General features: G+C 30.8%; 1 protein-coding gene and 1 long non-coding RNA gene across 2 annotated transcripts in view; both read left to right on the forward strand.

The window, feature by feature from the left end:
- LOC129969017 (uncharacterized) overlaps positions 1-8,089 on the forward strand; it is a 25,496-nt gene extending 17,407 nt beyond the window's left edge. The window contains exon 3 of the long non-coding RNA XR_008784449.1: positions 7,448-8,089. This is a non-coding gene — a long non-coding RNA (uncharacterized LOC129969017). The remainder of the gene's footprint in view (positions 1-7,447) is intronic.
- Positions 8,090-18,528: 10,439 nt separating this feature from the next.
- On the forward strand, positions 18,529-54,483 carry LOC129968347 (parkin coregulated gene protein homolog). Its single transcript, XM_056082204.1, has 3 exons — positions 18,529-18,631; positions 51,885-52,187; positions 54,267-54,483. The coding sequence occupies exons 2-3, from the start codon at positions 51,913-51,915 to the stop codon at positions 54,481-54,483; spliced, it is 492 nt and encodes a 163-aa protein (XP_055938179.1). The 5' UTR covers positions 18,529-18,631; positions 51,885-51,912.
- The last annotated feature ends 17,606 nt before the right edge of the window (positions 54,484-72,089 follow it).

Below are 72,089 nucleotides of genomic sequence, written 5' to 3' on the forward strand. Positions count from 1 at the left end.
ACTTTTGGCGTGAATTTAGCATTTTGACTGAATCTTTCTCGCCTCCTCCGGCGATTTATTTGGCGATTAATCCTTGGCATGCGGTTAATAGTATACAAAGAATTTGTACTTTAGACACGTTTTTCAATCAATTGAAGCAAAAATTGAACACAAAACTGCGCTTGTAGTCACAAATTCCCATACCAATTTTGTTATATGTAAGTCACTGAGTTTTTGAATGATAGTGTTTACATGTTTCTGAAAATACAGACTATCAGACGGTTGACCCTCGTTAGATTTGACACAAAATTTGGCAAATGTCTATACTATAGATGTTAAATCTGTGTGCCAAATTCTATCTATCTAGCTCTATTCGTTTTGTAATTATCGTGCTGACATATATTCGAACAAAGAGATGAACTTCCTCTGAACAGATTTCACGCAAAAGTTTATAAAATTTAATATAAAGACCACATACCAAATTTCATCTATCTAGCTCAAAGCATTTTTGGGTTATCTTTATCACAGAGAAACAGAAGGACATTTTCCAAAAATGTGTTTTAAAACTCAGAGAGGTTTAAAACGTGGAGATTCGTTAAAAGTTTTCGACAATTACTATATTTTTGTCTATACTACGTTTACAAGAAAGTAAAAATTGCTAAAAATTCCAAAATTAAGGATGAACCAATGAAATCTCTACGACTGGTCAAATGACCCTGGTTGGTGTATTACCAATTGTTCAGCAAAGGTGTAACTCAGAGCTCAATTAATTACAAACCTTCCTTGAACGAACATCTTTTTCATTCTTCACTTCAAAGAAAAATCCCGTATTTACAGGAAGGCCTGTCACCGACAAAGAAATCCATATCAACAAGGTAGATAACAAACTACTTTTCTCGACAAAGATTTCAACAATGTTTAAGCGGAAAAAGAATGAACACAATTTACAATTTGTCCTTTACCGCGCTTCTCCTTATATTATAATTAAAACACGTGACCTCTTCTTCGGGCAGAAGGGCTCGGGTGCAATACATCACCCAAGATTCCTTTTTTAATTCTCTTTCCAGCGAGCAGGGCCTTGAGGAGGCATTCTTCGACGTAATGTGAAACCCAATTAGATGTAATTGAATGAGTGAAATGCGGATTGAATTACGAATGCAGCCTTAACCAGGTTGGGTCTGGGAAACGCACCAGAACAAAGATGTTATGTTCTAACTTCTCCCCACCCCCTCTAGACAATGCGAAAGGGTGAAGCAAGGTTTTTCTGCCACACTGTGACCTTTATTAGAGTGTGTTGTGTTTCCTTTGTGCTTTCTCTTTCATTCCGGTGATTTCTGGAATGGAGGCTGCATCTTTATGCTGGGATTCTTTCAAGTTGTTTTGCCTTTTGTGAAAGGGAAAAGCAAAGATGCGATCAATTTTTGGAATTAAAATCAAAGATCTGTTGTTTGTCCTTTAACAGTTTTAACGCTCAATAAATTATACTTAACTTATAGAACGAGCTTTTGTAAGTGAAGAAGTAGTTTGCGAATACAATTAATATTCTTTCTAAAATATGTAAAATAAATTTAAGATCGCTGGGATTGATCAAACTAAAACTTTCCAGCTTTATCCCTAATTAAGGTTTAATTACCCAGACCTAAATAAAAATTGAGGACGTTGAGGTCATGAACGACAAGGGTACTCACATTTTTATTTTCAGGGTTCACACATGAGAATTTTATACTTACCAGTATAGTGGAGAAAACTGAATATGGATTTCAGACGCTTCTTCCACGAATAAAAAAATTAACAAAATAGAAATTTTAATATCTGGTGACACTATTAAGTTGTAGAGTTTTTGAGCTACCTCTTTTATATGCAAGAGCAAGTTCAGATCGACAGTTGGTCAACCCTTTGATAGATTTTCTTTTAAAGCTCATACGCATTATAGATATTAAATTAGTGTAACAAACGTTATCGATCTATATTTTTACCTTTTGTAGTTAATCATATTGTGGTGAAAGCTTATAAGCCAGTTAACAGCTACGCTACCGGAGCAATTGCTTTTGTATCGTGATCACGCTACTGGGCTGCTAACCACAAGGTCCCAGGTTCTATCCTCGCTCATCACAAACCGCCACAATATTAAGTTGTACTTCGATAGACAAAAAAGTCCCTTTGAATGGATTTCGTTCAAAATTGGATAGAAGTCTGCAAATTTGGTGTAAGCAGCTCACTTATAGAATTTTGTTCTTTTTTTCAAGGTGTCAGTCTGTCATTTCTGTAATTATGCTCTGTTTTCTCTGTTACCATTCGGTTATTGTATCGTTTTCTGTTATTGTGCTCCCATACAGCCAGGCATGACACCAAACAGGTATTTCACAGACTCGGTGAGGTCTGAGATGTGGAGATTTGTCAAAATTTCGAAATTGAATTATTCGATAATTATAATGTTTTTTTTTTCTGTGCACTTCATGTACGAGAAAGAAAAGAGCAAAGAATCAGGATTCGAATCTCTAATCCGGAATCTCACAGCGTGGTTCTTCTCTTTTATTTTTATTTGGCTTTAGTGCATCAGTCATTGCATTTTATGCTTCGATTTTTAAACAATGCAAGTTGCAGATAGTATGGCAGCCAAGACACAAAAATGAAAACTCTGCTTTGAAGTTAATGCCCAAAGAAATTATTATTTTTATTTTCTTTTATATAAAATATACAAAGGGGGAATATTATAACCGTCAAAAATTCGAATTCATGACTTTGATGAATCTTCATATTTCTTTCTCTGAAACCGAAAAAAAAATTGTTGTAATTATATCTGTCTGTGAACAAGATAATTCAAAACTACTTGATTTTGATAGATGGAATTTGGCGTTCGGTCTTTGGAATAAACTTGCAGATATCTTTCAAAATTCCAATGAAATCCATCTAGAGCAAATCTGTCTATCCGGCTACCCGAATATAAGACAGCACAATAACTAGAAAAAAAGCTAAATGGATTAAATTTGGTGCTCAGATTTAGCATGTAAAATAAATGTAAGGGTCAAATTTGGAATAAAATTCATTTAGAGGTTGCCCATCCATTGGCGGCCTGTACTTTCACACGCATCTAAAAGCGATAACCAAAAACATAATTACTTAAATGCATGCGCTTTAGTATGTCATCTTGTGATAACAGTTATACTTCCGAGTTAAATTTAATTTTTATGAGTCTGAAAAAAAGCATGCACAATACATATTCAGTTTTCTGATACTTATGTATTAACCGCATCCAAGCACTCAGACATTAATCACCAAAAAAAATCATCCAATAGCCATATGTTTGTGAATGGCATATGACATAATATATATTAATTACAGAGTATTTGAAAAAGTTTCTTCTAACCATCTTCGCTGGTTTTGTTTAAATTCGCATAATTCGTTATTTTCAAATTTTTAGAACAGTACTGTGTATTAAGAATTCTCTTTTCACCTGAAGATTCACAACAACTGATCCAAATTTTATGATAGATCTCTAAATTCTAAATGAAAATGAGTATAACCAAAATGTACATAAAAAATAATGATAAAAAATTCTTCAATGAACTTTCAAACCAGTCATTCCCTGTTTTACATAATAACCAATAGATAATATTTTATTTTTCTGAATTATTCAAATTTATTTTTCTGAAATAAATAATTAAATTTATTTAAGACATAATTACAGTATTCCTAAAACTTTATTAAGAGAATTTTTATTGTTTATTTTCCGACGACGACAAGTAGGTTACAATTCTGAAGGATAATTAGGGAACGCATTGTGTCAATATCATTGAAGACAGAAATTTTGAAAGGATTAAGCAATTTCATGTTTAATTTGTAATGCATCAAGGATATAAGTAACCGTTTCATTGGCTACTCTTAACTAACATTTTCGATCAATTTTTACATAAAATTGCTTTTAGTTTGACATACATTTTGTAAATTGCGTGATGCAGAAAATGCTCAACAAGACTGACACTTCGACCTAGTGTACCAAATTTGACATGTAGATACTTTTGGTTAGTATGCATTCACTAAGAAAAAATTTTCAAACATTTAATTAGATTGTTTCTAATTTTAAAATTAAATGAAAATTGTCGTACAAAAAATTATTTTCATTTAATTAAAATTTAATCAACTTAATTTTTATTTAATTTAAATTTATACAACTTAATTTTCACTTTATTTCCTTAATTAATTTAATTTCATTAATTAATTTGATACAACTTTTAAAAAAATAGATTTTTAGTTATGACAATTTTATTTCCGCGGAATTTTTTTCTTTGATTTTAATAAATATTTTTAGGTTTATGAGGTGGTTATGATATACATTTTTATGTGCGAGCTTTCATATCTATAATTAAGAATAAATTTTTGAGGCGATACAAAGACAGAAATGATATAACCTAAAACAGCTCTCACTAACTATTTTTATTATTCAAATAAATGTTCTGAGATCACAGCATAACATGGAATTTCTTCAACTTTTTTGCAATAACATTTTATGTGCATACTAATACATAAAGTGGGCCACGAAATCTTTTACTGAAATAGACGTGATTTTGGTTTTGTTTATTGCAAATAAATCCTTCTCCCCTTAATTCGTTATTTAAATTAATTTTCTTTTAATTTTTGCCTTTTCACATATATATACAGAATAATGTACTGCAAAGGTAAAAAAAATTAGACCTCGATGTTTCGACGAACTTTCACATTATAAAATCCTCCTGTCTCTTGTCTCCTCGATATTAAAAAAATGATGTTATATCTCTATCTTTGTCTGAAAACACGATACAAAGATGCTTTGAGTTTAGTTTAGTTAGTTAGTTATATTAACGTCCCGTTGTAAAGCAACACTAAGGCTATTTTGGGACGGACCTCGTCATTTTGAACCAAGGACAGATGACGAGGACGACACCTGAGCTGGCACCCCCTCTCCACACCACACCAGCGGGAGGACGTTTGGCATGACGGATTTAACGTGCAGCAGCCCCCCTTACACGACGGTTCTTCGGTGGAATCGGGCCTCGAACCTGAAACCCTACGGCTCACAAGCCGAGACCTTACCACCAGGCCACCGCGGCCTAAAGATGCTTTGAGCTAAATGAATAAAAATTTGCTGGAAATCCACAAATTTGACATAAAAATCGTAAACCAAATTTTATTCACAAAGATGCTTTGAGCTAAATGAATAAAATTTGGTTTACGATTTTTATGTCAAATTTGTGGATTTCCAGCAAATTTTTAATGAAGTCCGTACAAATGAAGTTTGTTCATATGTGTGTCCATCATAAAGCATATTATCACATAAGAATGATAACTCAAGAATGCAATGATTCAGATAACTAAAAATTGTTTATCTTGCAGTTAAAAGTACAGTCAAATTTTGGTTTTTATCGCTCAAGCTAAAAGCTTACAATATGCATACTCGTTTTCCTTCGCTGTTAATACAAGACAGATGTGGGGCCATGAAAATAAAAATCTGAGAATTCAGAAGCCTCACAGCTTTGTCCAAAATCCAAAATTTTTATGCTAGCATAAAAGATACTTCTTTTATTAAGGAGAACGTGAAAAAAGTTTGAAAAATTCCTGTTATTTCTACATTATAGATTCGTTTTGAAGCAACACCCTGATTATTTTAGTGTCTTTGAAGTGAAATGGGAACCCAAAATATTGACGCAGTAAATTGGAAACATGCTTCAGATTTTGTTTCCTCCAATATAGTATTTAGAAATCATGTACTCAGATTTGAGAGGAAAAAGAAGGCGTTTTCGCAGAGGAAAGAAAAAGAAAAGAAAAAAGGGAAATATTTTGTAATGATAAAGAATAAAGTTCAAGAATTCGGTATTCACTGGAAGAATACAGGGTGTTGCACTTTAATTATGCGCTAAACTTTTAATTATTTTTCTATTTATCGCTATTTATAAAACAAGAAACCCTCTTTGTGGTATATTTCACGACGGTTCCGTGTTTCTCTGGGACGAAATTCTTTTCAACAAAATTTATCAGGATTAGCGTGGCTTATTCATCATTTTATGTTGACCTCGAGCAAACCAATTTGCATAAAAATAGATAATCTCTTTCACACGTAGAGAGCCAATTTGTGAATGTATGTGTTGAGTTGTGAACTCCTAACTTATAACAATGAGGTCAAATGAAATATTTCTATTAAATTCAAATTCAATGATTTTTTGAAGAATCTCTTTCTTTAATTTTTTGAACGATTCAAATAGTTTTATTTTAAATGATTAATGAGATTTCTATTATTTTCTCGTTATAGTATGAGCTATTTCATATTTTATCGTCAAAAAGGCACTCACATAATTTACATAGCTACAAATGATTTTGATAGTTAATATTTATTTAATACTAATTAATGAGCTTTATATTGTTTTCTTTATACTATGATCTATTTAATATTTTGTTTTGAGAAATGCCTTCGTGTAATCTATATTGCTTCTAGTGACTTAAATAGTTAATTATAAATTTTAATAGTTTTTGTATGTTTTTTTTAAAATAATCATTATAAAAAGACGATTTTTCAAAATAGTAATAAGGCTGAACGAATTACCTTTCTGTTTTTCATATTTGTGTTATAATTTATTACTTCTTTTTAGAAAGTCAGTTTCCTTGAAAAATAAACAAATGTTAAAATTAAGACACAATGTGCTTTCATTTAGCATTAAGTGTGATAACAGTAATTATTAACATTTAATTACATTAGAATTATGGGAATAGGAGAAATACGATATATACTTCTTTATTTTCAAACAAATAAATAAATGACAATTAAAAAATAAATTAAGCCCATTTGTACGCGTAATGATGGAAACAATGAAAAAATATTTAAAGATAAATCGTACCAAAAATTATTTGATAATATTTTTAATAACTGAGTTTGATTTTTAAAATGTTTAATTTAAAAAGCTATACGTTAATTCTTAATTAATTTACATTAATTCTTCAAATTAATTCTTAAAAATTCATCAACATTGAAAAAGTAAGTTTTTGATCATTCCGACAAAAACTTTGGATAGCTAATTTTTTGCATTTTAAAATGGATCAAAAGTCAAGAGATGAGAACATATCATTCTCATTTTCGCATTTTAAAAGAGGAATCCTACGACAACTAGCATTTAATTATTTGAAAAGTATTTGAGTATCAGTGCTTCATAGTTTGTACAAAATCTAACTCTAAAAAACTCAGCCGTTCATTTGGTTTTCGATCAGTAAATACAATGGAAAATACTTAGACATTAACCAAATAACGTTCAAAAGATACGAAATATTTAAGAGACACCGGGAACGAAATACGATGAATTTGGAAAATAATAATAATGATAAATATAAGGATATTTGAAACAGTTCTATAGATTACAAGTGGTTATAATATTTTTCTACATGAAGAGAAGAAAGAATTTGATTACAATATATAAGAATTAATTTCATTTTATTTACATTGCAGTAACTTGCAGATTCCCTAGCCAAACAAGCCATTTCTGCAGGTACGCCCTTTCAATACCCAGCTCCTAAAAGCCATCTGAAAAGTATTCTAAATGAATTGAGCCTACAGCAATGGCAAGAAGAATGGGACAATGGCTCAACTGGCAGAAACCTCCATCAAATCATCTCGAAAGTGTCCTTTAACCCATCATCTTGGAATAGGCTTGACATTATCTTTGCAACTGGCCAAGGCCCTTTCCCTTCATATTTCAAGCGATTCCATATTAAAGGATCTGATCAATGTGGCTGCGGCGAAGTAGGCGATCCCCTTCATTATGCCACTAGCTGCCCTCTCACCACATCTTTTCATCTCAAAAAACCCACCCACGACCTAGAAAATATCTGGTGGACCAACGTTATGAGAAACAAGATGTTCAAGGTTAAAATTAGAAACCTTGTGCGCTTCCTACAAGAGAACGAGGAATTGATTTCTCCAGACCCAAGCCCAGTATAAATTTTCGCTTCATTTCTCAACCAAGCTCTTCTCCGGAATATATTAACTTCAATAGATTTCATCTACTCATACCCCCTACCGAACGCCTCCTTCATCATTATAATATTGTATATAGTTACTTTTCAAGTGTATTGATGATATTTTATGTCTTTTTATGTGTATTTTTTTATCTTAATAAATACTTCCACGTATATCCTTTCAACCGACAGGGAATCCTAGAGATTCCAAGTTCGGGGATATTCTGTGGCGAAAGAAAGAAAGTAACGCGATGTTTATTTCAGACAGGATCTCATAATTTTAAAACGTAATCAAAATGATGAAAAGTGACTCATGATCCAGCACTCTATGCCACACCAATGGCAGGATACTTAGCATAACGGATGTGACGACCACTGAGAACCTTATATAGCAGTTGTTTTAGGGAATTTAGTATTCGAATTTAAGCCTAGATCTTACCAATCAAGTCACAATACCTGCTGAAATAAAAAAAATTAAATCTTTATTTGAGTAAATCATGTGTTTACCGTGGTTACATGGACAACATCTATGCGAGCTATCCATTTCACCACCACGTAAAACATTATCTATGATATTTTCCTTTTGTCCACAGTTATACCGCAAAGAGATTTTTAAAACAACCTATGTTGTAAATTAGACTGTCGTAGATCATTTGTTGTGTATTGTAGTACGGCAAGATATGGGCTTGTCGTAGATTCTGCGATATATACCAATGAAATGAAAATACAAGAAGTATGTACGCAGCGACCGAAAACGCATTAATGGTTACTAAAACACTTTTCAAAGTCTGCCATGAAATAGAATACCGCAATTACGTTTGCCGTGCGACCAAGTGGAGATATATCGAGTAATTATTATCTAGCCAAAGTACGTTCAAATTTCTTTCTGTATTATGGACAAATTTTGTTTCCTTATTGCCGTTTTCAAGAAAATTAAAATCATTTATAATCATACAAATGCTTTGGATAACTATGATTATTATTAGGGTGTCGCAAAAGTTTCTTTCTCATCGAGCTATGAATGGCTTTATCTGTCTCTGCAGGCTTATATCTTAGCCGTCTATGTCACTTGGTGTAAAGACAATAGACCTTCAACTGTCGCAAAGCCGGGACTATACCTCAAAAAATTCCATTGTCCATTTAGTGCAATTAGGAAGGCGTCATTTTTTACGGGTTACTTCCTCAAGGTAAAACAATAAATTTTACGAAATACTGTCGTCAACTGGATTAATTGAAAACTGCCATAGCAAAAAAAAAAAAACGACCAAAGTGAATGAACCGATGAGACGTTGTTTTTATCATGACAACACCAGATCACATATTACATTAATCGTAAGAGAGAAGCTCTTACAGTTTGATTAGGAGGTTTTACCTCACCCTGCGTACTCTCCAGATCTCGCTCCATCTGATTATTACTTCTTTTTGCCCTTAAAAAAATTCTCTTCGAGATAAGCGCTTTAAATCTATCAGCAAAATAAAAGCGCACCTCGAAGATTATTTCTTGTCCCAAACATAACAACTTTGGAAAAAAGGTATAATGAAACTTCCTGGGAGATGGAAGATGGTAATAGAGCAACAGTTCTTATATAACGAAATAAATAATATCAGAAACATTAAATATTGTGTATTCATTTCATATTAGAAATAGGATAGAAACTTATGAGACACTCTAATAGATAAGTAGATACGTTAAGATAATTGAAAATCTTCCATTGCAATGTTATCATCTATTCTAGTCATAAACAAAAAAATATTTAATGGAATAAAACACAAAATGCGGAAGCCTTTTTTGTGAACTTAGCATTCATCATCTTATTTGACCAAATCAACAATGCCTTTACTCATTCAAACCTATATGACCAAAAACGTGAAAAGTTAAAACCAAGTTGAACATCCTTTTGCACATACCTCTAGGTTCCAAGGTCACGCGGTTTCCATCGAAGTTTGGAAACGACCGTCACTAAATAGTGGGCGCCAGTTAAAGTATGCGACCACTTTTTCGGCGACCGTTTTCCAAGGTTCCAAATAAAGTCAGGTGTGAACGCCCTTTTGTGACGTCGCACCTGCTAATATGCGTGGGATATGCGAAAACGTGTGGTAGTAAACACAATAATACGCTCGAAAAATGCGCGGTTATGCCTAGAATACGGAAAAACGATTTTCAAAGTTCAAAGTTAAAAAAAAAATAATAATAAGTTGCAATCTTTTGTGCTAAAACTTTTTGTTTATTTTACTCGCCATCACAGCACAAGTACATTTGAGTTCTTGAATGGTGTTTTATCCGATAATCTTGCGTGCTTTAAATTAATATTATAGTGAAATGGGACCCACGAACGATCAATGTAAAATGTTTTAAGAGAATGCCTTTTAACTGCAATTTCACCAAATGTAAATGTTTAGTAAGTTTTCGTGTTAAATGGAAGAATATTTCTGCTCTAATTCGCACAACGTCTCGCCTAAATGTAAAGAATGTGAATTTCTACTTTCTCGTAAGTATATAATGCATACAAAGAGAAAATATTATAATAGTCAGAAAATTCAAACTCATGATTTTTCGCGAATTTCCACATATCAGATCTCCCTGAATTCGAAACGCATATTACTGGATTTCTTTTATCTGTTTGTGGACACGATAACACAAAAATTCGCTAAGTTAAACACTGAATTATGATATATGGTCCTTGCACAAAGTTTGTCGATATCTTGCAAAACGAACGAAATCCATTCTGGAGAATCTGCCTAAAGTGTGTCGTTATCTATCAAAACGAACGAAATCCATTCTGAAGAATTTGTCTAAAGTTTGTCGATATCCGTCAAAACGAACGAAATCCATTCTGGAGAATCTGTCTAGTTTGTCGATATCTGTGAAGACGAACGAAATCCATTCTGGAGAATTTGCCTAAAGTTTGTCGATATCTGTCAAAACGAACGAAATCCATTCTGGAGAATTTGTCTAAAGTTTGTTGATATATGTCAAGACGAACGAAATACCTTCTAGAGAATTTGTCTAAAGTGTGTCGATATCTGTGAAGGCGAACGAAATCCATTCTGGAGAATTTGTCTAAAGTGTGTCGATATCTGTCAAGACGAACGAAATCCATTCTGGAGAATTTGTCTAAAGTGTGTCGATATCTGTCAAAACGAACGAAATCCATTCTGGAGAATTTGTTTGTCCAGTTGATAGGGTACAAGTAAACACAATAACTACAAAGATCTAGATGGGTAACTTTAGCACACGTGGTTAGTATTTAAAGTATTGAAGGGCTGTCAAATTTTGAATCAATTTTATTAATGGAATTAACCTTTGTTGGTCTGCACTTTTGCAGGCCTGTAAATGCGATAGTTCAAAACAGAAATGAAGGTAAGTGAAATTTGGTACATTGGATTATTGAACTCCAATGTAGAATGTTGCGTATCGAGAATGGTGGTAATCACAAGCATCTGCCAGCTTCTCGTGCACTGCTAGTCTCTGCCGTGGTTCTGTGGTTTCGGAAGCTAATGTTTCCTTTTCGGCTGCAACGCGCTTCAAACGTGTCTGCATTAGACTTAGTCGTCCGGACCTTACACGATCTTCCAGTTTCCTCAAATCGCTGAACAAGCTTTATGAGGCCTGCCACTGTTAAAAGTCCTTTCCCATTCTTCATATTTTTTTTAAGTCGGAATTTACGCGATGCAACAGTCGGTAATTCGAGGTTGAGGTTAAACAGTTTCACCAACAAAGCTTTATCTTTTCCACATAGCATCCTTGTTTATTTACATAGCATGCAACGGAGAATTGATTCTGGATCAAGAGCGTAAATATTTATAATCGTCGGATTCATTTGCATATTTCCAACAAAGTCATTCATACCAGCGTCTTCTATGGGCTATTTTTTGAGTCAATTTTTTTTCTTACCTAAAAAAATCCTGTGACTTATCGATGCTAAATCTGCAAACCGTTTTTTATTTTGCTTTATTTTATGAGTTTTATGAATTTTTAAAGTTTTTATGGACTTTTTGCCATCCAGTAGGAAAAAAAAAAAAAAAACGGTTACAAAATTGGCATCACCGAGAAGAGAATATCTAGATTTTTTTTAGTTACATAAATATGTTTTTTTTTCTTATACTGAAAAATTTACGAAAATTTTAGAAAAAAATATTAAAAGAATTTTGCTTGATTTTTAATTAATTGCAATTGTAGTTAAAATTGTACTACAATCACTACGCACACATTCCCCACTCAAAAACATATCTATGCCAAATTTGAGAGCTCTAGACCAAATTCCATATTCCATAGAGTCCCAAAACACAACATTTACATTAATATTTATTATTAGTAAATATCAAGGAAATAATTCCAACTTACAAATTCGCTACTATCGTTTCAATTCAATAAATAGAATACAAGAACAAATTCAATTAATGAAAACAACTGACATTTTAATAAATGGAATACAATATTTAAAACTCGATTGGTAAATTTTAAATAGTGAATAATAAATTATAACGATAGCTTGGTATGTTTATTTTCAAATTTATGGGCGAAGAAGTTTGAAAATCTGAAGTAAAACTTTTGACTTCTCGAAACTAATCGAGTCACGTTTCTTGACAGTACTTCGAGAAAAAAAAATAATGTTATTCGCTGCTTGTTTAAACAAATTGACTATCATAAAAAAGATTTTCCATCTGATATTTGATTAGTTAATTCATAAAGAACCAATTTTTATGCATCAAATAGATGTAAGCAATTGTATTTCTGATTTATGATTCTATGTAATATGTACATATTATTTCAAGCGATTGATGTTTATATAGCATTATAACGGACGCCATAACACGAATAAATGCACGTGAAAAAAATTATTAAGTACGGAGCGTTTAAAATTGCAAACTATAGAGTATATAAACCAATTCTATGGTTTTCTGAATCAGGAATTGTTCAGATTTAAATTATGTTAATTAAATTTCACTTCTGTACGATTGAGCAGACACATTCATTTTGATAGAAGATCCAAAATAAAATAAACATCGATAATTAACATGTTTAGACGACACACCAAATTTCACCGCATGACTTGATGCCATACGATCAACAAAGAAAATTGCCAAACAAACATTATTTTCCAGAAACTAATTTATTTGGACGAGGTAAACAAGAACGCAAAATTGAATCAAAACAATACAATTACAATATGTTTTTTTTTATTTGTAATAAACTGAAATAGTAAAAATTAAATAAAAAAATGAACTATCTTTCAAGAGATGGAGAACGTGCACTTGTCTCTAAGTAATAAATACGGTAAATATGCGGAAATAATCAAAACGATGTAAACATTTTAAGATAATTTAAGAATAAATGGAGCTCATCCAATAGTTTCCTCTTTAAAATAACTATTACTTGGCCGTCGGTAGAAAAATAGGCGTATAAAGTTATATTTAATAAATTTAAGCATAGAAAAGCTAAAGAAACATCGCATCGTTCAGACATGGAAAAATAAATATTATATTTGAAAATGTGTTATTGTTTAGACATCTTATTGGTTTCTTAAGAGTGAAATGAAATAAAAACATTTAGTGCTATGAAAGGAATAGTTAGAAAGAAAATGGGAATCTATTATAGCAAATTTAAAATTATCATTTGAGAACATTTTTATTTTGAAATATAAATTTTAATTACTAAGAGCTGGATTTTTTAATCAGCCCATCTGAAATATTTTGTAAAAATTAGATTGATACTCATACTATAATATTTCAAAAGAGTTACTTTCAATAATATAATGAGAATTAAAAATAAATGATTGTTATTCAAACGTTTTGATTTTGGAATGTTTTTTGTTATTTTATATTTTCTGAAGCTTTAATTCCTATATCCGATTATCTCAAACGGGCCTATGGAGCTGGCAGTTTCGTTCTGCATCTCAAGCGCCATGTCCAATGAGACTTTCTCTCACGAAAAAAAAATGAATCAGCAATATCATTTGTGAATGATTTCTAAATAATTCTTAAAAATTATATTAATAGAACGATTGACTTGAGCGAACTCAAGCCTAAATGAGTCCAGATTTCGAAACATTATTTTATAAAAAATGCATATTTAAATAATTGTATTAATCTTTGTTCGATTATTTTTATATTCCTTATCATTTCACCCATTATTTCTCAATTTTAACGAATGTATTATTATATATTATTTCCATTTTCCACGATTGGTATCTGTCATATAAAGGATCTTTGTATTAAGGTGTATGTATATACTTGAAACTTAGAAAATCGTTCAAAATATCGAATATTTTTTTTATTGCTTAATAATGTTCTCTGATCCTTTAGCTTTCAAACGATACCAAGATGTTGTCAATATTCAAAATATTTTTCGAGTTATAATTATTTTTTTTGAGGTGCTTTCATTAAAAACTCTAGTTACGGTTTTTTTAAACTCATTTTATGAAGAATGATATTTTCCCACTATGTTGCTTCATTCAAACAGTCATAACTCAATAAGAAATGAACCAAATACAGTTATCTATATATCAAAATAATCTGTATGAAATAGCGGATGTTTTGTGCCTCAATCAAAGCTATATTTATAGAAATAAATGTTTAACAGCTGTTCAAAAGTTAAAATGACAGAAAAAATCTCGCTTTTTCTATTCATCGTTGATGAAAAAATTGTTCAAAAAAAACTATACATTTTTATAACTTTTTTGAGGCAGACAACATGAAGACTCATATTAGGCATCATTTCCAACTAGAATTGTGTGCCTGTACAAATTAGAACTTAAGATATCATGTTTCAAAAAATAGGCTAATTAGCTCATTAAATATTATTTAATTAATTAATAATTAGTGTTATATGGTTTTTTTCTCACTGAAATGTTTAAACATATATTAATAACCTACTGTGAAAAAACTGGATTTTTAAAGTTAAAATTTTAAAAAAATCTTCAAGTGTGTACGTACACCTTAATCTAGTGAATCACACGTTCTTTTCTTTAGTAGTCATTTGAATCTTCTGTACATTCAATCTATAACAATCAATCGGATCAAAAGTCCGTAACTAATTTAACGAAATAAAAATGCTTTGCAAGTTAACTATACTGTAAAATGAAGGCCACTGCTCAACAAGAACACTAAAAAGAAAAGTCCCAATAACCTTAGCTACTATTCTCTACATTTAATGGCAATCAAATGCTCGGTAGATCTAACTAAAGCTATTATATCCAGACCACTAGATGCTAATATCGGATAAATCGCCCACGAAGATTACAGGCGAGTCTAGAGCATGAAAACTGCACGCTTTCCTTTGTTTCAAGTCCGGCGTGCCATCTAATCCACTGTGTTAATCGCCTCCTCCCAATTAACTCTGGTTCGGCAGATAGCCCATTGGGGACATCGCGTGTCCAAGAGCGCTGAAGATGACCCAGCGAGATGCGGAATGGGGCCTCCTTTTCAAGGTCACTCTGAATATTCTGCATTAATCCATCCCCAGGATATTTCTGATTGAGGATTGGCCTGCATATTCGTCCTCTGAGAGAAAGGATTAAGTTGATAAACGTGACGCGAAACGGGTGTGCATCGCATTGCTTTTGATGTCTTCGTTATGGTAACCTTGTTTCGTCTTCCCGGTTATGGGATGCTAAAAAAAAAAGTGCCTATGCGTGCAATCTCTATAAAATGCATGCTTTTAAAAAAATTAACTGAGCGATTTTGACATTCATGTGCCATGCTGTTATAACACAGACCAAATTCGTTAAATATCAACTAAAAACCCATATGCTTCATGATTTACATCGCTTTAAAGAAATATCTGAACCATTTATACCAGCGGCTCTAAACTTTTTCTTTCAGATTAATTTTTCCATACTCATCTACATTCCAATATTTTTTGCTATGTTTAGAAATCTTAAGTAAGTGCTTTAAAAATATTTTTACTACTTATTTATATCACTTATTTTTAAGATTATATTTTATTTTTACCTTCACATATAAACCCCAGGGAACACCTCGAAAGGAGGATGAGATGCTTCCGGCATGGTGATTGGATCTCGCCACCCTGGAGGGTACACTAATAGGTGGGGGATCTGACTCCTCCCATCGATGATGGGACGTACTTCCTTCGGGGAGGGTTGTACCGTGGCCGGTGACAGCCCTTAGGACTCAACCACAGTTTCCGCCAATGTTGCTGTTGCGGCGGTCCGGTCATTCAGTTTCATGGTTTAAATCCGTGTGCCTTCGGGCGGGTCGGAGAGTTGGATGATTGACTTACCTTCACATATAGGTAGTATAGAGTTAGTATAGTAATCGTCAAAAAACTGAAACCCGCGATTTTGAGGAATCTTCGGTTTTTAAACCTCTCTGAATTCGAAAAATACATTTTTGGAAAATGGCCTGTGATAAAGATAACTCCATAACGCTTTGAGCTAGACAGATGAAATATGGTATACAGATTTTAGACCAAATGAGCAGATTCCTGCCAAATTTTGAGTAAAATCTGTTTAGAGAAAATCCGTCTGTTCGGCTATTCGATAATTCCAAAACAAAGAGAAGTAAATAGATAAAGTTCGGTACACAGATTTAACACCTACAGCTAGACCCCTATCAGATTTTGAGAAAAATCCAAGTACGGGTTGTCTGTCCGTCAGTCTGTACTTTCAGAAACATGTAAGAGCGATAATTCAGAAACGCAGTGACTTAACCAGAGATTAATCGCCAAATATCTCGCCATGACACGACAGATTCCGTAAAATCGCTAAATTCCAGCCAAGTTTTTTTTTCGTAACTATTATACGCCGATGACTTGTAAGGCGTTCTCTGGCATGACAAGTTTATTAGAAAGTATGCGAGAAAGATTTGTGAAGACTACTCCCGCTGGTTGTATTAGCGGAAGACATGACCCTTCTTGATTTTCTTCTTTCCAAAATCTAATGGAAAACTAAAGACTGAACAAGTTATTGAATAACATAATGCTTACTGATATTATCTTATAGAAGAAGTATTGATAATTCTAATAAAAATCTGTATTTACAAAATTGAATGTCCTTTTGTTTATTTGAAGCCTATACAATTCTTCGTCCTTTGATAAATTCTAAAAAAAAAATTAACAAATATGCTCCTTAGTATTTAGAAGGTTTAAAAGAGCCATTAAAAAGTTTCTGAAGGGGGTTAAAATATTTTAGATTTTTCCATCATAACTTCTGAGCAAATTACTGCACATTTACAAACATTTTTGCTCCATTTTTTAAAAAAAATTGATTTATTGTGACATCAATATCATTTTCGCACGATCTTCCCTAATTTCGGTAGTCAATTTTTCTAATATAACTTTTATCAATTCCATTCTATTTCTGCCACTATGAGCTATGTTATTAGCAAGTGTATGTGTTTTGCTTTGTCTTACACGCATATGAAATAAATAGATGCCGGCAAAGCTGCGTTTACAGAGGCTAGTAATTCATAAATTAAAAGCATAATAATCTTTAATTTTTTAATTATGTACTAGATGAAATGTGCAATTAAAAATCTTATTTTTCTTACAAGGGGAAGGCACGAAATTGAAAATTCAGTTCCGGATGAGATTTAGTATAAAGGTAGTATACATTTAGAATGTTCACTCAAGAAAATATTAAATCTCAATAGTCAGTCTATTTCGAGAAAATGGCCCTCAAACTTTCTGCATAGCTTATAGTATACTAATAATGTTTCGCAATTGCCGAGGCGCCAATAGTATAGTGGTTAAGACGCTAGCGTAGCATTCGGGAGACCTGAGTTCGATTCTGTGCTAACATTTCTTTTTACTTGTTTTTTTTTCTAATTTATTTCAAATTAATTTAACAATTTACAAACAGTTTTAATTAACACGTTTTTCAATTTTTATGCAAAAAAATAGATATTTATTCTCTTAATTCGTGGATTATAATTTAATATTTAGAAGAAAAACAATTATAAGTATGTACGCATTTGTTTAAATATTCAGAATTATTTAAATTAAACAATTTAAAGATGATTTCAACTAATACGCTACTCATTTTTATATGGAAGAAATAAATATATTTTCACTTAATACATAACTTAAAACTTATTTTTAAAAGAAAAATAATTATATTCATGTATATTGTTCTTGAATTATAACATATTTTGAATATATCTTGAATACATTTTGAATTTAATTTTTAAGTGTTAAAATAATCTGTCTGTATGTCTAGGACAAAGATAACTCAAAAACACTTTAATTTAAAAGCATGAAATTTGGTATACGATTTTCATACCAAATCCGTAGAATTCTGTCAACTTTTTAGCAAAATCCGTTCAGAGAAATACTGTCGGTTCGGATGTTCGAATATAATTTAACGCAATAACCGAAATATATCAAATTTGGTATGTAATTTGGGGGATTATGCCGTTTTGGTCAAAGTTTTGTTTCAATTGGTTGGAAAAAACGCATCTATAATACAAATTCGAATTTCGGTTAGTATTAACCGCATACTGGGGATTAATCGCCAAATAACTCGCCAAGGATGACACGATAGATTCAATACGCCAATCCTATGCAAGGCGTTCTCTGGGATAACATCTTTATTAGAGTATATGCAAGAAAATTTGGGAAGACAACTGCCTCTGGTTTAATTTTAATTATTAAATAGCCTCAGAAGCAGAATTTATGCGAGAAGGAAGGAAAATATTTATCATATGTATATAAATGGTAAGTTTCTCCTTTATAATAATATAGGAGAAATAATAATAATTTTCTCCCTTGAAAAACTGAAAGTAATCATAGATTTTCATCATAATTCTTTATAACGGAATGTAAAATTATATTCTAAAAAAAAGGCTAAGCTATATTAATGAAAAGTTTTTTCGTTCATTAGAGCAGAAAGAAAGTAACAAAAAGAAAGGAAAGGAGTGTGAATTCTTTTCGGTAAATAGAAATGGCAAAAGCTTTCTTTACCGAAATATCACAAATGTAATAAGGAAAACTCATCTAAAATCATCAACCAAGAACTGTTCCTTTTAATCCATTTCTTTATCCGTATCTTTTTTCGGTGCCAAATTTCATATCACCAGGTCGGCCACCACCTAACTAATTACTGCCTGCTTTGTCTGAGTCTCTCATAATGAGGTCCACTTTTTTATGTAAAAAGTCGGGCTACCAGCTTAAGCGTAATAACCGGCCTTTCAGCAACGCACTAAACGTTTCAAAGCACAAAGAATAGGTGCCTTTTTTCCACAGAAGTCTTTAAAAGCAATCGCGTCAATTATCTAGGCCAAAACGTGCCGCACTGGGGAAATTCGACAAAGAGGTCCAGCAATACGACTTGCTTCCTCCTAATGTAAAGCTTCAGAACTTGCCCGATTTCATTTGAATTTGGGAAACAATGGAAATATCTCATTGAAGAAAGTTATATAAGTTTAAACTTTTTCCACGGAACAATTTGTGTAACCGTGGCTGTGAAATATTCAGATAAGAAGGAAGGGAGGGGTGAAAGATGAAAGAAGATGGTGGGAAGGAGGTGCAAAGACACGAGTTCGAAATCGAGGCACCGTTAGTTTTGATAGAAATCGTGATGCGAATATGATAGCGCGATGTTTTTATTCATCGTCTTTAGCTTGAATGGCTCGGGAATGATTCGTGTAATGGAATCAAAGTTATTCTGTCTGTGGAATTTAATTCATTGTGTCATTTGGACAGAAGTGGTTAACTTTCATAGTTTTTCTTGAGTCACAATACCAAAACTAATTTTGCATATAATAATGAATTACTTGTCCTTTTGTTGGCTGGTTACCAATAGATATCGAGTCGTGCACAGTAAGTGTAGCACGGGTGATTAAATTATTTAATTAGACCTATGCAGACTGTTATCATATTCCTGTAAATGGTTTTAAATTATGCCTATAAACATCAAAAGGAATCTTTTAAACAAAGGGAGTGGCCTTTTAAATTTTTTCTTTAATAAAGTTGCCATCCCCCTCCTGGTGCATAATATTATGGATTTGGAGCAAAACCATCATCGCAACAAGTACTCAGATTTTTATTTTCATATATAAGAATTATATGCTTCGTAGTATAATAAAAGAAACCGACACTTGTGTGCAGCTGTATGCTCTCAGTGAACAATAATTACAACACAAATCTAACAGTTTTATTGAATCAAACGTACGATCTCACCAGCACAGATATCAGAAAATCGAATATTTATTTTTGAAGCTTTTTTTTCTTTCATATGATTGAAACAAAAAAAAATTATTGTTCTAAAATACGTTTAAAATACTTTTTAATTAATTAAAAATGAAAAATATATGCAATAAAAATGTAATTATTTAAATTTTAAGATGATGTAAAATCATTTGTGTACTTTAATATGTTCGAAAGTTATCGCAGAAAAATGGAAAAAAAATTAATTTGATTTTTAAGTAATTAATATTTTAAAAATTCGCCCGGATATGCTCACTCTCCCACTCCCAAATATAAACATGCCAAGTTTGGAAACTCTTATTCAAAAGATTTGGCTTGCAGAGTGGCAATACACACAAACACACATCTTTATTATTGGAAAAGATGTCATTTTTTAAATTCAGTTTCTATGTTCATAAAACCCATCAGTTCCTTAAAATACTGATTAAAAGAAACGCTCCAATTAATTGCATATTTTATCTGAAAATTTCAACAAAGATATTTTTATTCCAAGATTAATATAAAAATTAAAAAAAAAAGACTTCGGAAAATTCGTTGCCATTCAGAATGCTCATATTCATTGTTGACAATTGCATTTCACTTTTACTCGCGAAAAATTGTCGAATTAAACAAACAGAGTGACATCGGATCACAAAATGCAAACATTAATGACTGATAAGTGCGAAGATAACGAGTCGAATCACTCCAACATCGCGGTTTAATGACAACGTGGCTCAATACCAAACAAACACATTTCGTTTTCGTCAATGTACTTATCTTCCTTCAATGTTGGCTTTCTTTGCGAAATGAGCAATCTGACGTGCAATGTGCTTCGTAAGTTCTTATCGTTTTATCGAGGAGGACCGAAATAAAATCGGGAGGCTTGTCCAAATCCATTGTTTTGAAACATAAAGACGTGCCGAAAATCTATTTATTTCCAGTAATGTTATCCATTGACGCAAATGGAAAAGTTTGCTTACATTTATGCAAAATAATCTCATTGCTGGAGTAATTGTAATGTTTTGATCCTAAAATATAACAATACGTTGCGGGTTTAAATGAAATTATTACCATTGTCCATAAGACTAGATGTCGTTTTTCTTAACAATGGGTTTTGTTATTACACGTAAGAAAAAGCATTCCGCGATCGGCATTTATCTTCAAATATGCGCTTGAATTATTTTGGATTATTAAATGAAATGATGTTCTCACTTATTATTATGGATTGCATCGCGTAAATTCGATTCTGTAGAAAATAAAATGATGATGATGGTAAAGCACAATGTGGGGAAAGAATCAAATTTTGTAATATCGACAACATTCATTTGAATAAAGAAAAAAGATTGAGTCCATTTGGAAAACAAATTTTTTTAATTCATTACTTACAAATTATGTTACCTGGAAAGGCAATACTTGAGCCGTTTTTTATATTTATTTATATTATAAAATGTCCCCTAAAAGATATAAAATGATTAATTTTATCAAATCAAGCAATTTTAAAACCAGCGGGCGTGGTCCCCTCCAAACTTTCTAGCATATTCTCACATAAAATAGTCATCCTTGAGAACACCTTACATGGCATTGGCGAACTATAGAGACGAAATATTAAATTTTGGCGGTCATTTAGCATTTTGTCTGAATCTTTCGTGTCATCCTTGGTGAGTTTTTTGGCGATGAAGGCCTTGCATGAAGTTAATAGTATCCAAAAATTGAATTTGTGTTTTAGACACGCTTTTCTCAACCGCTTGAAAGAAAAATTTGATACAAAACTGTACTTGTAGTCATAAAATCCTACACCAAATTAGGTATATTTAAGTAACTGTGTTTTTGAATTATCGTGTTTACATGTTTCTGAAATTATAGACCGACAGAGAGTCAATCTGTTGATGGATGTGACTTAAAATTTGACGAGTGTCTAAACTATAGATTCTAAATCTATGCACAGAATTTTATTTGCCTAGCTCTCTTTGTTTTGAACTCATCGTGTTAATTTATATTCGAATGGTCGGACTTCCTCTCAACAGATTTTGCAGAAAATTTTATGGAAATCTGCATATTTGATGTAAAAACCGTATACCAAATTTCAACCGTCTAGCTCAAAGCATTTTTTAATTATCTTTGCCACAGACAGGTATGCGGGCATTTTCTAAACACCTGTTTCTCGGAGTCGGGGTGGTCTAAAATGGAGAGATTCGTCAAAGTCTCGAGTTGGAATTTTTCGACGATTACTGTATTTTCTCTGTACCACGTCTTCGAGAAAGTAAAAATTCCCCATATTGAATATAATGCAGGTGCAGATAACGAATTGCATTGCGATCAGAAATCCATAAGACGATATTTTGCAATTTAAATAATCATTCATCTAGTTTAATGTGTTTTTCAATAGTCGCGGCCACAAGCACAAAAATAGAGAAACAGACAGCTAGTTAACTAGTTAAAGACTGATATAGACGTGCAATTTTATTTTAAATCTTATTCTTCTAAATAATTCTGTTTATAAATTCTTTGTTTGCAGAAGACAAATTCATTTTTTTTAATTAAGGGAGTCTTAAAATGTGAAAATTTATCAAAATATTAAAATCGAATTTCTATATATTAACAGTATTTTATCTATTTAAATTTCTTATAAGCGACAGTAAAAATATATATTGGTAGAAAAAATGTTATAAGTAAAATCTAAAACACATTTCTGAGCAAGTTTATTCAAAACTATATCAAGTAAAAAGGTTCATTTTTATTACATCAAATAATACAAAAAGCAAGTCGATTTTCCATATAGATGATTAATTATTTTAGATTATTAATTACTAGAACATTAATTATTTACATTTATTACAATAACAATCCCAAATTTTACTTGGAAGCCGATGAAACTTGAAAGTATTGCTTTAACCCTTTCTAAGGCCGTGGGAAGTATGCTTCCCACCAAATTTATCAATATTTGTATGAAATTATGTAGGTTGGCATAAGTTCTGACACATTTTTTTAGAAAGACAGAAACTTAGAGGCTTCAGTTCTTTATCTCAGACAAAATGATGTGTCTTGATCTGTCACTCAATTATTAATGAACCAAATTAATTAATGAATCAAATTAAATTTATCTAATAAGCTAAATGAATCCCTTTTCTTATTCCAATTTCAAGCCTAAAAATATTTTAACATAATATTAGAAAAAAATGACCCTTCAAAGGGATAAACCATTCATATCTTGTTAATATGAACATTTTTCCAGACGGTATTTAGTAAACTATAGTTCCACAAAAAGAAGTAAATTTCAGCTCAAAGCAGAAATTAAGATTTTTAATTATTCATTAAATTAATAATTATCCATTTTATAAATTAAACAGGTTTTTCGCCCTTGTTTTTTCCTATGATTATTCGATTATTAAGTTTGTGAAAAGATGCAAAAATAAAATCAAAAAAGTTTTTAGGAATTCATTCGATATATAAAAGATCAAATTTTTTTTAATATCTCGAACACTGAATAATTTCTTGGTGATTTGAAAAACCTCTGATTCCAAATTTTGTTAATCTAATATACATTTCTGAAATTTAAGATGATGGAAAAAACGAATTCCCAAAATATTAACCAGTTTATTTATTCCAGCGTTTACATTTTAAATTGTGAGATTCTGACAATTTCGCATATTTGGCTTAGTGGTTTATTAAATTTTCTCGCTAAGAGATATTTTATCCATATTCATTTATAAAATATTTGAGAGAACTCTTAATGTAGATAGAATGTAGATAATACATACTATCAGCTGCTTTCATCGTGCTGACGTTTGTTTCATTATTGAGTGCTACTTTACCTAATCTTGTTTTGAGGCGAAAAAAAAGGGCATTATTTTGGCTTCGTGGATTAGAAGGGCAAGGAGTGAAGAATTAAAATGAGGGGGGAATGTCCTTGAAAGGGAGAAAAATCGAAGCGGATAAACCTGACGTGTGCATCATCGAAAGCTATCTATATGTGTGTAATATCATCTAATCTTGATTTCTGTCTTTTTCTCAAACATCGCTTTGAAACATTTCCATTTCTAAAACGATTATACGTTCCATATTAACCTGAAAAAACCGGATTTCAATTCTTGTTGCAAATTTAAATTCATCGTCCTGGATTGCCCCTTTAAGAATTGGATGTCCTGTATCACTTAACACATTAAACATCACCTTATTAAAAAAAATTGTTTTTTGGGGGAGGGCATGCGAAGAAGGAATTAGGATTTGCTTAGGAATTTAAGTTCAAGTATCCAAGTTCACACAAATATAGAAATGAACGTATTAGATTACTTAGATGGAAAAGCATACATCTCACTTATACAGATACAATTGACGATTGATGAGTTGATAAAATAGTTAATATTCTTTTAAAAAAGAAGTAAATTAGATTACCACTGATACATAACAAAAATATGATTAAAATGAAAAAATAGTTATGTAATTTTATTTCCCAGGTTCATAAGAAAAGTGAAAATTATTGAAGTCCAAAATTCTACTGGCTAGCAGTGAGTAATAAACCAGAAAATTACTATTTAAGCAATAAAAAATTTAGTATTTTTCACAAATATAGAGCATGCGGAAAATAGTGCCTGTCCTATTTGTATATTAATAACAGAAACGCAGAAAGATTCATGTTGGTATTAAAACATTACTGCCTTCATTTGACCATAACTTGATAAAACTCAGCTTCAGGAAAGAAGGTCAAGTATCGCTTTGAAATTATCTTCCATTTGAAAGTATGTTTATGACGATGAGAAATTGCTGCCATTAGTCAAATGTAAATAATCTCATGGATGCTTTTATTTCTTCTTCCTATTCGAAGCACAGAGGAAATATTGTAATCATAAAAATATTCGAATTCGAGATTTTGAAGAATTTCTACGTTTCAGACCGCCCTAAATCGAAAAAAAAAATCTTTGGCATCACGCCTGTCTGCGAGCAATATAACTTAAAAATATTTTGAGCAAAATAGATGAAATTTGGTAACGAACTTGAAACCAAACTTGTAGATTTCTGTCAAATTTTGAACGAAATCCATTCACATGAAGTCGGTCTGCTCAGTTATTTGAGCGATAACTACAAAATACAACGAACGAGGTAAACAAATTTGGTATACAGATTTTGCATTTAAAATACAGATCCTTAACAAATTTTGAACCAAATCTGTCAAACAGTTGACCATTTGTCGATCTATAATTTTCCATGCATGTAGGAAGCATAATTCATGAGTAATGACTTAAATCAATGAAATGTGGCGGGTAATGTTGGGACTACGACGACAGAACTATGTCAAATATTGATTTCAATCGTCCAAAATGTATATTATCACGATAGATTCAGTAAAATGTCAAGATTCAAGAAGATACATATTTCGTGACTATCGTTCACCAATGCCATGCACAGTGTTCGCGTCCTTACCCAAGGTCCACAATCTTATGTGAAAGAAAGGGGATAAAAAATTTGTGGGAATAGGCGAAAGTTTTGTAAGACTATTCTCGCTGTCTTGTAATGAAGACGAATGAATATTGTTAAAAAACTAAAATTAAAATAAATCCAGCAAATGTTATTAAATTAATTTTAATAGTTTATGTTTTAATTGAACCTTAGCCTTTAAAATCAGTCATAAAATTTCTTTGTGCGAAAAGATGGTTGATAGGGAAGCTGATCGCTAAATCTAAAAAAAATAATTACGATTACCGAAGGTGATAAATCTTTGGAACTACTGTATAAAAGATTAGAATTTTATGCATCTGCATACTCTTGGTGGCAATGATCTATTTTAATATTTTCAGACTTAAGTTGAATTTAAATTTGATTCACTATCAGTGGTGACACCTGTCAGTAGATCTGAGAAATAAGATATCTCAAAATTATAAATTTCACAATACTTTAAATCAAAAAAAAGAAAAGAAATATCATGTGCTTAAAACTAATTAAGAAAAATATATTTTCAGGACTGTTTTTAATTAAATTTGTCTTCTATCATTTCGAACTGTTCCCGATATAATATCCTTTTATGAATCTGAAAGAATTCACTGAAAGCTCTTGTCTCCATAACAAAAATGAGACGAACGCCACAACAATAACATCGTTACTAAGCAGATACCAAAGCATGCCACATAGATAAGAACATTTTTTTTTATCGGAACCCCCTAGGAGAAATAATTTCTGCAAGCTACCTAAACTCCCCCATGGGTGAAGATAAGGCACTCAGTTTTCCTTATCAGTCAATTTCCAATAAGTTTGACAGGTTTGGTTGGCAACGAAAACTGGCGGGAACTGGATTTCACAATGCTGTTTGATAAGAGCTTTATTTTAAGGACAACAACAGTCACGGACGTTCAAGATATTGACCTCAACTCAATTGTGTCACATCGAATTTGCTATAGAGAAAGGTGATTCCCTTTGTTAACTTTATATTAATCTTATATCAAACATACAAAGAGAAGATACTGTAATCGACGAAAAATTTCATTTTGAATTCTGAATGAATAGTCATGTTTTAAACCTCCATCATTAAGCGTATAAAATGCCTAGAATTAAGCTTATTTATTTGGGAATATCTGTCTATATCACGAAATTATATCTGTCTATAATACGAAATATATATCTGTCTATAACACGAAATATATATCTGTCTATAACACGAAATATATATATCTGTCTATAATACGAAATATATATCTGTCTATAACACGAAATATATATCTGTCTATAATACGAAATATATATCTGTCTATAACACGAAATATATATCTGTCTATAACACGAAATATATATCAGTCTATAATACGAAATATATATCTGTCTATAAAACGAAATATATATCTGTCTGTAACACGAAATATATATCTGTCTATAACACGGAATATATATCTGTCTATAACACGAAATATATATCTGTCTATAACACGGAATATATTTCTGTCTATAACACGAAATTGAAAACTAGAATTTTATTTTACAGCCTTTATGTCCGTATTGTCATGAGATTTATCAGTGAGCTGACTGCTTGTCTGTATTTTTGCACAGCGTTAAGAATCTATAATATTGCTCTCCCATGCAATTAGTCATATAAGGAAAAAAGTTTTACAAATACCTTGATGGAGTCTGAAGGAAGACCTCCCGAGGCTATTGGTTGGAATTTTGGGGATCGTTTTACTACCTGACAAGGAATTCGGCGAGTTTGGAAACAAAAACGGGGGTTCTGGAAAGTAAAAGAATTTTGGTGATATCTCTTTAGAAACCAATATATTAATATTTTTAAAAACTTCCATACTCTATCATGGAAAGTATATAAGCAAAGGAGAACGTATGAGATAGCTCTGTTTTTGGAGTACTGATTTCTGTTTGAACTTCTGTTCCAAAATGTTCTGTTTGAACAATTTTTGCTGTCGCAGTTATTTGCGTTTATGCAGTTAAGTTTTCAAGTGCTGTTTCGTTGTACATCTCGGCTGTACTACATGTGTTTCGAATTTATTGCAAAATAAAGCTTCGTTATTCATTAACAAGCTGATTGACTATCCATTCGCTGAACGGACGGTAGGAACATTATAACTGAAAACCCCAGCAACTTAATGGGTGACGTTTAATATTTAATATTTGGATGGCTTTATCGTATCAAATTCTGGAATCAAGTCTTCCAATGAAAAAAAAATCTAAAGTACATATTTAATTTGCACCATTTTATAACGATGATAAACACAAAACGTGCCATATTATGGTAGTACATGAGAAATTCGAAGGGAGAATATCTGCAGCAAAATCATATTTCTTTCTTCATTATTTTTCTAGATGCATCCATATTTGGTGACACACATAGCTTTTTTTTAATGAAACACTCAAGAGGAAATATCTTCCTGCGTAATTCAATTTATAAAAACATATATTTTTATGAAATTTTATTATGTATTGAAGCTTTGTTCTGTATCTATGCTTTTGCATTCTTGTACTAAGAAAATTATTCCAATAGTAAAAAAAAAAAAAAATCAACCATGCAATTTTAACGAATCTCCAAGTTTTAGATCTCACTAAATCTGAATTTAAAAAAAAGATATTTTTTTGAATTTTTTTTTTCCATCCGTCTGTACCCACACTAACTGAAATTAATTTTTGTATATGGGTCCTTACATCAAATTTGCAAACTTCGGTCAAATTTTGGATAATATCTTTGAGCAAAAAATGTAACTGTTCGTTTGTCCATGTCAATATAAACATTAGTTAAAAACCCAATACCTATTTGGATAAATAAAGCATATAAACTATTATTAGAACAGAAAATCTGCAAAAAAGAATTGACCGCCTGTTGGTCTACATATTTGAGAGATGCCACCGAGACAACTTGTAAACGTAATGACATCCAGGGCAACGTACAACATTTAGAATTATATTTCTGAAAATATAATTCTAAAAATAAATATTTTTAAATAATTCTAAAAAAATACAATGAATAAGAATTACTACATGTTAATTAATAATTCTAAAAATAATAAAATTTAGAATTAAATTTCAATAATTTCTGGTAAATATTCACTTTTCAGAAAAATTCACTTTAATTTTTTTCACAATAAAATCAATTACAAAAAGCTCCATAGTGGATTAACATACAAGAAAGCCAAAGAATACTTTTGCTAGTTATTTTATTCTTTTTTATATTATTTATTGGATTTTTATGAAATGAAATATGATTTCCACGTGCAGTTGTTGCAAAATAGAGCCATCACAATCCCAGTAACTTTTAAGTTTCAGTTATCACAACACATGACGCATTGTTCGTATCCTTCATTCCCAGTTCTTAGAAGACGATTAGAGATTCCTTGTTTAGGAATCCAAAAGCAAATGATTTGACTCAACACATAGGCATGCTATGAGAAATTAACTATAATAAATAACATTTCTGCTTTAAAAAATGCGATGATGTTTCTCCTCTTTCTATCTAAGGCACCATAAATTGAGTTGGAGAATTATAATCACGGAAGGAGAATGAGTGATACATTCCAGTAACTCATCCACAGATAAATACTGAAATTCTTCTACAATCAGTAAAAGTGTTGCACGCGATGTGAAAAGAAATTCCAATCAAACACGTTTGCTGACCAGGAGGCTCTACTTAGTGCTTACCGTATCTTCTTTCGAATTACTGGAAAAAATGGGACGAATAACGTGCAATGTAATCTAAGGTCAAATGCGACACGTGTTCCGTGAAATGTTCCAATCATTCCGTATGATTTACAGTGAAAAGATAGCATTTTTCTAAAACTTTACGAAGTCGGTTTTGTGTTCTTAGATCTAAAATACATAAAAGAAATATTTTGTAATCGTTAAAATATTCAACTTTATGATTTCGCGTTTGAAAGTTCGAATCCATTAAACCATTTTTGGAATTATATTGGTTTACTTCCGATATGTGGACAAAAAAAACACCACATGTTGAATGGAGGAAATTTGGTAAACTTTCATTGCACCAAAAATGTAAATTGATATCAAATTTTGAACGAAGTACGTCTACTGAAATTTGTCCGTCTGTTTCCGCCTTTCTCTAAACAATAAAAACGAATCCCAAAAATTTAAAGACAAGATTATACGGTTGCGATAAACTTGCCCTTTCGCGGGAGGGGGGGGGGGTTCCCAACGTTTTCTCGTATACTCTCCAATTAAGGCCGTATACCCCTCTACCCAACATAAAGTTCTGGAACTTGGGTAAGGTAGTACAATCCTTGCATCGCATTAACAAACGATAGCTACGAAATGCGGATTCTTTGTCACGAATCTATCGCTTTTATTGAATCTATCTGCGAATATGTATTTTGAACAACCGACCGAATGAAACCAAAATTTGACGCGAAAAACTGCAGTTGTAGTAACAAGATTTCATTGGTTTAAGTCATTACGCTTATGAATTGTTGCATTTATATGCGTGAAAAAATACGACCAACCCTTTGACGTATTTCTTTCAAAATGTGTTTAAAACCTGTATTTTAGAAGCAAAATCGGTGTCCAAATTTTATTTTCCTAGCTTTTTGCATTTCGGAGTTTGTCTAGCTGTTCGATTGACAGTTGAATTCGGCAAACTTAATGTGAATGAATTCCGTTCAAAATTTAATGGAAATCTACAAATGTGGTTCAAAGTCCATATACCAAATTTCATCTATCTAGCTCAAGACGATTTTGACTTATCGTGTTTACGGACAGACAGACAAACATAATGCAAAAAAATCTGTTTTTCGTAATCAGAGAATTCTGAAACGTAAAGATTGTTTAAAACTATGAGTTCGAATTTTTTGGTAATTACAATATTTCTATACTTCGTGTACGAGAAAGTAAAAAATGCAACCAATTAAATGGATAATGTTTGGCATATAATTCTATAAATTAAACTGAGGATATTTATGGAAATTTTTGAACATCAGTGAAAGGAGAAACTGTCTGTCCTTCCACATGTTCGTGTCCAAACATAATAAGTTAGGTAGCTAGATGAAGAAAATTACCTATTGTATTTGCTTGTATTGTGACTTTTTTGTATTTAATTTTTATAAATTTAATAAGTTTATTTCCTTTTGTACTTACTAGAACTGCTCATTCAATATTTACTATAGAATAAGGAGTAGCATTTTGATTTTCTTCCTTTTTAATAAGAGGAGCAAAGAATTTTAAGCATTGAGCAGCGTCATGTAAGTATATGGTCCCAACATATAATTAGCATAATATTTAAAAAAAACGTTTCAGGAAATTACATCAAGCCATCAAAAATGTATCCTAAGAAAACACAGTATCAATAAACAAAAATTAATTCATTAAAAAGAGCTGCCACAAAAGTAAAATTAATGTTAAATGCTCTATTTTTATATCCAGTTCGCACAAAATCTCTCTTAAATGCCGGCGTCCTAACCTAGGGACAGAGTGATGATAGGGGTAGTAGAGTGCGCCTATTAATTGGGCGTACCGGGTTCGAGTCCTGGTTCAGGCATAATTGTTCTTCCCCCTGTGTTCTATCTGTGAGGTGTGTGAAAGATCCCCCCTGTAAAAAGAGGCTGTGCAAGCGAGTGCGTGAGTGTCATCTTCATATGAGCTAGAAGTCAGACTTCTGCCCCCGGATGCTCAAGGGTCCTTACCCTCAGAAGTTGCTGCATCCCCTTTCCGTCTTAACGCGGACACGACATCACCATCATGGTCAATAATGTTTTGAAGTTATGCCCCATTTATTTAAGTAATATTTATGAGTTTCATATGTCAACTCTTAACCATTAATAAGGCAACATTTTTCAACCCCTTTTGTTTCGAACCCGGCCCAGTATTATATAAGTACAGAGAATTTATTGTTTCACATTTACGTATAAAATGTTTTGTAGTTCAGAAAAAAACAAAGATCAAACTTTTTCATCTTTTTTATTAAGAATTATGGTTAATAATGTTTTGAAGTTATGCCCCATTTATTTAAGTAATATTTAAGCATTTCACGTCAACTCAAATATATTATGAAATACTGTTTCTTACTCAAACCTGAGTCACCAAACAACTTTCTTCCTAACATGGGAGACCATGTATCAAACATAGAAAGGAAAGCTTTATCTTTTCTTGCGCAAGCGCAGTTCACAAGCGAATCCAGTGGGCGAAATTTTACTTTCAACGATTTCTGACTCAAACCAGGTTTTGTTCTGGACCACAAAGACACTCTCAGACATAAACAAAACAGAAATTATGAGGACGATTATGCAATGCCCCTCATATCACACAGAGTGGAAAAATACTCTTCCAAAAAAGAGATTACTGTTATCAGAATATTAACCTAGAAAACATGGGATTGAATACACAGAAGATATGTTTTTCCCCCTCCATTTTGATTTTTCTTATGAAATATGTTTCAATTTCACTTACTTAGTAGCTATTTTAAGAGAAAATTGAAAACTGTACTCAATCCTCAAATAAAATTAACATTTAGATGGAACTGACAAGAAATATTTATTGAAAAATCGCATGGTTGAATTGATTTTGCAAATATTTAATTCTTTAAGCCGTAAAGTAATGTATCTTCAGTTCCACATATGTTTTACTTGCTCGTTTTTAGAAAGATAGTGTTGCTCCAAATAATTTAAGAAATTAACCTAATTAGTTATCTAAAGAAATCAATCATCTTTATATCTTTAATATTTTTATAACTTAAGCTGTTTTCACTTTTTTTCACTCACGCTCCCTTTTTTATTGAAATGTTTTATCATTTCTCCATCTAGAGCGTGAACAGAATACACAATTTTCGATATCTAAATCTATTATTAAGTCTGAACAGCAATGATTTTATAACAAAAAACTCATTTTGACAAGGTTAACCGATACTTGGGATGTTGTTCAGAAACAACGTGTTATGAGAGATCTACACTTCCAAATGATTTTCAAAAATATTGCAAGCATGTATTAATACATAGATTATTGCATAATAATTAAAATAAATTAATTAATATAATGTTTAAGAAATAATTAATTGATTAAAAAAATTCAAAGATCATGTAGATACATTATAAAAATTTCAAACTCTAAATTTTTTCTTTACATTCTTTTTACCATTTCCCAATTAAAGAGATGTTTCAAGATTTCAGTCACGTTTTTATATAGATTGAAAAAACCAAAATCCGTCAATAGAAGATTAATTACATTCGAAAGCAAAGAATTTTTTAAAATGTAATAATAAGCATAATCTTTTTATATTATATTGTTGCTTATCCTCCTTGGATTGAACTCCTATTCAAACCAAATACCAAGACATCGGGGAAAGTGGGGCGCAGTAGCTTCTGAGGGTAAGGACCCCTGAGCACCGGAGGGCAGAAGTCTGACTTCTAGCTCATATGAAGATGACACTCACACATTCGTTTGCACAACCCCTTTTTACTTGGGGGGGGGGACTCTTTCACATACCTCACCAACAATAACCACAACATGAGGGGTCAATACTGTGAACAAAAAGCCAGACCCTCACAGAAAAAATCCCATGTTTTGAATCCCTGCCTGAGGGTGACTCTTGAGAAAGTCTTCAGGCCGGATTCTTATTTTGTTTTTGTTTGTACTTTTGATTCTATTTGTATTCCTTTTTATCTTTACTAATTTGGTTTTATATATATATATATATACGGGATTTTAATGATTTTGAATATGTTGTTACATATGTAAAAATCTCAGACTAGCTCGTAAAATCTAACTCAAAGGGGGTGGGGAATGATGGGGACAGAAATTTTCATTTCGCTATAACTTCTTTAATATTGAAGATAGAAAAATAAATCCAATGAGTCAAATTAGCGCCGCATTAAGAGAAACAACTTTTGTTTTTAAAGTGTTTCGATAACTGTAATATCTTACAAGTTAGACGACTGAAAAATGATTTTCAAGTCCTCATTTTGACTGTTTCTAACATCAACAATTTATGTTGCCAGATAGTAAGTCTGATGTAAAGGAGTCTGTCTACCTTTGCCTTCTAGCTTGCCAATAGGATTTTTTTTTTCATTAAAAACCGCACACTTCATGAAAATTCTTCAAATAAATTGAATAAATAAACGATGTTTTTCGTGCAACTCTCACATATAGTACTCATAATTTAGCACGTTTATTGACTTGACTACCTACGAAACATTATTTTTTTTACTTGAATGGATGAGTCCTTCCTTACTATATCTAAACTTGAGATGAAAAATGAACAATTAACTAGATAACAGGTGGGAATCACATGCATTGCATGAATCAAACGGCAAGAGGCAACTACCATTTTAAAGAATGTTGCTTCATATAGTCATGTTTTATGTAAAAAATTTTCAAAATAAAATCAACATATTATCGAAAGCATAAAGCACAAACCGTTTCAATTTAACAATGAAGAGAGAATTTAATAACTAAAAGTAATGTATTATACAATTGCTAGAAGCATGGAAAAAAAGAGAGAATGACTGACAAGACACAGAAAAATCAGGGAACTGGAACTAATTGGCAGTAAGCAGTGACAACAATCTTGCATGGCAGAAATATCTTATTTATTAGTTGGCAGTAAGCTAAACAACAACAACGGAAATCGATCGGAGTTCGAAAAAAAGAACCGAAACAAATGCGACAAAGGGTTATTGATAACAATGAGGAATTGTCTACTCACTGAAACATTAAAACAAAACAATAGATAACAGTTTTCAAAAGATTCAAAGAGTACCAACTCATTATTTTTAATAAAATCTCGATATTAATTGAAACTTCGAGCATAATGTTTATCTACGATTTCTGACCATTGTTTTCTTTAACGAAGATAGTTTAGTTTGTTTAGACATATTGGTCAAGTCAATGAATCCCATTGACGGGTTTGTATACTTTGTGTCCATTTGTTTCTCTTATTCATTTGCTCGAAAAAATAAAGTAGGTTTATAAACATTCTCATATCTTATAGCAATCTGTATGATATAATCCCACATAACTAATGTGCACTTAAATTAAATGATCCTAAATACATAGCACAACGAGAAAGGAGGACAACCTTGTTTGATCACTGGAGATTTGTATATAGTTTAGTTAGGTTATTAGGTTACTTTGAAGCTAAATGAGGACTAATTTGTAACGAATCTCATAATAGTTCATTGTAGTTACGTGATGGATGACGCTCCTAACATTTTTAGGATTTCTAACTAAGCAAAAAGTATTTAAAACACTTTCCTTGACATTCTGCAATGTTTCAATCAAATTTGAAAATAAATAAACAAATAAAAATTAAAACTAAATTTTAAAAAAATTATTCCAAAAACGTTGATGAACATAAGGTCATATAGCAAACATAGTTTTAAATTCAGTTTCAAGATGTAAAATAGCTTTCACGCACTTTTCATAATATGGAATACAACAAAACTTATTTAATAATTGCGTATTAGCCGTCTTTGGCAACCAGCTGTTCATCCATCATCTATATATTTAAACAACTCTCTAAGGCAGTCATTGAAACCTATTTCGTCTATTTTTATGAGTTATGAAAATTATTTATATTTAGATATGCCATCAATGAATTCCTGCTCTAACTGCCTAGATTTTGTCGAATTTCCATCTTCCAGATCTCCTTGAGTTAGAAAAAAACACTTTTTTTGGAATCGTATCCGCCTGATCCTGAATTCGATAAATAAAAAACGTTTTAAGCAAAATGAGTGAAAGTTCTATGTAGTCATTAGACTAAATTTGTAGATTCGATTTGTATATTTGTACGATATCCATTCTGAAGAAGTCTGTCATTCTGACCGTATGAGTACAGGTGAAAACATTAACTACGAAAATATAAAGTGTAAGATAGATAAAATATTGCGAACAGTTTCATCATCTAAAATATAAATCCATATCAAATTGTGAACCAAATTCGTATACAGAACTGGCTATCTGCATATATATATGCATATCATTAAACCCAATAACTCAAACTGAAGATCACCTATGATATTTCATAAATGATTATGTTGCTAAAATTGTAATTCCGCTTCAAATTTTGGTCTATTTCTGTCGAAAAAAGGTGCCCAGTATGCATACTCGGTTTTTTTCACTAAATTATAGAAGTAAAGATGATCCTGTGCAAGATACTGGAAATAAATATATGAACAGTGCAGCGTTAATTGTCTTGCTCAAGGTCCCCACTTTTTAGGAAGAAAGTCAATAACACTTTTATTAAGAAATATGCGAAAAAATTTCTCAGAAATCACTAACTTATTATCTTTGTCACGCTCATTCCTTTTTGTTATTATCTCACAGGGGGAGGTGGCATTTCTATTATAAGATTATAAGAATGTGTTATTTTATTATTAATATCTGGAAGACCGAGCTCGTCTAGACAATTTTTTTAAATCGTGTTTTTTCGGAGAAATTATTTAGATACGAATCACATACTGATTACATATGAATATTTTTCTATCTTACCTACATATAAACTGGTCATTTAGATCAAAGAAATCATGAATGCACTTAGTTTAACATGTTATTCGAAACAATCTGCTATATGACAGCATTCACTTTACAGTTTATCTATCATTACTTATATTTTTGAACTTGCACTCAGTTTTACCATCATGAAATCGGGACGGAGATGGCGCTACATGATATTGTCAGCATGAGAGCAGATAGAAAAAGGCTCTAATAGTTAGTTATAAAAAAATGTGTTTTTATTCATGTGTGTGCGTAAAATCACATTTTTTCAGGAAAGGCACTTATAAAGATAAACTTAAAAAGCAAAGATATTAAATATAAATACATAAGTAAAAAAATAAAAAATAAAAAACGCGAATCGAACCGAGGACCTGCAACAAATGCGCCAATCATGTTGTTTTGACCACTATGCTGCATTGCCCACACTTCGAAATGGGGGTTGAATATACTTATTCTAATAGTTAGGCATTAAAATAATTGCTTTTTTGTGTAAAATCATGTTTTTTTCAAAAAAAGACACCTATATAGATAAATGGAAAAGCAAAACCTTATTTACACCTTTATTTTACTTTATTATTAAATTTGATTCAAATCATTAGAGCCGTTCCGTAATACACCAAATATATATATAACATTATTTGTTGTGAAGCATGATGCAGTGTGAAGACAGTGAAGATACTTTTAATATCGTGACGTCGTTTTATTTCATTTTGAAGAAGCAGGCATATGTACAAGCGATGAGCACACAGAGCGACACAGAAAAGGAATGAGGAAAAAAAGCTCTTGGACATTTTATCCCTGCTCTTATATAACCTATGATTTTGATAGGGAAAATATTTCTTCACAGTGCTAATGTATTATGAGATTTCGATAGGGATTTTCGTTACACGGGTGGACAAGGGAGGGGAAACACAGGGAGATTTTAAAAAAGAATTTGCCTGATCAGCGGTATTTTATCTCTTCACGCGTAATGTGGGAAAGTTAAATTTTAGCTGAATCAGCCGTTTAACAAAGCTTCTCTTGAATTAATTAAGTAGAGAAAGTGGAATTGGATCACGAAATAAGAGAATATTTTAGAATGAAGTTACTATGGGCTAAATTAAGATAAAATCTTGGAAATTAATTAAATTAAAACTAAAAGTTTAAAATATCATTACATATATATATATACAAGAATTTCTCGTTTAAAGTTATAAGATTCAGACAAGATTTTATAGAATACTCGAAATATGAAAGGTTTTCACGTCATTCATGTTACAAACGACTATAAGTAAATGACTTTCAAAATTCATATATACCACAATTCGCTCAGACAAATCAGTCCTTTCTATATAGGAATAAACATATAGGTTATAATCACTTAAGATCTTCTAAGTTCAAATAACGGAATAAAGACCGATGAAACGATGCTTGTCAATATCATCCAAGCGAGGAGCTCATTTCCAATTTTGATATTAATAACCTTTTGTCCTTCTGCCATCTTCGAGCGTCAAATCAATGAACTTCTTCCAAAAGTGGACCACACGCTATCAAGAAAAGAGCAGCCGCTCCAAGACAAAAATAAAATAAAGCTCAAACCATCTTTGGAACAGAAAGAACCTTTCCGGCAGATGAGAAGACCTATTTTTAGTTTCATTTGAAGCCCTGATATCGTCACCTCACCCATAAACGATAACACACACAGCGAGGTTTCCTCCTTTATCTTTTTACGCCGCTGCATCGATTACTGTATTGTTTACTAATTGTCCGAATCGTTCTGACTTCTTGCATTGTGAAGAGATTTGTTAGGAGCAACCTTTTGTAACGATCTTTATGGGTGCTGTGCACGGGTACGCGTCTTGGCGATATGCTCTAATTCTTACCGCCGACAGGTGGTTATAGTTGTCTACTCCTGTGTTAAGGTTCCTTTGAGAGCAGGTTTGGGCACTTCCGATAAGATGTTTACTTTGACAGACAGGTTAAATAGTCTTAGATTATACACTGCCTAAATCAAATGCGAAATGTGTCGCTCCACCAATCAGTTAAAAGCTGATTATCTGATTTTCTTATAAAAGTAATTTTATTTTTCGAATTAAAATAAGATATAATGAAAAATATCTACTGAATAAAGTTTTCGTGTTCCAAAGCTAAAAGAATGTTTTTCCTTTTAAATATTTTCATTTAACCCTTTCTAGGGCCGTGGGAAGTATACCCTATGTATGAAATTATGTAGGTTGGCATAAGTTCTGAAATTTTTTTTTAGAAAAACAGAAACTTAGATGCTTCAGTTCTTTATCTTACACAAAATGATGCGTCTTTATTTGTTACTTAATTATTAATTAACCAAATGAATTAATGAATCAAATTAAATTTATCTAATGAGCTAAATGAATCCCTTTTCTTATTCTAATTTCAAGTCTCAGAATATTTTAACATAATATGACTAGAAAAAAATGGTACTTTAAAGGGTTAACCCCTGTTCATAACATTTGAAAATGTAGCATTCTAGAGAATTTAATAAATTTGCAAATATTTTATTCATAACAAAAACTTTTTTTTTTAAATTTTAAAACTGAATTTAAAATAAGACTACAGCATATAATCAAAAAATTAACGGGCGTGGTCTGTCCAAAATTTTCTAGCATATCCTCTAATAAACCCTTACATGGAACTATCATACAATAGTTACGAAATATTAACCTTTGGCGTGAATTTAGCATTTATACTGAATCTATCATGTCATCCTTGGCGAGTTATTTGGCGATTAATCCCTGGCAGGCGGTTAAAATTATCCGAAGGAAATTTTTAGACACGTTTTTACCAATTGATTTGAAGTAAAAACCTGACTCAAAAAAACTGTTCTTGTTGTCGCAAAATTCCATACCATATTTTATATATTTAATCACTGCGTATTTGAATTATTGCATTTACAAGTTTCTGAAAGCACAGACTGACAGACAGTCAACCCTTCTATGGATTTGACTCAAAATTTGATAGAAATCTATACTTTAGATGATAAATCTGTGTACCCAATTTTATCTATCGAGCTGTCTTTGTTTAGTAGTTATCGCATATATTCGAACAGCAGGACAGACGAACTTCCTCTAAACAGATTTTATTCAAAATTTAATAAATTTTGGTAAATTTTTGGCTGTTTAAATTTGGTGCAAAGACTGTATATCGAATTTCATCCGTCTTGGTCAAAACGATTTTCAATTATCTTTGTCACAGACAGACAGACATTTTCTAGAAATGTGTTTGGGAAGTCTCATGGAGGTCTGAAACATCGAGATGGGTGAAAATCTGGAATTTTTTGACGATTACTATACTTTCTCTATATTGCGTACATGAGAAAGTAAAAATTTGTAGAGTATTAAATTATTAATTATTTATCTTTAAGCTAAAGCATATTTTAATGAATCAACAAATACTGGGCTTCCATTAATGATCAGAAAATAATTTTGTGGGAGCAAAGTATTTCTTTAAAAGAATTTCCTTATAACATACTGTTGTTGAATTTTCTTATTAAAATGCATAACATTTCCTTTAATAACGAGAGCAAAATGATTAGAATTCTTATATTTTTATTTAAATTTTTATCTCCGTCAATTTCACTTAAAATTTTCAAAAGCATTTTAAATTGTTGATTGTCGGTATTACTAACCCTCTCTACCAAAAATTATTGTTTCTAATTAAGGAATCAAATAAAGAAATATTTATGAAATATTTAATTAATATAAGTATGTAAGCATGTTTTAGAAAATGCTTAGCCAAGAAGAAACTTTTGAAATTTTTGAACTTAGATTTATTTCATCCCGGAAAAATTTGTAGAAGAAACAAACGATCATTAAAGATACGTCAGTCTACATCGCGACACAAGAGCAAAAGAGACAAAAAAAAATATTCACTTCAGTGATTTTACTATGAGATTTTGATAGGGATTTCTTTGACACGTGTAAACTAAGGACAGGGAATCTTAGGTATTTTCAATTTCAATAAATAGGGATTTTTATTCCTTCACCCAAGAGCGTGAAAAAATATTGAAGTCATAATTTTATAGAGCTCGAATAGAATAAATTAAATAAAAAAAGTGGAATTGGATCAGGAAAAAAGAGAACACTTTTGGACTGAAGTTTATATGGACTAAATTAAGATAAAAATTTGGAAATTAATTAGGATTTAAAATAGAATAAGAGATACCATTACATGTACAAAGTAATATTTTGTAAAATACTGATCTGTGTTTAGATCATATTTCTATCTAAATATATGTAAGCATGCTATAACTGCAAGTGACAACATGCCATTATAAAAAAAGGAAACTAAATATAATGGCAGAGAAAGGATTAAACCCTGAAAGCTTACATTTTATGAGAAAAATCCTAAATTTCTGGTTTACAACTAGACTTTTGAATTTAATATGAACCAGTTTCACTAAATTTATTTCTGAATTTACATTTAATGAAATTTATGTTAAAACAAGAGGGATTGGTCTTCACAACACATTCTCGCTTACTCCCTCTAAACCTCCCCCCCCCTTTAGCATAAAAAAATATGGACCCAAAGTAAGACCGTGAAAGAAATGAGTACTCAGATTTTTATAATCAGTGTCTTGACCATATTTGTTTTGTGCTTAGTATTGTAAAGTATACAGAGTACGCTATTTTTAACCGGTTATGTCTTTTCTTTTTCAATCAGTTTAAACCAAAATTTGATGCAGAATTACAATTTTATTACCAACATACCACACCAAATTAAATTAATCAATTTTGCGCTTTAGAGTTACTCGCATGTGAATGCACATATCAACAGACAATCAACTCATTTATGGATTTGGTTGAACATTTTATTGGAGATCCTCACGAGGGCTATGCCAATTTCCGATTTATCGAAAAAAATCGATTTTTCGATGCCAGTTTTCGAAAAATATCGATTTATCGAAATCATGATCATGAATAGTTCACAATAAATCGCGATACAATAAATCGATATTCACAATTAATTTACGTTTTTGATTTCGTTTTGGTAACCGGTCACTGTTTATTTTTGTGGGTCTTCATTCTTTTCCACCTCCATCCATAATTTTTGTTAATATTTCTATAAATACTGTCATATTCTAATACATAAAAACACTTGTTTTTATAAATTGTAACATACAGATATTGTTTTGGTATTGTTACAACGTTATTAAAGGGGTTTTTAAAAAATTATTCTCTACCTATTTTTATTCAAAAGAAAACAAATATTTTTATTGTATAAATGGACACTTCATTTTATTTGGAGTCGTTCTGATCAGTCAATATGTTAAGAGATGCTCTTTATAACTTATAATAGCTGTAAACAAATAATGTTATCACGATATATCGAAAAATACCGATATGTGTTGGACGATATCCCGTGATAATATAATTCCGTCATCGTCCAACCCTTTTTTTTTTCTTTTTTCTTTTTTTTTTTGTCTTGTCGTGTGCCTATTTTAAGCCAAACATTTGCGCAGTAGCTTCTGTGGGTAAAGACCCCTGAGCACCCGAGGGCAGAAGTCTGACTTCTAGCTCAAATGAAGATAGCACACAGGTACATAGCACAACCCCTTTTCACAGGGGGCTCATTCACGCACCTTACAGAGAGAACACAAGGAAGAGAACAACCATGCCCGAATCAGGAACGCCTAGATCACGGGGAAGACGCGCTACCCCTAAGCCAGGACGCTGGTCATCGTCCAGCTCTAATCCTCCCTTTGAAATGCTAAAATCTTGTATCAATCTGGCTCTTTATTTATTTGTTTAGTTAGTTATCATATTTCACTTGATCTCATATATAAATATTATTTGAATTGTTTCATATCAAACTGGATAGAAATCTAAAAATTTGACGTATAAACAATTCACAAAATTTCATCCGTCTTGGTCAAATTGTTTTGAATTATTATATTTACAAACAGGCGCAATTTTAACAAATGTTCTTTTTCGAACTCAGAAAGTTCTGAAAAGTAGATAATTGTCAAAATCTCGAATTCGAATTTTTTGAGGTTTACAATACTTTATCTTTGTATAATAATACGTTTATTCTGTTGTGACAAAAAAAGATTTCTCGGTTTAAAGAATATTTATGAGCGAAAAATAAACTTAATCCAGAAGAACGACGAGTTTGGAGATCTTTTTACAATAGATAGAATAAAAAGCGGCCTTGGCCTCAAAATTCTGAGAAACCTGTGAAACAAATGAAATCACTTTTATCTAGACGAATAATATTCACTAAAATTTATCTGACTGAAATGATCCTATCTTCTTGTAATCACCCTGCTCGTAAAAGCTCCACAAAACATTTTGAAATACTCTTTCCACAGAATAAATCTAAATGGAATGCGATTTTTATCAAGATAAGAAATTGGAATCCACCGAAAACTAAATACGTTTCAAATTCATCAAAGAATTTTAAATAAAATATTTAATAATGTATGCTAATAATTAATTGGTAAAGATGCATGACATTGGTTCCTTTGTTAGTGCCATGAAAAGAATTAAATAAGTACCTTTTTATTTTCTTATGCCTTTTTTTCTCATCTACTTAAAGGTTTGTTTTTATTGTCACCCAGGATTCCCAAAATAAATGGGCTCAAAATTACAATGCAAAACATTGGAAGGTTCATACTGTGATTGAAAGCTACAAATTATGAAATATCAAACTGATTCTTTTTATTCAGCAAAGTAGAAAAATTCTAAAATAAATAATTAGCATTTGTAAAATTCAAAATTATTTAATATTAAGATCATTAATTCTAAAATATAGAATCATTAACAGAATTTACAAAATCATATTTTATTTAACTTTTATATATTTGCCATTAAAGATGTTATTGTAATTGTATCGATTCTAAACCCACAGGATTTTTTTTTTTTTTTTTTTTTTTTTACGAAATGCGTAAAGAAATACTGTAATCGTCAAAAACTTCAAACTCATGATTCTGACTAATCTTCCTTGTTATATTTTTCTAAGGCCAATAAATACGTTTTTACTTTTTCGTATACGTAGTATAGAAAAAGTACTGCAATAGTCAAAAAATCCAACACGAAATTTTGACGAATCGCCACATTTTAGACTTCCCTGGAAAAACACATTTCTAGGAAATGCCGTCTGTCTGTGTCAAAGATAACTCAAAACCCCCTTGAACGAGGTTGAAGAAATTTGGTATACGACCTTTACACCAAATTTGCAGATTTCTATTAAATTTTGTGTAAAATTGGTTCTGAGGAAGTCCATCTGTCCGGCTGTTCGAATACAAGTTAGCACGATAACTACAAAACGAAAAGAGCTAGATAGATAAGATTCGGTACACAGATTTAACATCTATAGAGTAGACATCCTTGAAATTTGGAGCGAAACCCAACAAGATGTTACCCGTCTGTCTGTCTAGCTACGAAATACAGATCTTTGAGGGGGGGGGGAGGATTCTAGAATTTTTAGTGAATCTATACCGAGAACATGCATTTTAGATGCCTTTTTAATGAGAGTTTGATACTAAAATTTGACAAGAAATTACAAATTTAGTCACAAGATAAATACAAAATTTTATTAATTTAATTCCTTATATTTATAACTTATTGTGTTTACATACAAAGACAGAATGACATAAAGCCAAAAATGTGTTTTTTTGGATTCACGTAGGTATAAAACGTGGAAATACATCAAAATCTCGATTTTGAATTTTTTGACAATTACAATATCTCTATACCTTGTAAAAAAAATTTATAATTTTTGTACACTTTAAATTGTTATTCAATGTGTCATAAACTGAAGTCTATCAACCGTCTCTATATTTTTTTCGAATCGACTTTTTTTCTATTATGGATCAAAATGAATGTTCCAAGCATCGACGGACGATTTATCTAAAGAAAAAGAAAATTAAACAAGACCGTGAGACAGTAACATTTGCTGTCACGTTAGGTAAACGGAGGAGTACTAAGTTATCTATTCTTAAACTTTGAGCCACTTCAAAGAATGTAAACATTACACAACAGAACGCGAATCCTGATGTTTGTTGATCTATTGATCTTTCCTAGAATTCCAGGAAATGTTTTTATTCCAGTATAACAAATATATCAAGTCTTATAATCGTCAAAAAGTTTGAATTCGAGTCTTTGACGACTTTCCATATTTCAGACTTTTTAAGTTACTGAAACAGATTTTTGGAATTATATCTGCCTGTTTGTGAACAGAATTATTCAAATATTCTTAGAAATAGACGAATAAAATTTATTATACTGGAGTTTTGGCCAAATTTGTAGATTTCTATAAAATTTTGAATGAAAACTATTCACAAAAAGTATGGCACCTGTCTAACGCAGTATTAAGGAGCTCAGCAACTTCACAATGCAAAAAGCTAGATTAACAAAATTTTGTACATATATTTAGCACATGATGTGTAGATTTATTTCAAATTTTGAATCATATTCTCAAGAGATTGTTGGTCTGTATTTTTTTTTATGAAATGAAACGATAATTCAAAAATGCAACGAATTAGATAAATGAAGTTTACTATGGGATCTTTTTATCAAAATTGTACCGCACGTTCGAATCCGAAAGAAAGAAGGCATCTAAAATGAGACCCTTACATGCACAAGAAAATTTGACGAAGACAATTCCTCCGATTTCGCATTCTTCTGATAACAACAATATTCTCTCTACTGTTCGATAAAAAAGAATGTATCATCCTTCGTCTTTTCCTCTAAGTTAGGTCGAGCTTAGATGTAATCAGATGCGCGCAATTATCACAATGCTCCTTCTTCCTTAAGGAATTATTAAAAATAATAATGTATACGCGTCAGAAACTAAAGGCTGGGCATCGATCAGAGAAAAAATTTCGAGAATTGAATATTAAAATAAAAGACCATGAATATTTTAATAAGAATAAATGCAAAATATATCCAGGATAATGAAATTCAACCAATCCTCAGAGGATATGCGGGTAATTTATGAACAATAGGGGGAAAGCCCGCATAGTGTCAAGACAAATCAGAGAAGACAGATGTTTTCATACTAGCAGTATCTTATAACTTCCAACGGTGTCAATAAAATATGAACAGAATTTGAAGGCAATAAACGAGTATCTAGAACATTTGAAATCGAATAATTATACCATTATTTAGAAAAATGTTAAAGTGCATGAAACTTATACGTAATAATAAGATTTAATAAGTAAAACAATGGAAATAAAAGATTAAAATGAAATATAACAAACATAAGATATAAAATTATAATTATAAAAATATAAAAAATAAGGAAATATAAAATGAACCATACAGTAAATGATAAGACCGTATTTAAATAAATGATAATTAAAAATTATTTTAAGAAGACGCATGTTAAGCAATGCATAACATGGTAAAAAGTCTTAACTTAATACTAACAACATGTAATTAATTTATGTATATTGTAACATTCACCGTTTCTCAGTACTGATAATACATTTAGAGCCAGCTGTGCCGTCGCTGTTACTTACTTAACTCCTCGAGATAGCCAGATGGTGGATCTTTTCACCTGGGTGGTCTCGCATCTGTTCATTAGCGACTACAGTGAAAGACCACATGTGGAATTCCTCGTCCAAGAGGAATTGATAGTACCTTCAAAGAGAAAAGGGTGTCCAAACATCTGGAGGCTAGATGTTTCTTTTTGTGAAAGGACCTTCCCACGACCCACTGGCGCCCTGAGACAGCATATTATTGAACCCCAATTGGCCGAAAGAGAGCTCAAATGACCAATGTACATTAAGAGAAGAAGATTGTCGCCGAAATAAAGTGCGGAGACTTTTTTTAGGAGGAGAGAAGAAACGAATTGCAGGAGACTGTTGGACTACGCCCGCGAGTTCGGAGTCCGAGAACCAACGGAGTTTCAAGAAAGCCTTCGACTTTTACTGTTGCATCTCCTACTACAGGTGTAAATAACTATTTATTTAACCAAGATTAGAACAAGTTGTTCTTTGTATATATAGGGCTGTAAAATAAAGAATTGTCTGGAAATTCCGCTTCGTTATTTGATCAGTCTAGATCAAGACATTACAATATATATATATATATATATATATATATATATATATATATATATATATATATATATATATATATATATATATATATATATATATATGACTGTTGTTTGTCTTTTAATTGCATTTTTGGCTAGAGAATCAGCGTACTCATTATATCAACATGGGCTTTTACCCAATGCAGTTTTATTTTTGGTTTATAATTTAGTGCTTTTTTTTAACGTTAATTATATAATCCGGTGTATTTTTGTAGACTCAAATACTATAAATATTGTGTGAGAGTTAGGATGAAAATGAATTTCCACAAAATAATGCATGTTACTTGTCAGATCTAATTCTTATATTCTCATACTCCATGGTTATTTTTTAGATCAATATACAAATGCACAACGCATATCTTTTGATGCAATAATCAGAATTTACCAGAAAAGATAATGCACGTTTCGGTGCTTCTCCTTTCAATGCGACTTGTGAAGGACCACCACCTGTTAAGAAAATTCGTGAAGGAACAAATTAATCTATCTTCGAGTTCATTGTGTTGATTACATGACCTCTTAAAAGTATTACATAAGATTACGTGAAATGTTTTCTAAAAAACAGGTGTCTCAACGCTGGTCAAGTTTTCGATTTTATATTCTGCTTGTTTACAAGAAACCCTTTGATATTCTGAAAGTTTTTTCCCCTCATCCCGTATGAATGGAAGATTATCTTGAGTAAAGCAATGAATAAACAAACTGAGAGGAAATATAATAACTGAAAGTAAGTAAACAGAATAAATAAATATACTTATTAAATCAGAAATAAAATTTTTTGGACATTTTTCATGATAATCCTATTTTTTAATTTTTTTAGTTTAATTGATAATCTATATCTCATGATTGAAAATATTAATAGAACAGAGAAATTTAATATTCAATTTTTAATGCTGGTGAGACATCGGAAATTATTAAAGAGACTTTTGTTACCTTATTGATAAACCATTTAAAATATTTTGTGTCATTACAGCAATATCTTGCCTTTTATATTAATTCTTGCAGCATAAAATTCGTTATTTAAAACCAAAAGATACGACAATGTATGATAGCACCTGAAATTTAATAAATTCAACCATTGCAATTTATAATGATTTCAAACAACATGTGATGATTTACAATATTGCTCTAACAATTTAGCTATATTCTATAAAAGCCAGTTTATAGTAAAAAATCGTGGAGACATCACACCATAATTTTGTGCTTATAGAGCCAGAACTAGATCAATATGAAAAGCGCAAGAAAGTACATGAACTCTGTCATTACAAGTAACTTGCAATACTACATCAAACATATCTTGAAATATTGCAAGTTTTACTTTGGAGGTTTTCATAACCACAAGGGAAACTGTTTGCGATATTTAAAATATCATCAAAGAGTATCAGATTTAAGTTGTCGTTTGAGGTTCGTTGAATTTCGAAATCATGTCAGGAGTTTTATAAAAATTCATCTCATGCTTCGTCCAAGATATGTAACTACAGAAAAAAAAAATCAAAATTAATTTGGAAATGTCTATGCCATATTTGCAAATAATTACATACGTCACTTAAATCATACGACAAAACAGATTCTTTTTCCGTTGGTATTAGGGAATGTATAACACAGCATTTATTTTTACTAAAAAAACAAGTTACAACAAATATTGCCCACAAAAAAAAATGCATTACAAGTGTGAAGCTAAGACTTGGTCAATAAAACACTCACTTTTTTCCCCCGTTACTCTTTTCTTTGCTAAGCTAGGGGTGCGTTTTCGACTACTTTAAGATGAACTAAATTCCCATGACAATATAAATTGTTTTCAATTAATTAAGGGATTTCGAATATATACATAAATTACTAAATACTTGAAATATATAATGTAAGAAAAGATAAAATCACATGCACTAACATATTAATTTTGTATAAATTAAATGATTAAAATAAATATAAGTAAAATTAAGTAAAAACTAATAATGTATGAGTTTTTAATGCTATGGGAGAGATCAAAAAGACACCATAGTTTTGTAAAATATACTATAATAATAAAAATATTTTCAAAAAAAAGCTAATTCAGTACTGCACGTACTACATTTCAGCCATTACAAAATTGACATTACATGATGTCACAATCTGTTTGGAAATGTAATTTTTAACTTAATTCAACAATTAATACACAATATTATAAGACGGCAAATAGGCAGCGCATGCGCAGAAAGGTACTGATGTATGTTTGCCACAATTTCATAAGATAGATTTAAGAATTGCATGCTTAGCTATAAATTGCCGTTTTGGCGTCCCTGTATTTTTTTTTAAAGCGTATCGTATTAAAATGATGGATATTTAAGCAAATAAACATGGTAAAACAAAAAGTCAGCATACCTAAATTTGAAAAGAAATGACAAATAAAATGAAAACACACACACACAACCTCGCATCGAAAAGAACAAAAAGCAAAAAATATTGGTTTAACTTATGATGTGATCCATTTTTCACGCCAAAAAACCCGCCAAATTCTACAAACCCATGCTCAATAAGAAAAAATACAATTCAGCGGCATGTTGTTGTCCCGTCGGGGCAATTATTTGCCATCGACTGAACAACATTTACAATCTTTCTACGCATGCGCTGCCTACTGTCCGTCTTATAACGGGCCGAGTGTAAACCCGGCATTAGGATGAATTCAATTCAGCGGTAACGGTATGCCTATTAAAGAGTTGCTCACGATATTTCATTCTCTTCAGTTTCTTATTTCTGAGAAAATTAAACCTTCCACAGCGACTTTTAAGGAACGTCTACCCAAAATTTTTACATTAAAGCACAATTTTTTTTTTAGATTATTTAAACATCAAATACTAATATTCTATTATTTGTCATGGATAGATAAGTAAATATCTTAATTAAACATTTATATTTTTTAGATAAAAATATTTTTTTCAATTTTCAAGTTGACTTATAGCTCGTGGGAAGAAAGTAAGAAAGCTGAATGTTGCTGCAATATTAAGCAGAAAAATGTAAACAATCAGTCCAATCCAAAATTTTCACTCAGATCCTCCTTTCAGCTTTACTCAGATTCAGCTTCAATCAGATCCCCCTCCCCTGAAAATGGGTTTTTTCCCGCCCTATTCTCGCTTCAGATACCTCTACAAAAATGGAATGCTACCCGTGGTTTTGGATTACAAAAGGTAAAAGAAGTTTATCAAAAATATTCATTCAAATGAATGAAGAGCTACAATATTTGAAATACGTACACTAAATGCTATTAAAGAGTAAAATAATCAAATTGATTACTAATATTTTTCTTCAACTGATTTTTAAAGTGATGTTCTGTTTAATTGGCCAAAATATTCTAGTTCTTTTTTACATCTTTCTCAATTTTGTGATAGCTACTTAAGAGATAAAAGTCAGAATTGTGTGGAGACTTGTATTTGTAAGTTAAATGCAACTGAAAAATATTAATTTCAGTTCCCGTTCGAGGTTCGGTATTGGACTTTTTCACTTTCGGTTGAAGAATATCATTACATCATATTTTGTGTTTCTTACATTTTCAAATGCAACTTTTCAGTTAAACTCTTTTCAATACTTTTCTATCATTTTATGTACAATTTTTGGTACAACTTTTTCTCACCCACTAAATTTGAGTATTAACATTCAACTTACCACGATCAGTCAAATAATCGCATTCCAATTGCAGATGCACCGATGAACTGTTGGTTTCTTTGCTTGTTTGTATTATGTTTATTGGCGCGATACATATACCATATATGGCCATGCTGCGCCAAGCAAATGGTAGGATTATTAGAACATAGATGAACTTTTGGATATCTATATGTTAAGGTGTGTTAAGTGGATATCTATCCATAAGATCTTCAATGATACATAATAATCAAAAATTTGAGAGGGATTTCAAAAATTATGGGAAACTTTTCATTTAAAAAGTTGTTTATATTGATTTCGAATGAAAAAAAAGAAAAAAGAAACGCCTTATGTATGTGAATGTCAAGAAAAAAAAATAAGTTGGACCCAACATGACACAGTCTCATCACCAAGTGCTCACTTTTTTCCGTCGCCAATCGTTAAGATATATACCAGCATTTAGGTATTAGCATTATTAAATCTAACACCAAATTTGGCGAGTTATAGATTGATAAAATTCAAATTTGGCTACCGTGCTGTTTTCTATAGTCTAAACTTGAAGGGGATTAAAGCGCATAAATTAAACCACAATTTCGAACAAAAGATATACGTTGCACAGGTTCTATCTTTAAAATTGATTCTTTTAAGACTTTTCGTGCTATATTGCCATCCGTTCTTTTAAGGCTTGTCAACCTTTCCCTATATTAAATAGTTTTAATGATCGACTTGTTTATTCTTAACTCGCCGCTAGGAGTAATTATAAGTGATTCCATTGAATAATACATAGTCACTTTATTGCACCTCTTGCACTTTATTGCAAGAGGTGCAATTTACTCACTTTACTTACTCACTTTATTGCATCCCCTTGAAGGGAACTTCAGACATGGAAATGAGAAGTCACAGTGTAATTAAGTAGGTTCTCGTACCCCTGTTGGATATGGTGTAGGATTGGATATGGTGTAATGGTGTAGGATAGAGCTGCCTCTATTCCGATGACCGGTCGTATCTCTTAAATGAGGGCGGGGCTATTTTGCAGTTTACCCAGGATGCCTTTGTATTGGTGCAAATAATACATTAGTGATTACCATACATCTGCACTGATTTCATGTTATTAATGTCATCGTTTAGAGGGTGATAAAATACTTCAATGGATACCTTGTGGGACTTATAAAGCATTCTATGAGGTTAAAGGGGAAAATATCGATAATATTAATATTTAAATCGCTGTTGCATAATTTGGCTTGAACCATTACGTATTGTATAAGAGAGGATAGGATTTCACCCATTTGCATTAGAATATTTGCATTTTTTAAACAGTTCCGATTATATAGAATGTCCATGAACTCTTATATCAGAGTAAGCTATCAAAATTTTTAAATGTATTTTTTTAAGCTTTTTACAACAAATAAAGTTCTTCTTGCTTTAAAAAGCTTCAACCTATTCCATCCGTGTATTGTAATAAAAGAGAAAAGGGACAAAAAAGAAAACACAAAAGGAATAAAAAAAATTTGTTATTAAACATGTACCTACACATTCTTGTTAAAACAACATTTGAGATTATTATTCCAAAGTTGAGAGTACTATTTCTATTTATTCAGAGTTCATTAATTCACAATAATATGACACACTAACTAATGTAACTGGTGGAAAAATGGGGAAATAACTATTAAACTAATAATTGGCGAGTGTGCCAGGATCTATAGTTTGACCGCTTGTTTCTCCTGACCTGAACTTCGTGAATTTGCTATTTCAACAGGGGATACATAAAATAGGTACTTTAGCCTTTTAATCAGTTTTTTATTTTATATCAATTGTGTCACAAAGCACATGTGGCATTTAACAATATCCAAATAAATTATATATAGATTTGGAATTATTAACTATTATAAGACAACTATATTCTCTGTAAAATCTTATTCTATGTAAAGCCCAGATTTTTTTTTAATTTTGAGCTTTAAAACTGATATCTAATTGGAAGAGCAAATTAATAACACCTTGTTAGCATCACAAATTAATCTTTTAAAATATATGCCAATTGTTTAAATACGAAAAGGGTGAAAAACAGAGACATGTTAATCAAAATCGGGATGAATCCGGAACATCTGGCCAATTATACATCATCCAAACGATATAAAAATGGGAATTTAAATTGTATCGCATCCTGTAAACAGATATAATAAATTTTTTCGTTTTCTAAATCCAGGTATTCCAAATGGAACGGTCTATGGTGGATGGTAGACATTGACAAGCTTGATTTCGAATATTACTTACCAATTTTCTGCGATGCCCTCGACGAAACGCAGTTCCCTTTTGACCTACTCGCCAGAGATGGCACGATTGAGATTCTCGAGGTCGCCAAGGACAGAGTTCTCAATGTTCTACCTGATGTTGTCGCTGGAATGAAGAAAGCGTTGAATACAGAGAAGCCACAAGTCATCATGAATGTGTGTGCAGTTCTACAAAAATTAGCAACTATTTCGCCCGTTGTCAATTTAGCTCTTATAAAGTAAGAACTATTTTTGTTACAGGAATTAGCTCGATAATTTTATTAGTTATGCTGTGCCTATTTTTCTGGCTAACATAACGAATCCCTTTATTTAAATTAATTCATCAGTATATATACATATATAAAATTATCTTGATTCTTCATACATGGTATGCATGCCAACGAATAAATATTTAAAAAGTCACCAAAAATGGCTTGTTAATTGAATCTAGAGTTTAATCGCCAAAGAATATGCCAAAAATGTCATGTTTGGCATAGTTAAAATCTGAATAAAATCTGTTCGCCAATGACATGCTGCTAAGCCAAAACGTCGCCAATAGTATGCTGATAATTCATAGCACCGATTCACATTCGTATATCCTTGATTAAAAATAAACTAATCCACATTAAGTTTTATCCCACTAGCTGAATGTCTTTGAGCTATCATGTTCAAAGACAGATAGACAGACATAACTCCAGAAAACGGGTTTTTCTAACTCAGGCAGGTCTGAAGCTTGGATATTCGTTAAAATTTCTTAGCAATTGCAATACATTTGTTTTTTATAGTACAAGAAAAAATAAAAGTGGAACAATATAAGTAGATGAATTTTAGTAAATGATATATGTACTAAAATATTTATGCTAAATTTTAGACTAAATTTGTCAATGAATGGACCTTGAACTTTGCACAAGATAATGTAGAAACAAAGCAAACTATGTGAGCATAATTTTGTGTGTAGTTTTTTCATCAAAATTATATACCTGTATAAATTTTAATCCTTATAGGACAACTAGAATGATGTCTTGTTCCACAATGCAAACTCGATTTTTTTAAACATTCTATGAAGCTATAAACAAAATGCGTTACATTGTGTAATAATCTAGGAAAGAGCATTTGCTTGTTTAATCTTATCACAAAAATGTTTACTTTGAATTATTAATAGAATTATTGCAAATATCCAGAGCAACATTTATTGTAATAGAAGCTTTATAATATTTTAACAAGAGAATGTATCTAATTTAGCACCTTTCTATTTATTGTGCTATAGAAAAATGATTAAAAATGCTCTACAAGATTGACTACTGGACCGAGAGTTATTGGTACATAATTTGAAACCAGTTACTGCTTGCAGAGTAGGTTTTCATTAAAGAAATGTTTTTAAAAAGGTGAATTGAGGTTTTACTTTTTTAAAAATGAACTGATATTTTACCGCTTTTCATGAATAACTCAAAGCATATTATTACACAAAAATAATTTTATACCACATTAAAATTCAAATAATTGGCTTTTAAATTATACCAATTTTATTTCAAAACAATTTAATCCTTAATTTTATTATTTTTTTCAAAATCAGTACAATATTTCTCCTTTATATAACCGCCTGCAATAATAAATATCATGACTGTGAATATTTTAATAGCTTTCTTGCGATAAAAAAAAACCCACAAATATTAGAATTTGCAGTTTATTACTAAAGAATACTTTAACAGCATTCAAAACATTTCAATGTTTTATGTTTTCTTATTTTACCATGATACTGGTTTTAGATTGGCATTTTTTAGGTGCATTGCATGAAAAAAATCCTAATACACAGAAGACAATGACTGGTGCAATCAATCCAGATAAAGACAAGACTGACTAATCATGCCTAAACATTTATCATGCTATGATGTTTCTTATTAAAGATTCGAATCTCCTTTAATTTTGTAATCAATTCTTATTGATACTATGATGTTTCTTACTAGAGACTCGATCTCCTTGAATTATTTGATCAAACCTTATTGGCACTATGATGTTTCTTATTAGAGACTCGAATCTCATTGAATTTTTTAATTGTATCTTATTGACACCAAGGTATTTCTTTTTAAAGATTTGAATCTCCTTTAATTTTGTAATCAAATCTTATTGATAGTATGATGTTTCTGATTAGAGATTCCAATCTCCTTGAATTTTTTTTAATCAAACCTTATTGACACTATGATGTTTCTTATTAGAGACTCGTACCTTCTTGAATTTTTTACTTGTATCTTATTGACACGAAGATATTTCTTATTAAAAATTCGAATCTCCTCTAATTTCTTTCTTATCAATCCTTATAGACACTATCGCACGCTACTGATTCCCGTCTTCTCCAAGTACAAAACAGTGCGCAAGAACTTCAAGCGTGGTGAGATCAACTATGGCCAGAGACGACGCAATCTCAGTGACATCATTAACCAGACACTCGGCCTGCTGGACAAGACCGGAGGGCCGGCTGCCTACGTGGAGATAAAGTACGCCGTCCCCACCTTCGAATCCGTCTACCACAACGCCTAGACTTTCATTAAAGTTATGAGTCATTTGCAATCATTGTTGATCCTTGTTTTGATTAAGCAGGAGAGTGGGAAGATCGAGAAACTGATTAATGAAGGATAGTCGCCACGTTGGGAAGAAACAGGCAGTGGGTGCTTTTAATGTCTCGGAGAGAGTATTCGAGATTTAATTAACGGGTGAAATTAATCTTCTCATGCAGGAAGTTGGGATATTGGGAATATTCTAGAAGGTAGGCATGAGATGTGTAGCTGGCTTAAGAATGGAAATCTGATGACTGAAATGAGCTGTCCACCATAAATTGAAATTTGAATCTTTCACTAAATGATAATAGCTGCTTTACTTATGATAAAAATTCAATGATATAAATAATGATGAATTTTTATACTTATTAAAAAAAGTAATATTGTTGCACTTAGTTGGAATTCGCAAATTTACGACAATCATCTATTAAAACATTTTTATTGGCAGTTGTATAATTTTATTCGTATGATAAAGTCAATAGCTCTTGATTTCTCACTTAAAAATCGTATTAATAGAGCACTTATTCCAGGTTGTTAATAAATTTATGCATTTTACATTTGGTAAATAAAAGGATAAATTTCAGCCATTTTGAGTGTCCAAGATCTCAAATGGAAGAAATTCTTCCCTTGCTTTAAAATGTTTAAAAAGAATTGGGAGTAGTAAAATTGCTTTTGGTGACCAACTGTCCAAATATTCAAATTAGGCCATCCTTGAATACTTTCATTTATAGACTCTTTCTTTATTAACAGATTGATCTTTGAGTCAGAGAATCATCATCGAGGTGCAAACACTTTTCTGTAGTTTCCTTATGGAATAATACCTGTTGCGATGCTTTCATAATACAGATTTAGAAAATTTTATCTGATTATGGTCCGAATCCAAAGCGCTCTTGACAATCCACACTCAACAAAATGAAATTCGGTGGATGATCTTGACACAAAAAAATACATATATAGAGATAGTTCTTAAGTTAAATTTTAATTAATTTCCTAATTTTTTTTCTTAATTTAGCTAATGTTAGCTTCATTCTAAAATGTGCTCTTATTTCCTGATTATATTCCCACTTTTCTTATTTCTTACATCTAACAAGCACTTAACAAAATTGCTCATGCCGCCGTTTGCAACAAAGGGACTGACACCAGCATATATTTTTGAAAAGATACCTAAGAACTCCTTGCCAAAGCCGACGCATAGCACATAAATCCCTATCAGAAACTCATAGTAAAATCACTGAAGAGAAACATTTTGGAACACTTTGCTTTTAGGGATAGCCCTAACTATTCCCAAGTATAATAATATATATACCTGGTACAGTTATATATATATATATATATATATATATATATATATATATATATATATATATATATATATATATATATATATATATACCTGGACCCACCTGTCTGGTTTGAGGATTGGGGAATTGGATCCAATTACTTAATCCTGTCAATTCTTGAATATTGACGTTGGAACACATTACAGCCCAATGTCTTCTTAAACATATGAAGCATCGAACAGTTGACCTACATTGCTTGGCTGCCCTATGTCGAATTTTTAGTCAGATGAAACCTCCATTCCTGTTCTTAATTTCATGTTTAATAATCATGTTTTAAAATCATGTTTTGAGCCACAAAACAGCTTTGGCTTTCATGTTGTTTTTCACAAAAAATGCACGAGTATTGGTTACCATTTTGGGGGCAATTCCAACGAATTCATGATGATAAAGAAATTCAGAACAAAGATTTGAAAAAAAGAAATCCTTATTGGAGCAGACGTCGCAGGTGCATTGTTAACGGGAAGAGTTCACAAATTAGAAAACGGATTGATTGTGGTGGAATCTTTGCTCGGATGGAAAGTTATAGGGAGAATAAATTATTACACTTCAGAAAGTAATGTGTCCAGATAGCGATGTAAACAGACGCATATCTTATAGCTTTTACTCTGTATATAAAATGCCACCCATGGTAAAATAAATCCAAGTTAAAATTTCAAAGGTTTCTACTTCTCGGCCTGCAAAATTAGGTGCATGTGTCTGTCTGTGTGTGTGTGTGTGAGAGAGAGAGAGAGAGAGTTTCTGATGATATTTCAGAATAAATCACTAGAATGGAATGGTTACTTTTCTGAAGCTTTAAATCTATTGTTACCTTTCTATAGCATACAGTTTCTGAATATAATCTGCCCGAGTTACCAAATACTAATTCCATGTTTTTATGAATCAAACCTCTCAAATTCGGAAAGCACATTTTTAGAATTATGTCTTGATGTGTTTGGGAATTATTTCTTAAATGTATCTTGACAAGTGTAGTTATAAAATTCGGATCATTAAATTGCTGAACAGCGAGCGCGCAGGGCTCTCTCTGTTTCTAGAGATATTACTTGATATTTAAAAGCTTATTTTTTTAACCTCTGGAATGAAACTTTTTTCCTTATGCAGATGGCAGCATATCGTGCTTTAAAGCGACTGACCGAATCCATTCGCAATAAATTTTTGAAAAGTTGGATTTTTTAAATAAACTTTTATTAATTTGAGATTTATTGCCAATCACAAAACAAGAATATGCTGAACTTTTTTTTATTTGTTGCAAATATTAAGGAAATTTGATCAAAACGGTTAACACTCTTCGCCACATTGTAGTTCCGCAATCGTAATTTTCGTAACATATAAGTTATAGGGGATGATGATCCTTATAAAATGACGACAAAACTAAGAAAGGTTTTGAAATACAAGTAAATTAAAGATGAATGTGCGCAAATATGCATCTTTAGTTTAATCTGCAACTGAATTAGATACAAATGCCAATAAATGAAAAAATTATTTCACGAACTGCAAAACTTTTGACTCATTTCATTGCCAGTATTATTCGGGGCCTACACTGTAACTTTCAAGCACTTATCCGTACTAGGATTTGAGTTACTGTGTTAACGGTGAGAAATTTTTGAGAAAATTGTACTTAAAGATTTTTTTTAATTGAAAAGCATGATCATAGGAGTTTCCTACAAAGAGAGGCCTAGCGTTTCTTTTTCTTATTTTTCGATTGTTTTTTATTTTGTCAGAAAAAAAATTTGTTTAGTTTTTGCTTTTGGCAAAGAATGTCGTTTTAAAGTCTTTTGCCTCTGTTATTAGTCAACTCATTTTCATTTAATGTCAATCCACTTAAATGTAACTTTCGATTCTCAACTTTGAATTAATAATAGCATTTAATGTAATACCATTAATACAATTTTATAACCTTCATTAAATTAAAGAAAGACATAAATGACCCTACCTACGTTGATTTTAGCTCTATTAAATTATATTTTGAAATTTTATAACTTCTCATTAAAATATTCTTTTGTACTTTGCATTTTTCTATGCAGACACTTGCAGAGTAATTGTTGGTCGCTCAATTTCTTAAAAATAGAACTCATTATGTCTATTATCTTTGAATGACTTGCTGAAAGCCTCTTTATGTTGATAGAGCACCAATCATCGACACTTTTTGGGCATGGACAAAGTAACAGAAAAGTAACAATGTAATAGTAGCACTTTGCATATCTTGTTCGGTGCTATTGTTGCAATGAATTATAATTCCACAAAAGCTTTCAATTTATTGATGTAGCGATATATAAGTTTTCCTTTCCCGCTCAGCTCTTATGTGCGTTTTTTAGTTCCCCAAACTTTGTTGAATAAACCCAATATATGCACATATTTTCACAAAATAATGACCCTGTTTTATTGGACAAAACTAAACGTCTCAAATATTGATGCAGATATGAATCTGAAATTTTTACCTGCTTTTAAACTCTATGAAACACGAACTTAAATAGAATTTCAAAAAGTTTCGTACAAATTGTAAAGATATTTTTCCAATTTTGAGCAGTTTCCAAAAATTTATTATTAATCTATTTAAATAATTAGAACATTCTATAACTCATTTCGGTCTTTTTAAATCTATAACACTTTAACTCATATTTTTCATTCTCATATTAATAACTTTTTTTAAACATCTTTTTTTTAATCAGTGTTCCACTCCTCTTAACAATTTTATTCGATTATATATCTGGAAACCTTAAAAAATTAAGACTTGTTTTTAAAACGCCAATTCAAGAATTTAAACTAATAAATTTTTGTTATGCATTTTTTCTTTCGTGTGAAAATACAATTCGATTGGACTATGTGTATATATATTTTTTACTTGAATATTTAATCAGTGGGTCTCAAAATATTTTTTAAGAACAGGTGGTCCATAGATATAAATAGGTTGAGAACCGCTTCTTAAAGCATCATAGATCTAATTATAAACAATAACATAGAAAGGAGATCTATTTTAATATATTTTCCCAGGAGGATCTATTTATTTTTCAGTATGCTTCAATAAATGATGATTTTTTTTTTCGATGAAAAAATACCTCGGGGAATTTAGAATATTATCGATAAAACTTGCACTGTAACTGTGTCAGGTTAATGAATCAAATAATCAGTCTGCTGAAAAAAAAAAACATTAAAAAAGGAGGAAAGAAAAAAAAAATAAAGCTTTCAATCATTTTTTTCTGAATTCTGTCATATGCCAAACGATTGTAAAATAAAAATGAATCTAAAAATAACCGAAACCATCGGGTGCCTGGCACACACGCAAAGGGATTCCACATCCGGTTCTTCGTCAAGCGAATCCGTTTTGCAGTAGTTACGACTCATTAGGGAAAATAAATAAAATAAACAAAAAATATTCGAAAAACAATCAGATGAAGGGAAAGGGGTGTGTGCAGGGCGAAAGGCGGGGAGAAGGGGATAAGGATGATCCAGCCTTCTAGAGTATTTCTTTTCTCCTGGGGACTGTGTAGTCGGTACATTTCTATCTTCTCTCGGTTACTTTTTATGAATGAACGATTCCTCGCTTCATTTCACTTCACAGACCTAGTGCCATCGTTTGGCACACTTCTAGTCGAGTTCCAATTTTCTCAATAAATTTTGTTTCTCCAACTATGATTTTCGAACATTGCGGGCAACTGACTTCATTTCAAATAAAATTAGAATATGAGAAATTAAACGCGGGATCTTCGAATATATTTTAATAAATTTCACTAAAATAATGAATCGAACATTTGCTTTGATTTAATTTAGTTTTTATTAAGTAGGCTTTATTATGTGATTTTGTTTTACAAATTTATTATGTTTACTGAAAAAAATTTTGCAAGATTTAATGAAAAGTTAGTATCTCAGCTAAGAATAATAAATGTAATTAAACAGCGGTTTTCAAGCACTAACGCACTTAATATCAGAATTTTTTTTGTATTAATTTCTACTTTTTATTTTGGTGTTTATCTTTACTCATACTCACAACAGTTGACAAGACTTCTTGTGTATTTAGAATGTTAATATGATGAGTATGTCATAATCTTCTGGTGATCAAGTTCTAATTATATAGAATTTTCAGAATTTGGCATCAAAAAAGTAATGATTAAATTCTGTATAATATGTGTATTTTCATCAAGAATACAACAAAGTATAAAATTCCAAATCTCTATTACATAAAGAAAGAAAAAAAGAGGAATTATAAATATCCCACATTTCTAAAAACACATTGGCTAACTTTACTAAAATGTTTTTAAACGATGATTGAAAATAAAAGTCAAATGTAAGTTTTTTTTCCACATGAAAATATGCTATTCTATTTAATAAATAAAATACAGAACGAAAAACGGAGGTCAAATTCATAATTTTAAATTTATCTTCAAAAGGATTTCCATTATTTTATATTTTTATTTTAAATCGGACTGTTTTCTGCTAGATTTTCTCACGTAACATACACAGAATTTCGCATTCAGGCGTCTAATTATTACTTATAATAATTAGTTTAATTGTTATACAATCATCTATTCTCAATTACACCAGTAAAAAAATAACTGTAAATTGATCCCCAACAGAAAATTTATCCTGATTGATATTTTCAGGCATTTATTCCGGGAACTTTTTACTCAGAGCCAGATTTGAAATCATCATGAAATTTAAAAATTGTCTTTTCAATAATGCCTGCTTCATTGAGAAATATTTTTTTACTTTCTCGTACATGTAGTATAGTAAAAAATTCGAACTTGAGATTTTGACGAATCTCCACGTTTTAGATATAACACAGTTTTGGAAAATGTCTGTCTGTTTGTGTATCTGTGACAAAGATAACTAAAAAACACTTTGAGCTAGACAGATGAAATTTGTTATAGGGTCTTTACACCGATTGTAGATTTCTGTCAAATTTTGTGTAAAATCTGTTCATTGGAAATCCGTATGTCCGTCTTTTCGAATATAAGTGATCACGATAACTACAAAGTGAAGAGAGCTAGACAGGTAAAATTTGGTACACAGATTTAACATCCATAGTGTAGACACAACTTTTGAGCTAAAACCAACAACGTTTTGACTGTCTGTCTGTTTGTGCTTTCGGAAACATTTAAATCCGATAACTCAAAGAAGTAATGGCATAAATATATCAAATCTGCTCTGGGATTTTATGGTTACAAGTGCAGTTTTATGTTAATTTTTTTTAATCGATTTAAAAAAATGAGTCTAAGACAGAAATTTGATTTTTGGATAATTAGCACATGCAAATGATTAATCGTCAAAAATAACTCGATGGATTCAATAAAAATGCTAAATTGACGCCAAAGAATTTTCAGAACTATTGCATGTTAAGGCTATGTATGGGGTTCTCTAGTACGCCAAGTTTATTAGAGAGTATGCGAGACTGTTTTGGAGAGACTATTACAGCAGGTTATTTCTAAGCTATTTTTAAGGTTCATTTCAAATCAATTTTACAAAAACTTGAGCACAAATAAATAGGTTTCATGCTTGCAATTAGAATGAAATGGCAATGCATGGGTTGAATATAAGTATTAACAATAATATATGCAATGTTTTCTGTCAGTTGGAATGGCAACGGGCAAGCAAATAAACAAAATAATTTTGTGAAATATTTTTAGTTAATTTTTAAAAGTAACATGTATACTAAAGAACTTTTTATAAATAATATTCTTTTTGTACATTATAAGCAGTTTTGTTCAGATGGTGAATTGGGTACAAAATATATTACAAATTAACAATTCTGGATAAGAGGTACATATCAAATTTTTACTCATTTGCTCTGGACTTTTTAAAAAAAATTTTAAGTGTTATCAGCTTTAGCTTTATATGCTCTTATACGAACGGACAGATAGACATGCATGATTCCAAAAATATCATTCTTGGAACTGGGGGAAATTTAAAACGAATCAATTTCTCAAATCTAGATGCGGAAGGTCTCGAGAATAACAATGTATAACTTATGAATACTTCATGAAAGAATAAAATAGTTAAAAATCATTTTAATAACTAGAAAATAAATATTTTATCAAATCTCTGTATTAAATATTGCACTTGAATGAGACTAAAAAATGTTGCTAGTAAAACTAACATTTTCGCTATATATATATATATATATATATATATATATATATATATATATATATATATATATATATATATATATATATATATATATATATATATATATATATATATATATATATAATATATAATATATATATATATATATATATATATATATATTAATGGTCCAATAAAATTATTAGTATTACTTATAAAGCTTATAGATTTTAAAATTATAGAAGAAAGTTGATTCTGTTATAAAAATAGCTGAATTACCTTTGTAAATTGGGTTCCAGTAATAATGCAATAGATAGTAATAATTGCGAAAATACTAGTTTCATGGTCACTTGGCTTCCCGGAATTAATGATTGCTAGAATTTTCAATGAAATGCTTGTGTAACTTGATTATTACTAACTTCATATTTTGATTATCAACAATGGGTAAGAAAGCTAAAGCGAAATATTAGTAGCAACACCGAAACTGATTTGAGTATAATGTTGAGTTATTGTTTTAAATATATTATTGTTAAATATATGAATTATTTGTTTAAAATTAATAATAATATGTTTAATATTATTAATTTGTAAAATATATAAATTATTTGTTTAATATTAGATTAAAAATAAGAAAAATTAAACATTAGTATTATATTATTGAAATGCTAATTTTTTTGAATTTTAAATTAAAATGAAATAATTTTTGTTTTATGACATTTACAGAAACACAAAATTTCACTTAATATTCTACAAATTAAGATTCTAATTAGAATTTTAAAAGAAATGCTTCAAGATATACCTTCCACTCTTCTAAAATATATTTAGTTGCTGTGTGTCAAAAAGTCTATCCGCCAGAACGCCTGCATATGCACACACACTTATCTTTATTATTAGTAGAAAATTAATGCATTTTTTTATAAAAAAATATTTTCTTTTGTTAATCAAATCACAAACAGCCAAATTACTAGAAACAATTACCAAAATATTTTAATTAAACTTACAAAAATCTTTTTAAGGGTTAGTAACTTAAGGTTTTAACTAAGTAGTTCTCGAAAACAAACATTTTCGAACTTTCAGTTATCAAGAAAGGGGATTTTTTTTATCATATAAATTATATATTTTATAGAAAAATTAAGATATATAGAACGAATGATTTATTTTAATTATAAAAGAGAAGAAATATTTGTTTCTTAAAATCCATTTTTTTGTTGTTGGAAAATCGAATATATGTTGTGATGCAATCATTTGTAAGTTTGTCATTACACATCGGTGCTCACAGAAAAAAACAATTCTTAATAAAATTACTTAAAAATTGGTATAATAGATGAGCATAGATTTAATAATTATAATGAACTTATTTTCATTAAAATATCTTTCAAATAAAAATTTCAAAAAAAAAAAAATGAATATCTTGTGATCTGAAAATCTAAAAAAACATGATAATTTGTAATGTGGTGAAATGAAGGTCATTATGATCCGTATAGTGGAAGCAAGAAAATCCATGTTTTGGGGAACCTTTCTTTAATGATGACATTTCCCACAAAACACAAAGACAAGACATTAACGCGCACACCTCAAGAGAACAGCATCTCATCTCATTAACAATTAAAATCGCAGTGCACCATGGTATGCGTACCTAATTAGGAATCGCTATCTATTATCCAAAAGAGTAGATTCAGTAATGCAACTGCTACAGTATGGTAAATAGCTTCTAAAATTTAATACTATTGTACAGAACAAAATAAAAATTGGTTTAACAGACCCATAATGTTTCCAAATATTGTTCCATAATTATAACGAATAGAATGTGCTTTATACGTATCGAAATTTTAAGAAAATATGCTTCTAGAAAAAGGCAAAAAACTTATGGCATCTTTCTACCATAGGAGCTCCTGTTAAATTCATTGTTAAAATATAATGTTTCAGAATATTGTTTCATAACTACAACGAACAGATTGTGCTCTATGCGTACCGAAATTTGAAAAAAAAATACGTTTCGAAAAAAATTCAGAAAAACTTTTGGTATCTTTCTACCATAGGAGCTCTTGTTAAATTTATTGTTAAAAAATCATTCATTAACTTTTGACTTTTCAAACGTATAAAAATTATAAACTTCTGTAATCAGAGATATGCCCTCTATTTCGTTTAACAAAAAAAAATTGAAAAATAATTTTTTTTAAGTGCAAATGTTCCCAGTTCCCTTACGTTCGATGAATGATTTTAAATTTATTGAATGGCGAAATAATGACGAAATCGTGCCAAAACCTTTAAACGTGAATGTATCTCTGGTAATAATTTCCCGCCACGGCTCATTTGAAACAGAATTTGGAACAGTAAGAGTCCATCCTCCTCCCCCTCACTAAATTCAACCATTTCAAGGCATATTTGATGAGAAAACTGCTGAGGTTTTATGAGGGTAATTCCAAAATGCTTAGCACTCTGAGAGAAAGAAAAAAAATAATAAAATTGGCAGCCCGATTTATTATCTGGGGCAGGGAGATCTTCTCTGTGGATGTTTTTGCCGACCAGAGAAGTGTCCGAATTCCCACAGGTGGTTTTACGATGCAACAAGAGGTTGCCAGGATAATGCAGGTACTTCGTTCTAATATGCGAAAATGGATTTTTACGATTTCTCACCTCAGTTGAGTGAATGAGGGGGCGTGCATTCGATGCCGGATATTGTGGGCACTGGAAATGAGTCAAAATGGCATTTTGATGCAGTGGAGAAACAGTATGGCCATTTGGCGGACTGCGGGATATGTTTCAAGGAGATAATCTGAGGCGCTATGTGGATTATCCAGTCAGACAGAGAACAACTTTTAAACACTGTCTTAAGGAACACAAGATCTGGTGTTTTCAAACTTAAGTAATAAAATGGAAACGCTAAAACATCATAGCAAATTATCTGTTTTAATTGCAAATATTTTGCAAATTAATTAAATGAAATTCCCAAAATTAAAAGGAATTATAAAATTGGCATTGCTTTTAAAATTCTTAAATTCTATTAAACCGACATATATTGCTATTTTGTTATACACGAAGAAGAAAGATATCGATCCTTTTGGGAAATTGGATTTTGTATACTAAAACGCAGTATTTGTAGTGGTTAGAGGTACTTACTAAAACCATTAATGAATCTCCGAAGAAAATCCAAGATATCCATGAGCCATTTATAGTCTACACCTACAAATGGGAAAACACAAATATAAATACTAATATCACATTGCGCCGAAGAATATCTGTTATGCTTATTGGTTATAAGAAATTTATTATTTTTATCTGTGCGGTGTCCACACAAATCTATCGCACTTACAGTCATGAAATTTAATTCACAGCTAGTCGTAATGATGGCTCAATATACTTCCATTATCAAATTTTAAGATTTAAAGTAGAAAATATTTTGTATAAAGCTCCGTTCGACTGTTTATTCTATCGTATGTGTAATTTCAGTGAGAGGGCACTGAATGCTTACAAAAAAGTCCAGGAGCTCGATTCTTAATGGAGACATCACTAAAATGAGAGAATTTTGGGAACCTTCATTTTTCTCGCTAAAATCACCAAATGTGTCACCAGGAATCATTAACCTGGCGTCCATCCAGCAGCCTCTAAAATATTTTATAAAACTCTCTAACTTATTATGAAATTAATTGAGCAAGGAAGCAATATTACAAATTCATATCAATATAAATACATAATACGTATATATCACTTTAAGGATGAAATGCTTTAAGTGCTTTAATGCAAAGAGGAACAGAAGTAAAGTAAGCATTGAAAAATTAGGGACAAAATTTCAATTGTTGAATCGTATTAATGTGATATTGAAACAAGTCTTCAATGTGTGCTGTAAATCAAACGGCCTGGTCTGTTGTTGTTTCTTATGGCACTTGCCATGGACAAGTCCGCTGCTACGAAGACAGCGATTTAAGCCGTTGGGGGAGCGTCTCTTGTTTTTATAGTAGCGCCAGCTAGGGCCAAGAGTACAACTTTGGTACTCACGCATCACTCATTCGCTTGCACAATAACGTTTTACAGGAGGGCACATTCACACATCTCACAGATAGAACAACGGAGGAACAACCATGCCGAAACCGGGACTCGAACCCAGGACGCCCAGATCACGGGGAGGGCACGCTACCCCTATGCCAGGGTGCTGGTATGGTCTCGTCTTTTGGTGCTTTTTGGGTGCCTTCGACCATAAGTTTAATTTCTTTCATTGCTGTAGTATTATCATTTTTGTCAAATTTTTAAATTAATCTTGAGAATAATCAAATGCTTTTCTTTGAATTCAATGAACATAGCATTCACCTATTTAAATGTATAGTCTGACACGTTGATTGTCACGTAAATCGCCTGCCATTCACACCCGCTTTGTAATTATATAGTCTCTTTTCTATTACAGCAAAAAAAGAGCAAAAAAGGGAGAGGGGGAGTCTAATTTGTCACTAAACGAATCATATCATCTAATTAAATAGACGGTTTAAACGCAGGTTTGAGTCGGGGGAGATAACAAATTTTTCAGCCAAATTCAATTGAATTTATTGAAATCACAGATATTCAGCGGAAGAAGTTGTGACAGAACATCTAAAAAAAATGATTGATAATTAAAAAGAATATCTGTGGTAAGTGTTTTCTGTTACTGAAAATAGAATTGAAACTAATTGAAAAATGGAAATTAATTTGAAAAAACAGTACTATACCAACATAATTATTTTAAATGGAACATCTAGCTAACCAAAATTGATGATTTGGAGAAGTCTGCTTAAAGAATTTTTTTACCAAGCAGACCAAGGAATTTAAACTATCCATGATTGTGTTACATGGAAATACATTTCAGAAGTTACATGGAAATGTCAATGCTTTCGTTGACATATGTTTTATAAAGATATTTATCAATTGATGTTTATTTTAAGGGTTTTTTTCCCCTGCGTTGGTTGGAAAACACTAACGACACGAAATTTCGCTTAATTATTCATGTATGTAAATGGAAATCAAGGCAAGAATTTACCAATAATATATAAAAAATTGTTGAATATGAAATTCAAACTATACACTTTTCCAGATAGCAATATTTATTTTATTAACTATGCTGTCAAAAGCAATGGGAATACAAAGAAACACCCCACATAAAATGATATCTTGATTACATATTTTACATGGAAGATGTAAAAGTTGCAGCAGCAATTGCAGTTATGCAATACAGCAGTCTTTACACAGTTTTCATATAACACTGTTTAAGAAATTTCGATGTTCCAGGTATAGCACGGACTTTTACACATCGCTGATTTTATGGTACTGTATTAGTTGGTTTTACTTGGTTTCGAAAGATATAAGCAGTATTGTAGTGGTCTTAATTGTTTTCAGCGTTCTTCATATGGTAGATACAGAGGATATGAAATTATTTCTCAAGGTTAATATCTTCAACCAAAATTGCTTCGCTGTAGTAATTTGCAAACGCAACATCTCCTTTTCCAGTGCAACTTCTTGGAATGTTGCAAAATATTCTTCTATCTTCAGTTTCTTTTTTAAAAAATGGCATGAGCGATAAAAACAATGAAATAAAGCTGACACTAAAACGAACCAAAAATAAGAATGTCCTCACACAAAACTCTATCTTGTTCCAAAGTTTAAAGCCGACATCTTATCGAAATGTACCTTGGTACGATAGCAATAACTCTTTTTGACAGGATTGCAACGCATATAATAATTGCCTTTTCTTGTATAATAGCTGCTGGCGTTCACTTTGCCCGCATTTGGTACGAGTGACGCCTTTTAAGAAGCAGCGGTTTTATAAAAAGCAGCCGGATTAAAATTTTGCATTAAGGAATGATCAAGAACGCAAGGTAATTTTCCACAGCCGCCCTGGTTGTTTCCTTAAATTAGAAAACTGAAAAAAAAAAAGTAGAAATTTCAGTAAAAGAAATAAAGTTTTCATGAAATGAAGCTTTATTAAACTAAGACTGATAAAGAACGCAAAGAAGGGTTTTGAATAAAATTCTTAAGTTATTTTTTTTTTTTTTTGTAAATTTTTTTCACCAAACAATTTGCATGGTAGAATGGTGGTGTGCCTATTTTGATGTAATAAAGATTTTCACACATTCTACATGAAAATGCAGGTGGAGGAAGTATTTTATATTAGTAGGGGTTTTACACAATTGTATTTGTGTTATGGTGAAAGGAAATTCAATTTTTTTAAGTGTTTGATTGTATAAAAATTATTTATATGTGTGCATAATGCGTAAAGAAATCTGTCGTATTATTGTGTCTACTTGACAAATAAAATTTTTTAATTTTGTTTCTTACCGTAAGCAGTATTTAGTAAATATATGTTTATTATTAAAGGTGTTTGGATTTTATCTTTATTTTAGATGTTTTTAATTCAAGTCTGTGTATGATGATTACACAAGGTTTAAAAAATTATATTTCGCACTTGCTTTCATTTTATTAATAATTTAATAAAAAAAACCAATATTTTTGTGTTGAAAAAAGCGTATTTAAAGTGTATTAGGAATGAATTGCTGTATTTTTGAACTTTTTTCATAAATACTATATAAATATGTTGAAGAATATAATCTAATTATGCATAAACTTCCAATCATTCCAACATTAAAAATTGTTTATAAGTACTGGAATTTATATATGCCATTATATTTGTATTACTAAATAAACAAATTTATTGCACAAAAACGAAGCAATATAGATATTAAAAACATGCATTAAATTTGACGACAGGTAAGTTCAAATGATTGGTGTTTTGATTAAAGTATTTGTTTTATGATCAAACGATTAATAACGCAATGAATTTGACGATATACAAGTTCAAATGATTGGCGTTTTGATTAAAATACTTGTTTTGTTATTAAAAGGTTAATAACTCAATAAATGTGACGACAGAGAAGTATCATTTATTTGTACTTTGATTAAAATACTTGTTTTATGATCAAAAGGTTAATAATTCACTAAATTTGACGATAGACAAATTCAAATGATTTGTGTTTTGGTTAAAATACTTGTTTTATGAAAAAAAAAGGTTAATAATTCACTAAATTTACAGACAGAGAAATTCAAATGATTTGAGTTTTGACTAAAATATTTGTTTTATGAAAAAAGTTAATAATTTTGAAATATGATTAAACACTGTCAGATCTAATAAATAATTTTATTTCATTGTAATGTGAATAATAATAGGTTCTATAAATAAGGGAAAGAATGTGTTATTTTTAGAGCCAAATTATTCAATATTTCAAGTTTGAGAAACAACTTCGTAAAACCTTAAAGTGAATACTCAATACTTCAATGTGTTTTAATGCAAATTATCTTAATGAGAGTAAACGATCAAGAGCGTAGTTTATTAGTTTATTTTTTCCTTTGATACTCTCCCCTTTTGCGAAATTGAATTCGAGAGTTCACTGTTTATCAGAGTATGATTGCTCAAGTATAGAATTATTTCATTCTTTTATATGAGCATGAAAATAATTCAATTCGTCATAATTCGTCTTTCTCCTTATTAATATTCTATTATGGTAGATAGGTCAATTGTTCCTTTTTGATAATCTGTCAAACACAAGCCCTTAAAAAATTGCTTTGGTATTTGAAGAAATAATTTTTTATAATAAGACTAATCCAGAAACACTATAGCATAAGAAAAATAAATCTTACTTTTAAGAGGTTAAGAATAATGACACTGCAAGAAATTTGAAATAATGCGAAAATTAAATAGAATATTTCTAGATTGTTTTCGATTTGAAAGAAGAAACAACCATATTAAGTTTAGAACTGAGATCATTTGAAATATTTATATACTACACATATTTACAATTTATGTTTGTTTATAGTTACACAAATAACAGTTATGCTAAGAGTTTTTACTAATTTGATTGCTTATTTATTTTTATTATATTTTTATATTTTATATTTAACAGAACAACATATTTAAAGCACAGAATTAATTTGTTTTAATAAAATGGATTATTCTGAGTTAATACGTAGGATTTATTTGTGATTTTGTAAATAATGTAAGCGGTATTTGTCTGATACAAAAAACATTCCATTTCTATGTGTACGGACTTATACTTTAATGTCAAAAACAGCAGCAAAATTTGAACAATTGTAGTTCTAATTATGGAGTATAATATTGCGGAATGCTCGTAAAAAAGCAGCAAATAATTTATCAAAAACTGTGAAAAGTCAAATAATAATCGTCTGCTCTTTAAATCTTAATTTATTTTCTTTGATTACGTCATTTCCTTCTTCATTTTCTTTCATTAAGGCAAATAATAATCGTTTGCTCTTTAAATCATTATTTATTTTCTTTCATGAAGTTATATAAACAATTTTATTTCAATTACTCAATACAGAATTAATTACTTCTTTCGTCTAACTTAAGTGCGTCTCCATAAATACAAAATATTAATTTAAAACATGGAAAAACGGTAGAAATTATTTTGGTTCTTTTGATCATCAAGATTAATTAGAGTTTTCTTTTTCATTTACCTTAATTAGCAAGAAAAGGCATACTTATGAGTATCGTGTGATTATTCATTACATTTTTCTTCATTAAAATTCATAGGACTTTGTTGCTAATTTTTTTCTAAATAATTTCCTGAATTATAAAATATTATTTGGATTATATAGACTTTTTTTAATTTTTGTATTATGAAAGTCAGCTCCGAGAGTAATTTTGATACCATTTCCAGAAAATTAGTATTCATTAAAAAATGTAAGACTCATTTTGATTTTCTGATTTAATGTGTTTTAGTTACAAACCAGTCCAGATAATCGAAATACTACTAAATTAAAAAATTAAAATTTAAAAAATCTAGTATATATTTTCTAATTTATAATATACTTTCCGTTCAGAGGTTAATTTTTATTTTCCTAGTAACAATATTTTGCTTGAACCAAGTGACAAGTTTTCACGTGTTGTGTTGGAATTGTCTTTAGTGATTTTAAATAAAATAATTCCAGTTAAATCATTAAACAGCAATACAATCAAAAATAATTTCAGTACTGATCATTCAAATATTAGCGCAAATTTCGATCTTTAGCAATAAAACTGAATTGTTCTAGCTTTAACTCAATGGAAAATTAATGAATTATGTGTATGCTTAGGATACTTATAAAATTATCACGCGTTCAATCCTCGTGCGTATAAAATTCAAAATACAACCTTGAGCTTGTAGTACATATTTTTCACTTAGGAATTTCTTAATGAGGTTTTCTTTTTTTTTTTAATGTCATTTAATGTCTATACAGATTTGTCTTTGAAAAGACTTTGTTTGGGTTGGAGTACTTAAAAAAGATTTGCTGCCCATTGTCTGAACAAGTAGATAATATCTGGAATCTATTTAATGAAGGAAATAATTCTGTTAGACAAAGCAATGACAATGCAGGCTATCTTTATGGTAATTGTATTAATCGACCAGTATTGTTACATTTTGAAAAAAATTATCTTAGGGAGTACTTTGCTGGTCATTTCTTTTCTTTCACATGGCGAATTATTTTGGCGATTATTAAGTTTGGGAAGACTGGAATAAATTCACGTGAATGCTCAGTCACGTGACAAACGGAACCACCCATCTAACTGACAGGTATTACATTGAATTCTATGGGGCAGTAGTGGCCATGCATTGATATTTGATATCATAAAATATTTGCTGCCTTCTAAATCTGACGAAGATGAAACGACCTACTACTGGTATGTTGAAGTTTGGAAAAGGTCTTGGTATCTTCTATGTCATTATCGACATCTGTAAAAGGGATAATTGTGACCAGAATGGGTTGAAAGTCCAGGTTCGAAATCCGATTTCATCAAACATCCATCGAATCCATAAATTTTGAACATATTAAATCTGACTACCCTGATCAAAAAATTTCCTTTTTGTGCAGTATGGAAGTTTAGAGAGGGAGTGCCAACTCAGCTGTCGTCCTCGTCATCTGGGCACCACTCTAATTTGCGACTCCCGTTCCAAAATAGCTCTCGATGTGCTTTTAAATGGGATATTAATTTTACTAAAACAAAATAGCCTTTGTGATGCTTGAAAAGTTAATATAACTAATCTCATTTAACATGGTTTTATTAACAATAATCAATTTTATTAACATATTGCGTGGTTTAATTATAATTGGCACGGTTTCGATTGGGAATCGAATTCTCTAATTAAATGTTTCCCCTTTTTCTCTCTCTCACTGT

Source organism: Argiope bruennichi, chromosome 5 (assembly GCF_947563725.1).
Source record: "Argiope bruennichi chromosome 5, qqArgBrue1.1, whole genome shotgun sequence".
Classification (NCBI taxonomy): Eukaryota; Metazoa; Arthropoda; class Arachnida; order Araneae; family Araneidae; genus Argiope; species Argiope bruennichi.

Bases quoted from the DNA above. Each gene is read 5' to 3' on its own strand.
- LOC129968347 (XM_056082204.1), top strand. From the start codon at position 51,913: ATGGTAGACATTGACAAGCTTGATTTCGAATATTACTTACCAATTTTC. The intron at 52,188-54,266 runs GTAAGAACTATT...CAATCCTTATAG, and splicing joins GTCAATTTAGCTCTTATAAA to ACACTATCGCACGCTACTGA.